Source organism: Chanodichthys erythropterus, chromosome 14 (genome assembly GCF_024489055.1).
Source record: "Chanodichthys erythropterus isolate Z2021 chromosome 14, ASM2448905v1, whole genome shotgun sequence".
NCBI lineage: Eukaryota > Metazoa > Chordata > Actinopteri > Cypriniformes > Xenocyprididae > Chanodichthys > Chanodichthys erythropterus.
In genome coordinates this window covers 44189047-44261135 of record NC_090234.1, presented here as the reverse complement: position 1 = coordinate 44261135, position 72089 = coordinate 44189047, and the positions used below count along the sequence as shown (strand labels likewise).

At 38.9% G+C, this 72089-nt stretch overlaps 4 protein-coding genes across 5 annotated transcripts; 3 read left to right on the top strand and 1 right to left on the bottom strand.

Moving 5' to 3' along the window:
- Positions 1 to 12991: 12991 nt before the first annotated feature.
- On the bottom strand, positions 12992 to 23807 carry LOC137035879 (uncharacterized). The gene is made up of 6 exons (XM_067409651.1): positions 23738 to 23807; positions 15592 to 15680; positions 15165 to 15362; positions 14898 to 15091; positions 14073 to 14167; positions 12992 to 13772 (listed from the first exon to the last, which is right to left on the bottom strand). Exons 1-6 carry the CDS (start codon positions 23785 to 23787, stop codon positions 13700 to 13702), a joined length of 699 nt encoding a protein of 232 aa, XP_067265752.1. The 5' UTR covers positions 23788 to 23807; the 3' UTR covers positions 12992 to 13699.
- A 13962-nt stretch (positions 23808 to 37769) lies between these two features.
- kbtbd7 (kelch repeat and BTB (POZ) domain containing 7) lies at positions 37770 to 40640 on the top strand. Its single transcript, XM_067409937.1, has one exon. It carries the CDS (start codon positions 38042 to 38044, stop codon positions 39908 to 39910), a length of 1869 nt encoding a protein of 622 aa, XP_067266038.1. The 5' UTR covers positions 37770 to 38041; the 3' UTR covers positions 39911 to 40640.
- Positions 40641 to 40886: 246 nt separating this feature from the next.
- zgc:101559 (Ras-related protein Rab-33B-like) lies at positions 40887 to 44281 on the top strand. The gene is made up of 2 exons (XM_067409547.1): positions 40887 to 41147; positions 42753 to 44281. Exons 1-2 carry the CDS (start codon positions 40890 to 40892, stop codon positions 43191 to 43193), a joined length of 699 nt encoding a protein of 232 aa, XP_067265648.1. The 5' UTR covers positions 40887 to 40889; the 3' UTR covers positions 43194 to 44281.
- Positions 44282 to 48044: 3763 nt separating this feature from the next.
- On the top strand, positions 48045 to 54811 carry rgcc (regulator of cell cycle). 2 transcript variants are annotated; one of them, XM_067410385.1, is made up of 5 exons: positions 48045 to 48187; positions 48337 to 48510; positions 52406 to 52513; positions 52616 to 52678; positions 54301 to 54811. In XM_067410385.1, the coding sequence occupies exons 1-5, from the start codon at positions 48154 to 48156 to the stop codon at positions 54306 to 54308; spliced, it is 387 nt and encodes a 128-aa protein (XP_067266486.1). In that variant the 5' UTR covers positions 48045 to 48153; the 3' UTR covers positions 54309 to 54811. The 2 variants fall into 2 exon arrangements, with proteins under 2 accessions (XP_067266486.1, XP_067266485.1); XM_067410384.1 differs by lacking the exon at positions 54301 to 54811 and having other exon boundaries at positions 52616 to 52689.
- Positions 54812 to 72089: the final 17278 nt, after the last annotated feature.

The window sequence follows — 72089 nt, the reverse complement described above, 5'->3', positions numbered from 1 at the left end:
TGTGCAACCAGCCAAGTATAGTGCGACTGCCTAGTGTGATATCATTTTCTGTTACATTTTCCACAGATATCTCAATTTTTCCCTCATCATCTGCAGGTAGGTAGACCAACTGTTCTCTGATCACTAGCCCTGTTGGCCAGGGTGCTTCATAGCTTGGTTCTAACACTGCAGGTGATGCACTTAACACTCTCTTATTCGGCCAACTGATCGTGTGCCGTCTCCAGATGAATCATTCATCAGCGCTAATTCTTCAACCACATTGAATCCGATTATAGGTCGATCAATTTTACTGCTAGCAACCAGGATCGGAACCAGTACAGGTTTGTCACTCATTCCAGCTACTGTATCCTTACACAATGTGAATTCAATCTCCATCCACCCTTCATATGGAATATCTGTTCCATTCGCAGCTGAAAGTTCCAAAACCCCTTCTTCAAGCAACTCCTTCACCGGTCGCACCTTAATGTCTGGCAGGTACTTTTTCTTCCAGTTCGTTCCCACTATTGATACCTGTGAACCTGTGTCCCACAGTATTGTAGTTTCGACTCCTCCCAGAGAGGCTCTAACTAGACACCTTTTCCCTACCAGCTTGGCCATCTGTCGCTGCTTGCCAGTGAGTGGAGTATTTGTACTAAACAGATCCGCTTTTTCCATGTCTTCTGTGTGTGATGAAGTCGAATATCAATTTTGTTTGTACTGACGGAGGCATTTTTCTTTCGACAATCCGAAGCCCAATGTTCGGTGCTACCGCACTTATAACAGTGATCACACCTTCCCTCCGCCTTAGACAGCTGACACATCTGACAACGTTTACTATTTGGGGTCTTTGACTGTCTGTACTTCCTGTCTGGCTGTTCACTCATCCTCACTGGTTGAAGACTAGGTGTTTGCTGAAGACTTGCTATTTGAGTAGTGAGATTTTGAATGGCCTCACATATGGCTTTATTGCCCTGATCAACCTTCTCCATCAGTGTGTCACGTTTGTTCTTATTGTCTGCTTTGTGCGCTTGGAGTTCTTTATCCACCTTCTCATTTTCCTCAGCAATCACAGCAACTCTGATCATTTTTGCCTTTGATGTAGATGATAACTTATTCTTTCTTTCTGTCTCCAGGCTGTACGCCATCGTCACTTTCTCCAGAAGAACCTCATCCTTGACTCCTGGATCTTGTAAGTATGGCTGCACATCAGCTCGGATGGTGTCGTCATGGAGACCAGTTAATACTGTTTGAAGAAACTGATTTTGAATTAGTTCTGCACTGTATTTCAATCCAGATTTAACTCGTTCTGAAGCGAGAACAATTTGTTGTCTCAGGTCCGTAGCACGCACCACAAACTGTATGGGGGTTTCTTTTGGCTCCTGAACAGCACGCGTGAGGGAGTGGTACAACTCAGTAGCATCCTTTACAATGTAATGACTTCGTAGTATCTGTCTGAGCCCTTGTAATGTTAAATCAACCCTGCTTTCAAGATAACTCTTCAGTTTTGTTCCTGGGGCTATGGCTTGAATCACAGCTTCAACTACTTCTCCTTCATCATATCCCTTTTTCAACGCCCTCTGAATTTGTCTTTCCAAACTAGTGTACGCTAATTTATCATTTTGATTTGGTTCTCCAATTTGTCCTATTATTTTGAGGTCTCTTCTGTACATTGGATGAACAAAGGCTACGCTCTGATTCGCAACAGATGCGGCTTCTATTGCGTTTGCAGCAGCAACATTCTCTCTTTTCCCATTTAAGTTACTGGGCGTCATACTAATTTCATCCACGGGGGGGGCACTGTTGCTCTACTTGTTGAAGTGGGGCTTCATCATCGTCATTTTTCTCTTTTAGTTTGTCAATTTTATCATTTAGTTGCAATAACACTGATAAACCCTCATCCTCTCGTGACGTGATGTCTTCTCCTTCCACATACTGAAGAACTCGCCTCCTCAGCTTACGTGCTAAGTCTTTTTCACTCCTCTCCACTTTTAAGCTTAGTGCTGCGCAAATATCATTCAGCTCCGTTGCGGACAGTGTTAGTAACTTTTCTTCTATCTCCGTCACGACATTTTCCCACTCAGATGACATCGGTGATGGTATAGACATGGCAGAAAGTTTTTGTACCTTCACAGCTTGTGTGTAGCATTGCAGTGTTGACCCAGTCGGCCTCCCTCGCTAGCCGCCAGCTCTCGCTGCGTCACCGCCCGTAACCGACGCCACACCCAGCTTCCTTGCGGTCCAAACTCCAAAACTGGGCGGAAACACCAAGTTTATGTTGCACCCCTGAAAAGACAAGACTCCGTCTTCTCTTTTTTGCAACTTTATTCTTCTTAGTTCAATGTTGGAGTTCGTATTTACACGCAAGGATTTCTTTATACATAGCCTACACACACAACAGTGCACGTTCGCTCTCTCTCTCTTTTTTTTTTCTCGAGGACTCAGGTGGATGACGTCACTCCTCTGCTCACCTCTGACGCATCGGCAGCAAAACCAGTCAGCATAATTTAACACAATAGAACTAGAATGTAATTTTGACATAGTCCCCCTTTCAAAATTAAAATTCACATCCAATTAAAAAAAAATATATATATATTATAACACATTCCTAGCGTGCAACATAATAGCATAGCAAGCAACATAACATAAGTGTTAGGCCATATTTTATTATTTGCCTACTACTATGACCATATGAGTAAGCTGCAGACATGCCTTTATCTTTTGCATGTTTTCCCCTCTTCCTTTTTATTTATTTACGTTACTTAAATCAGCCTCCGGTGGCTTAGACCTTTTGCCTTACCATAATTTAGCATAGATTTAGAACTCGTCCCGCTGTCCCTACAGACGTCACCTCATCCCTTCTTCTCGTATACTTTTGAATGAGTTGTCTTCTCTGGGCGCACACTCCGAGTCCCTCCCGACCAGGTTAATTTACCCACTGAGTGACATGATAACATTGACGTTGCGTGCAAATGAGCGGTAAAAACCTGGGGTTTGTACCATGAAGCTGGATTAGCTGGCTAGCCAGGTAAGTTTCAGATTAGTTTGCGCCAATCCTGGGTTTTAGGTACCATGAAAGTAACTTGGCTTTTAGTGGTGTTCATCGCCATAGTATCTTACACTCCACGGCTAACCTGCTCCGGGGCAGGTTATGTTGTGGGTTAGAGACCTCAACCTGAAATTGGACCAATCAGACGTAAGCTAAGTGACACTGACACACCCAACGCAATAAAGTCACTCCCCCAGTGTCTCTTCCTCCAAATTAAAGGTCATTATATAGTAAAAACAAATATTTAACTATGAAATTGTCTGGTTTTAATGGTAATATAATTTATATGATCTATATTTTTATTAATCCATTACACACACGCAAATTTAGTGTAACAGTAGTTATTAAGCACTTAGTTTCAATTAATATTAATATATATAGATCATATGTAATATAGGCCTAAATAAGGAGTAAATATACTCTTTAAAAATTACTACATGTTACCTTGTATGTTTAAGTCTCTATCACTATATATTATCAACTAACTTCACAACTTTCACTTGCACTGATAGAGAAAGATAATTTCTTTCATTTGTCCTCTGTCACAGACAAGTATTTTCCATTAGTGTAAATGCATTTAAATTCTTAATTTTCAGCGAAAGAGAAAGTTGATGATCAGCATCATGGAACCAACAAAGCCGGATTGGAATGGTTTGGTTTTGTCAACTCAAAACTAATCCTATAACCCTGAGTTTGTTCATCTACCATCATGGTACATGATGAATTCTTCTGGTGCTCCTGATTAGCCAATCCGGGCCTGTCTCTCTCCCTTTTTCTCTCTGGCAGAGCCGCTTGATTGAAACCAGCTGCGGCCAGTTAGGTGGAAGAGCGGGAGCGCTTAAATGCAGGAAACGAGGATGATGTTGTTGAGCTGTGTCGAGCGCGTCGTGAGCTCTACGTGTGTCCTGTCCTCTGTCTACTGCCCCAGACAATTATTAACTTTGTTATGGTGTGACCGATGCTGATAGACATTTAAAGATGTCTATCAATGCAAGCAAGTGTCATTTGGTGATTACTTGTCTTTCGAATACATTCTACTTATAGTTATCTACAGGCCTCCAAAATACTCTCCAGCCTTTGTGGAGGACTTTAAAGAACTGTTATCAGCAGTTTCCTCTGAGTTTGACTGTTTTGCTATTACTGGGGACTTTAACATCCACATAGAAAATTCAGAATCCAATATGGCAAAAGAAATCATAACTGTTTTGAATACTTTTGATCTGACTCAACATGTACATGGACCTACACACAATCGTGGACAGATTTAATTATTAGTAAGGGTCTAAACATTTCATCCATTATCATTAAGGATGTAGCGCTATCTGATCATTTCTGTATTTTCTTTGATTTATTGATCTCTTCAACTGTTGAAGCTAGATCTATCTCGGTCAAAAAGCGATGCTTAAATGAGAATACTAGTGCACTGTTCATGAAGGCTATATCTTTAACACAAAGCATATCTGCAGACTCTGTTGATTTTCTCCTTGATTCTTTTAACTCAAAAGTACAGAATGAAATTGATAACATTGCTCCTGTGAAAGTCAGGAAGAAAAGTGGCAGAAAAAAATCACCATGGAGAAACTCAATAGCAGTGCATTATATGAAAAGACAATGCAGAAAAGCTGAGTGCATGTGGCGAAAGACAAAACTTGAAATCCATTATAACATTTATAAAGATATTCTTCATGCTTTCAATGTGGAATTAGGCAAAGCTAGACAGACCTTCTTCTCAAATATTATAAACAAAAACTTAAACAACACCCGCACTCTTTTTGCTACTGTAGAGAGACTAACAAACCCCCCAAGTCAGATTCCCAGTGAAATGCTCTCAGACAGCAAATGCTGTGAGTTTGCTTCCTTCTTCTCTGAGAAAATTAATAATATCAGAAAGGCGATCAGCACATCCTTGAGCTGCACTGGGGTAAAACAGATCAGATCACAACATCAGAAAGCAGCTATTATGTCTGTTTTCGAAGCAATTGATGGTAAAATTTTGGAAGAAACAGTACAGCACCTTAAAACATCAACCTGCACCCTTGACACACTTCCCACATCTTTTTTCAAAAGTGTGTTTAACTGTTTAGAAGCAGATCTCCTAGAAGTGGTAAATGCCTCACTTCTCTCTGGGACTTTTCCAAAATCCCTGAAAACTGCAGTTGTCAAGCCCCTCCTGAAAAAGAGCAATCTGGATAACACCATATTGAGCAACTACAGGCCAATTTCAAATATTCCTTTCATAGGCAAGATCATTGAAAAAGTTGTTTTCAATCAGCTGAACAAGTTCTTAAGCTTGAATGGATACTTTGACAACTTTCAATCTGGTTTCTGACCGCATCACAGCACAGAGACAGCACTCATAAAGATAATAAATGATATTGCCTTAACACAGATTCAGGTAAATTATCAGTGCTGGTTCTACTCGACCTCAGTGCTGCGTTTGACACTGTCAATCACAACATTCTTCTTGACAGGCTGGAAAACTGGGTTGGGCTTTCTGGGATGGTCCTTAAATGGTTCAGGTCATATTTAGAAGGGAGAGGTTATTATGTGAGTATCGGTGACCATAAGTCTGAGTGGACATCCATGATATGCAGAGTCCCTTAAGGTTCAATTCTTGCACCCCTCCTGTTCAACCTATATATGCTGGCACTGAGCCAAATAATGAGAAAGAACCAAATTGCATATCACAGCTATGCAGATGACACCCAGATTTACCTAGCCCTATCACCTAACGACTACAGCCCCATTGACTCCCTGTGCCAGTGCATTGATGAAATTAAAAATTGGATGTGCCTAAACTTCCTTCAGTTAAACAAAGACAAAACTGAAATCATTGCGTTTGGAAACAAAGATGAAGTTCTCAAAGTGAACATGTACCTTCACTCTAGGGGTCAAACAACTAAAAATCAAGTCAGGAATCTTGGTGTGATTTTGGAGTCAGACCTGAGTTTCAGTAGCCATGTAAAGACAATAACTAAATCAGCATATTATCATCTAAAAAATATTGCGAGAATTAGATGCTTTGTCTCCAGTCAAGACTTAGAGAAACTTGTTCATGCTTTCATCACCAGCCGGGTGGATTATTGTAATGGGCTCCTCACTGGCCTTCCCAAAAAGACCATAAGACAGCTGCAGCTCGTACAGAATGCTGCTGCCAGGATTCTGAGCAGAACCCGAAAACATGAACACATCACACCAGTCTTCAGGTCCTTGCACTGGCTTCCAGTTGCATTTAGAATTGATTTTAAAGTACTGTTACTTGTTTATTAATCACTCAATGGCCTAGGACCTCAATACATTGCAGATATGCTCATAGAATATAAACCTAACAGATCACTCAGATCATCAGGATCAAGTCATTTAGAAATACCAAGGGTTCACTCAAAGCAAGGAGAGTCTGCTTTTAGCTGTTATGCCAGCCGCAGCTGGAACCAGCTTCCAGAAGAGATCAGTTGTGCTCCAACAGTAGCCACATTCAAATCTGTACTGATAGGATGTTATGGATGTGTAAGGTGCGCATGCGCCAGAAGTGGGAGTTTGAGTAAAGTTATATGTTACATGCACGCTGTCTCCTGTCCGTTCCTAAATGATTATATAACATGGTGTCAGAAGTGGACTTACCTCGCGTTCCAAGCGATGACAACTATCCGCACCAGATCGGCGAGATTAAGAGTTTGTAAGTGAAGTTTCGAGGAAACAATCCAGAACACGGGTCGACACCTGCAGCTGCGTCACGGACGGAGAGTGAGTGAGCGCTGGGACAGCAAAGAAAAAGCAACGGAAAAAGTGACGACACAAGAAGATTCAACAGAAAACGGCACCGAGGTGAACATTTAACATGGATACACTCTTTTCAATAAGCCCGCCTGAACACTTTGACTTCAGTGATTTTGGCAGCTGGCACGAGAGATTTCGTGTGGCGGCAGGGATCGGTGAAAGAAGCCAAGAATATCAAGTAAATTTGCTTATCTACACAATGGGAGATAAAGCTGATGATATCTTGTCCACACTAGCACTGTCTGAAGAAGACAGGAAGAAGTATGATAGAGTTAAAGAAGCGTTTGAGAGACACTTCGTTTGTCAACACAACGTTATTTATGAAAGAGTTAAATTCAACAAGAGGTGCCAAGAACCGGGAGAGTCAGCTGAAACATTCATTACTGCAGTTCATAAACTAGCAGAAAACTGCCAGTACGGAATCCTTCAAGAGGAAATGATAAGAGATAGGCTGGTAGTTGGAATAAGAGATCACGCACTGTCAGAGAGATTACAGTTAGATCCCGAACTCACACTCAATAAATTAGTCACAAAGATAAGACAAAATGAAGAAATAAAAAAGCAGCAGACGATTTTAAGACAAACAAGCGGTGACTTAAAGGAGGTAAACATGGATTTGCTAAAATGGAAAGTTAAACCAAAATATGCACAAAAAGGACCACAAAGGTGACTTGACGGGGCAAAATATAATGAAGCCAGCAAGGGATGCGGCAGATGTGGTAAGCCACAAGTACACTCACTGAACAGCTGTCCAGCAAGGGATGCTGAGTGCAGGAAGTGCAAGAAAAAAGGGCACTTTGCAGCAGTCTGCAAAACAAAGAAAAGGCTGTATGAAATATATCATCGTGAAGAGACAGATGGCATAGAGACTGTGTTCCTGGGAGTTGTTACGTCTGAGAATTCAACTGATGTTTGGCAAAAGTCCATTGCAGTGAACGGCGAACAGATTCTTTTTAAACTTGATACAGGAGCAGCAGTGACAGCCATACCAGATAGCATGTACTCGGAGAGAAAACATGGTGCTCTCAGCCTGGCGAGAAAAAAGCTGTGTGGTCCAAGCAACATGTCAATACAGGTGAGAGGGCAGTTTGACGCACTACTAAGTCACAAAGAAAAAGTGATAAAACACCCAGTGTTTGTGATACCAAAACTGGTGTCCCCTCTCCTTGGACTACCTGCCATTAAAGAGCTGAACTTAATTCACACCATAGATGCTATTCAAACATCTGACACTGACTATAAAAAGCTGTTCCCAAAAGTCTTCACAGGACTTGGAAAACTTCAAGGAGCCTACTCACACTTCCACTCCATTTGCGCTATCGGTCCCTCGTCGAGTGCCATTGCCGATGATGAACAAAGTCAAAGAGGAGTTGAAAAGGATGGAAGATCTTGGTGTAATAGCTCCCATCGAAGAAGCAACAGAGTGGTGTTCAGGTATGGTGATAGTGCCAAAACCAAATGGCAAGATCCGAATCTGTGTGGATTTAACACGCCTGAACAACGATGTCTGTAGAGAGAGACACATTCTTCCTGCTGTTGATGAGACACTGGCGAAATTGTCAGAGGCTACAGTGTTCTCTAAGTTGGATGCTACTGCTGGATTCTGGCAGATTCCTCTGCATAAAGACTCGGTCCCTCTCACTACCTTCATTACGCCTTATGGAAGATACTGCTTTCACCGCCTTCCATTTGGCATATCCTCGGCACCAGAACACTTTCAAAAACGGTTAACACAGATGCTCGAGGGCCTGGAGGGCACGTTGTGCCACGCAGATGACATTCTAGTGTTTGGTGCTACACACAAAGAACATGACACAAGACTTCTCAAGGTATTGAACCGGCTGGAAGAGAATGGTCTGACACTGAACGAAAAATGTGAATTTGTAGTGCCTCAAGTTAGGTTCTTGGGACACATCATCAGTGCAGATGGCATACGCGCTGACCCAGACAAAATAAAAGCCATAAAAAAGATGCCAGAGCCTAAATGCGTAGCCGATGTTAAAAGATTCCTCGGCATGGTGAATTACATCAGAAAATTCTCTCCCAACATTGCAGAGCTGACGGGACCCATCAGAGACCTGCTTAAAGCCGAAAATGACTGGACATGGGGGATCCTACAACAGCAAGCTTTTGAAAAAGTGAAACAAGAGCTTAGTTCTCCAGCAGTTTTAGCTCAGTATTGTCCAGATCGACAGACAAGAGTCTCAGCGGATGCTTCTTTCTTTGGATTAGGCGGAGTGCTGTCCCAGTTGCAGCCTGCAGGGGAATGGAGACCTGTTGCGTTAATTTCAAGAAGCATGACACCTACGGAGAAAAGATACGCACAAATTGAGAAGGAGGCACTGGCAATTACTTGGGCCTGTGAAAGATTCCAAACCTACCTTCTTGGGCTGGATTTTGTGGTCAGGACTGATCACAAGCCATTGGTCAGTCTACTAGGCTCGAGACTGCTGGATGACCTACCTCCGCGTATATTGAGATTTCGTCTACGTCTTCTGCGGTTCTCCTTCAAGATCATGCATGTCGCTGGAAAAAATCTGATTATGGCGGACACGCTCTCCAGAGCTCCACTCAAAGAAAGTCCAACTGAAGCAGATCTAAAAAGAGAAGAAGAGGTTAAAGTGTGTGTTGATCATGTCATTCAACAATTGCCAGCCACACTGACTAAGCTTGCTCAAATAAAGAAAGCTCAGGAAGAGGATGAAGTGTGCAGACAGCTAAGTTCTCTTGTACGCACAGGATGGGAGGACAAAAAGGCTACTCCACAGCATTTAGCACTATTCTGGCAATACAGACATGATCTGCTCATTGTGGATGGCTTGCTGATGAAAGGAAATAGGCTGGTGATACCTGTCAGTTTTCAGAAAGATGTCCTAGAGAAGGTGCATCAGGGACATCAAGGCATCACTAAGTGCTTGGCACGTGCACAAATGTCTGTATGGTGGCCAGGTATAACAAGGCAAATCAAAGACAAAGTGAGTCAATGTGAAACGTGTGTCAAAAACAGCTACAGTCACCCAGAGCCCCTGTTGACCACTCCCTTACCATCAAGACCATGGCAGAGAGTGGCAGCAGATCTTTTCCACTGGAACAAAGGTAATTACATCCTGTTGATTGACTACTATTCACGCTACATAGAAGTTGCTTCACTCACTTTGACAACAACAAAACAAGTGATGGAGAAACTCAAAGCTATGTTCGCCCGTCACGGAGTCCCAGAGATTCTGGTCACAGACAATGGCCCACAATTTGCAGCATCAGACTTTGCTGACTTCGCAAAAGACTATGATTTCCGTCATGTTATCCTCAAAGCAATGGGGAAGCGGAAAGAGCAGTGAGAACTGTTAAGACACTACTGAGGAAAGGCGAGGATCCTCACAAAGCACTTATGGCTTACAGAGCCACGCCGTTAGCGTCAGGAGCCTCACCTGCTCAACTTTTGATGGGAAGGAACATCAGAACCACTCTCCCAGTGAGTCCATCCACACTGAAACCAGCGTGGCCAAACCTCAGCACTTTCAAAAGAAAAGAAAAAGAGTTGAAGGTAAAACAGAAGATGTGGTACAACAAACGCCACAGAGCACAAATAAAACCTGTTCTACAGACGGGACAATCAGTCTGGATCAAGAATGTACCAAATCCAGGCAGAGTCAGAAGTCCTGCTGATACTCCACGTTCCTACATTGTAGAAGGGCAGACTGGTAGTCTGAGAAGACATCATTCCCACCTGAGAGCAGTTCCTTCACAGCCAAGAGAGATTCAGGACTGCGTTAGAAGCAGAGTGGGCAGGGTGATCAGACCACCGTTAAGACTGAACCTTTAGAGCAGTGACTTGTTGCTCTTCATTATCATTTTTTTTCTCCCCTGCTTCTGTTGAAAATAGTAATAATTGAATAATTTGCTTTTGTGTTTTTTCCAACAGTGACTGAATTTTTTTTTCTCTCTCTCTCTTCTGGAAAAAAAAAAAGGAGGGGAATGGACTGAATGAGAATTTAATAGGCAATGCTATGTTGTGTTCATGCATTGGTTTCAGGGAGTTCTTTAGCTAAAAGGGGGAGATGTACTGATAGGATGTTATGGATGTTTAAGGTGCGCATGCGCCGGAAGTGGGAGTTTGAGTAAAGTTATATGTTACATGCACGCTGTCTCCTGTCCGTTCCTAAATGATTATATAACAAAATCCAGACTCAAAACTCATCTTTTTATCTATGCATTTGCTGATTGAGCACTGTGCTATGTCCGAACTGTTTGCACTTTATTTCATACGTATTATCTTTTTATTCTTCTAATTCCTTTTCCTGTTTTTATTTCATTTTTAATCTATTTTATATCTTTTATGTATCATCTTATTATTCTGACTTTTAATGCATTAATGTTATTTCTATTCCTTATGTTCTATTTTTATTATTCTTTTTTATGTAAAGCACTTTGAATTACCATTGTGTATGTATTTGTGCTATACAAATAAAATTGCCTTGCCTTGCCTTGCCTTGCTGTGTCAATGCGTGAGAATTGCTTTCTCCTAATTGTGTGACGTAGATTCCAAACAGTACTCAGTGAGAATTGCTTCATCTCATTATTTAGCCTATTTAATTCCACTTCTGATTATGACGCTTGTTTCTTTGTTATCTTTGAAGCTGTAGGTCGGGGGGAGCGCCACCTTTTAATTTGTGCAATTTTGTTTTCTCCTGTTTTTGTTTAGTTGGGGAGCTAGGGTAGTTTGTTGTATTTTTATTTATTTTATTTGTCAGGTAAGTTAGTATTCTTCTAAACCCTTAAGTAGTTCTCCTTTTGTTTGTTGTTTTGGCCCAGTCCCCCTTCCGAATAAATGCTTCTGTTAATCTTTGATTTTTTATTTTTTGAAAGAGAATAAAGAAAAGAATTTCGATTTAAAAAACGTTGTGGTTATTGTGAGCTGGGACAGGAGAGGAGGAATTGCCGATGTGTAAAAGTCCCTTATTATTTTGATTTTATTGTCACGATCCATCCAACCCCTAGACTGGGACTGGTCGTGACAGTATATTTTTGCTTCAGTAACAAAAATGGTTCCAAAAGAAGTCAAAACCAATGGAAAGATTCAATGATTTACTCCTAAAGACAGTAAGTAATTTGTTGCCACCTACTGGCATATTGATGTAACTTAATATTAGGTGTAATCACATTTAACTTTCATAGCTATGGGCCACTTCAGGTAATAATGCCACTTCAGCTTAATATGGCTCACATTGGAGATTGTAAATGGGGCCCAAATATCATTAAAAAGATGTGGGCCACTTCTGGCTAAGATGCAGAACTTTATGACTAATTTAGATCTATGCCAAAAAATTGGTTTGGTTTATCTGCTTGTTCTTGGCTAACATGTGGTTATACTGTGAGCTGCTTGTGGCCCAGATCTGGCAAACAGGAACAGACTGCCCAAGTGCCACCATACCATGTATGGGGGCCAATGAAAGTATCAAGTTTGAGCCGGATCTGGGCCACAGTAATTTTGCTATCTGGGTTTCTACACTCTAATATAATTTAATGTTCATAGCCCCAAAAGTCCAGAAAAAGGAGGTGACAAATTGAATTTTAAAGTCTATTTATGGTAACAAGAAGGAACTTGAGAGTGTGTATGAGTACATTACATATTTAGAGAAAAACTGCTTAGTTCTTGTCAGTGTACAGATGACAGTTTATGGAGATGGTTGGTAAACTGAAAGCTGATCTGGAGAGCATAAGCATCATTGCTCTTCTACCCATCTTTTAATCCCTCCTCACTCTTAATTCTTGTAAAGATGAAAAAATTATTAACCGTTTTTTTTTTTTTTTTTTTTTTTATCCGCTCCCTTTCTGCTCCTGCTTTGTGTTTATGCTCCTTTTTTTTTGCATGATTGTCACTGATGTTGGGCCGTGTGGTGGTGTAAAATTCACACCCCGATTGCCTGATTCATAAATTCTGAGAGGTCCATCAATACATTTGTAGCTACATATCATCACACAACAAGATGACTGCACAGCAGGCCAGAATGACCATCAGGCCACCGGGAAATATCAAGGAGAAAGAAACTAAACACTTGAAACAAGGAACAGAGAGACTTAAGAACTTAATGGAAATCGGTCCACGATTTGATGAACAGAACTGATTCATGACTGTTCAGATTTTGTAGAATTCATTCTGAGCAAATAAATAAGACTAACACATTCACAGTCAAGACTCATTTTATTTCATCATGTCAGGTACTGTGTAGGCTATAGTAAGTGCACCATCACAAAGGATAACAATGGTAATGGTAAATTCCATTAGGAACACATAGGAGAATCACATGGAAAAAGCTCAGGACATAACCACACTTAACATAAACAATACTGGACAAGGAAACAAAGGAAACAGAGGGCTTAAATACATAGGAGAGTAATCAACTGAACAGAAACAGGTACGTAGAACTAATTAAAGGATTAATTGCTTAGTGTGAGCATAGGTATACAGGTCATATACACATCACTCAGTGAACACACTGTCAAAATTAAAGTCCTCAACCACACCCTATTACATTTAACATAATTAATAAGTTCAAACATACAAAAATAATACAAATAATGATAAAATATCTTAATGACCACAAATAATAAAACAACATAAACATAATACATCTGGGTTCGTCGCACTAAGAATTTAAGCCCCAACAAAAATATTATATACCGTTATGTTATAGTTTGATACCCCTTACAAGTACAATGTAAGTAATCCAGTTCAATCTTAACATTGAACTTCTCAAGCTTAATGTTCACGTTCATGCTAAACGATAACAAATATGTATTTGCATGCATCTAATCAAATAGGATGAACACATTTTAGAGCTTATTATAATTTAATGTTGTTAATTACATTATGATAATTAATAGCAATTGCTCCTGTCATTTAAAAAATCCACAGTTACTGATTAAATGGATCTTTCTCTTCATTTGTTGGTGTTCCATGCCATCTCTTCTGTGGAAAAATGCAGAACTTGAATTCAGTTAATTGTTAATTAAAATGTAAGGACAACCCGTTTATCCAAATATTCTCATCTGATACTCACCAGCCCTTAAATTTAATTCCGATTTATTAAGCATCTCTTTCTTCATCTTAATCTTTCAATCTGTCATTTAATTTTAAGAGAAATAATTTTAAAGAAGTACATAGACAAAAATATGAACTAAACAGGTCTATATTAAATATTTGTATTGGGATAGTGCATCCCAAATAAAAATAGTCATCATCTACTCATGCTTGTTGAAAGTTTCTCACCTGTACCACAGAGAAAGGCCAATGGCAATCAAGATAATGATGGCAATGGTGACGGTAACGGCAACGGTAACATTCATATTCCATTTACATTGTTCCTAAAGGGAAAACAGCATATTATTATTAGATATGTTATGAACATTCAGAACATACAATAATATTCAAGAAATTTCTTCACAAATTTTAAATCCAAAAATGTCAGTTCAATCTCTGCCATCAGACAACTTTGTTGAATTATCAATTAATAATGTTGCAGAAAAGTGCTGGCTATTTTGATTACATGAGAATGACAATATTAGTTTGAGTGGTCCCTTTTCAATGCAAGGCCATCAAAAATTAAGGGTTTATCCTGATATTGTCTGTAACGTTCAGTCTTTGAATGGATACTGTACACTGTAAAAAGAAAGAAAGAAAGAAAGAAAGAAAGAAAGAAAGAAAGAAAGAAAGAAAGAAAGAAAGAAAGAAAGAAGGATAATGTACTGGCAGAAAATTACCAGGACATTATACAGTAATTTTACGGACATTTCCATTAACAAAACATAACACAACAAAGTTCAAAATACAGGTAAAACACCTGTAAAAATTAAATACATTAAATTAAATTAAAAGTTTTTTACAGTAGCCTATTCAGAGTGTACAGTATTCATTGCTCAAGTAAGTTTGGGGAAAAAGTGTTCTCTGATGTATTTTACTGTAGAGTGACAGTTGTGCCCACTTTTCTTCTACATTACAATTCACTATTATTGTTGTTGATGTTGTTAGTAATCAATGTCTGCATAATTAGTTTTCACACACAAATTAATTAAAAATAAACTCAGAGAGATAAACCTGAAGCTTAAACGGTTGAGCAATTTTGGTCAGCGCCTCATCATTCTTGCTGCAGTTCAACAAACCCTGATCTTCATTGAACAGACAGTCCACAGTGAGTGTTTTCATCCTGTTCACATATCTGCTGCTGTCTGGTATGACTTTCTCTGGCTCAAATGTGTGATGAAGCGCCATAAAAATAGCTGGTTTGGATGCTGTTTCAAATAAAAATACAATAAGATAAATGTGTAAACAGTAATATCTATATGTCTTAAATCTTGAAGTTACCTGAACGGTTATTAAGATCTTTCAATGCAGCATCAATGTCAGTTCCGACCCGTGAAGAAATGGTGCAGAAGACCAAAATCACATCACACTCTCTCACAGTGTGCACCTCCTTTAAACCAGGCCTTTGTCGATGGAGACGATGTAAAATCTGGTTCCGTAAATCGCATGAATTTCCAGTCTCAATTATAAAGTATTTTCCTTTAAGATGAAAAACAAAGTGTTATTTTTTGTTGCGTAGTTTTGGACTATGAACTTTAGGTTTCAATACAAGGTTATAGCCTATTTTGTGACAAGTAAGAGAAGACCAAAAACATATGAAGAACGAGCAGGGGTATAACTTAAGTCACAACAACTATCTTATGAATCTTATCTTATGAATAATGTTTTCTCTATAATGTTTTAGTAATTTAATAATCCAAAATCTTACCTTCAATACTTTCATTTTCCAGCGTCATTTTTGGCTTTTCTTTCTTTCTCTGTCTTTTGTACTGGTTATCTGAGTGTTGTGTAGTTACGCTGAAACAAATTTTATTATTACTTTATGGGTGATAATAAAATTTAGAAATGCAGGAATTAATAGGCTAATTGTTAAATAACCATTTAACAAGTGATATAATAATGTATAATTACTGCTTATCTGAAACATGGAAAATTCAGTATTTAAAGCATGCCATAGGGCTGGGATCTAAAAAAAATCTGTATTTAATTAAAAAAAAAAATGTTATTTCACATCCTGCCCAATATTGTCCTAGAAACAATGTTCATATTGAAGGCTATAAAAACAAACGTACTCGGTTACTAACGTAACCTCGGTTCCCTGAGATACGGAACGAGTACTGCGTATGGGGAAAGGTCTCCCTTTTTCCCCGCTGCTGAAGCCTTTTTCAATAACGCAGTGTAACTGCACCGTCATTGGTTCACTCATAGACAAGTTGTTGAACCAATGACGGCGCGGCATAGCTGCGCGGCCTATGGCGACAAAGCGCGCGAATATTCCCGCCGAAATGGGCGGGGTTAAGGGCTATATAAGCAGGCGTTTCGCCATAGGATTTCAGTGTCATTCGACTGAAGCGACGACCCTGAGCCGCAGCCTCGTGGCACGGCAAGTATCGCAGTACTCGTTCCGTATCTCAGGGAACCGAGGTTACGTTAGTAACCGAGTACGTTCCCTTTCGATACTTCACTCGTACTGCGTATGGGGAACGAATTCAACCACGCCGTGCCACGGCTGGGAACGATATAGCTTGAAGCTTGGACACCTGAGAGGGGGCCAAAAAGACAAGCGAGAGGGCAAGCCCTTACCGAACCCTTGCGTTACACTTAGAGGAAATTTATTTCCATGATAGCGTGAGGCGGAGCTCATCTGAGGCCGCTAATCACACTGAAAGGACTCGAGCCTGTAAGGTCGGGACATCGAGATGGTAAAACCTGACAAAGGTGGACGGCGAAGACCAGCCGGCCGCCACACAGATGTCTTGGATGGAAACTCCGTTGGACCAAGCCCATGAGGAGGCCATCCCTCTAGTGGAGTGGGCTCTGACTCCTATGGGGCATTTGGCTCCCAGTGAGGAGTAGCACAGCGTAATAGCGTCCACTATCCAACGAGAAATGCGCTGTTTTGAGACCGGAGATCCTTTGGTGCGGCCTCCAAAACAGACAAAGAGCTGATCTGACTGTCTGAAAGACTGCGATCGCTCTATGTAGGTCCTCAATGCCCTGACAGGGCAGAGTAACTCCAGCCCTTGCTCTTCCGTCGAAGGGGGCAGAGCAGAGAGCGAGATGACCTGAGCTCTAAACGGCGTTGAGAGCACCTTAGGGACGTAGCCATGCCTGGGTTTCAGAACGACCTTAGAGTCTCCAGGCCCGAATTCGAGGCATGCAGGGCTCACAGAGAGGGCCTGCAAATCGCCAACACGCTTAACCGAGGCCAGTGCTAACAGCAAGGCGGTTTTTAGCGTCAATGGCCTGAGGTCGACTGAGCCCATTGGTTCAAATGGGGCTCCTTTTAAGGCCCTGAGGACCAAAGACAGGTCCCAGGAGGGAACGGTGAGGGGGCGAGGAGGATTCAATCGCCTAGCGCCCCTCAGGAAACGGATGACAAGTCCGTTTCGTCCCACTGATTGGCCAGCAATAGGAGCATGGAACGCTGCAATGGCTGCTACGTAAACCTTGAGCGTGGAAGGGGTGCGCCCCATTTCCAAGCGTTCTTGGAGGAAAGACAGTATAGAAGATACGTCACTCTCCATTGGGTCTATGTTGCGTGACGAACACCAGTCAGCAAAGACCGACCATTTCTGGTCGTAGAGGCGTCTCGTGGACGGCGCTCTAGCCTGAGAAATGGTATTTAGGACGTCCCTGGGGAGGTTAGTAGGCTCCCATCGAGGGACCAGAGGTGCAGAGCCCAGAGCTCCGGCTGTGGGTGCCAGATTGCCCTGTTCGCCTGAGAGAGGAGGTCCCGTCTCAGGGGATCGGCCACGGGGCTCTCAGAGAGAGCTTGAACAGCTCCGAGGACCAAATCTGGTTCCTCCAGAGCGGGGCCACTAGAAGGACTCTGTGTTGGTCTTCTCTGATGCGCCTGATGACCTGAGGGATCAGGGCGATCGGAGGAAAAGCGTAAAGGAGCGTGCTGGGCCATGAATGGGCCAGAGCGTCGACCTCCTTCGAGAAAAATGTTGGGCAATGAGAGTTGTCTTCTGAGGCGAAGAGGTCTATCTTTGCCTTCCCGAAGAGCTCCCAAATCCTGAGGACAACCTGGGGATGGAGCGTCCACTCGTCGGAGGGGACGTTGCTCCGTGACAGCATATCTGCACCCAGATTGTTCCTGCCAGGAACATGAGTCGCTCTGAGCGACTGAAGCCTCGGAAGAGCCCATTCCAGTAGACGTTTCGCCAGAGCGCATAAGCGGCTGGACGAGAGACCGCCCTGGTGGTTTAAATATGACACCACTGTCATACTGTCCGATTGGACTAGAACGTGACGCCCTGTCAAATGAGCCTGAAAGAACTGAAGGGCCTTCATCACTGCTAGCATCTCTAGACAGTTGATGTGCAGAAGGCTTTCCTCTTGGCTCCATGAGCCGAAGGCCGGTCTGCCGTCGCACACAGCGCCCCAACCCGAGTTGGAGGCGTCTGTTGCTAGCACCGTCCTTCGTGAGACCGCCTATAAGGGCACTCCGCGCTTGAACCATACAGGGTTCGTCCAAGGTTTCAGGGCTAGAAGACAGGCCTGATTGACCTTGAGGCGAAGGCGGCCGTGCCGCCAAGCGCTGGGAGGAACCCGGAACTTCAACCAGTACTGAAGAGGCCGCATCCGAAGAAGGCCGAGCTGTAGTACCGGAGAGGCGGAAGCCATTAGCCCTAGCAGCCTCTGAAAAACTTCAGAGGGAGGCAGGCTCTGTTCTTGACTGAGGCTGTGAGCTGCTGAATCGTCAGAGCGCGCTCTGGCGAGACTACTGCCGTCATATGGACTGAGTCGAAAACTGCTCCCAGAAACGATATTCGTTGAGTGGGGCACAGCAAGCTCTTGGTTGCGTTGACCCTGAGACCCAGGCATTGTAAATGGCTGAGGAGCACGGATCTGTGGTGTTCCAGCTCGACTCGCGAACGGGCTAGAATGAGCCAGTCGTCGAGATAATTCAGGACTCGGATTCCCGCCTGTCTGAGAGGGGAAAGTGCCGCGTCCATGCACTTGGTGAAAGTGCGAGGAGCCAGAGACAGCCCGAAGGGCAGGACCGTATATTGGTATGCCACTCCCTCGTATGCGAATCTCAAGAATCGTCTGTGACGAGGGGCTATCTGGATGTGAAAATACGCATCCTTCAGGTCCAGCGAGCAGAACCAGTCCTCGGGGCAGATGTGCGCGAGGATCTGTTTCAGTGTCAGCATTTTGAACTTCCATCTCATGAGGGAATGATTCAAAAGTCTGAGATCCAGGATGGGTCTGAGACCACCATCTTTCTTGGGGACCAGAAAATAGCGGCTGTAGAAGCCTGACTCGCTTTCCGCGGGGGGAACTATTTCCACAGCTCCTTTTCTTAGCAACGTCATGACTTCGGCTCGGAGGACATGGGCGTCGTCCGGATTGACCAAAGTTTGAAGCACCCCGCCGAAGCGAGGGGGCCGGCGTGCAAACTGGAGCGAGTAACCCTGAGTTACGATCCCCATGACCCAATCTGACACATCGGGGATGGCCTGCCAAGCCTCGGCCCGAGTGGCAAGGGGTTGAATGATATCGTGTGACAGACCGCCGCTGAGGGGGTTGTACACCGAGAGTAGCGGAAGAGGAAATTTGCTCTCTTTTAGATGATATAAAAATTTGTTCGCCGTGAAAACGGCGTTTGGAGTGGGCGCAACAGTTGTGGGCCCAGTTGTCACTTGAAACATGTTTCCCACACCCGGATTTAAACGAGGCGGAGGGGAAAATGTTCGTGGGAGCTTTTGGGGTGGTCCGGTCGCGACGGGACGATTCCCCATCCTCTTCCTTCCTGGCAGATCAGGATGACTTCGGAGGCACCGGGTCCAGCACAATCTTGGGCCGGGGTCCCTGGCGTCTCGGGAAGGGATGGCGCTTGGCAGAGCGCGAGCGCTGGCGTTGCTCCTTAGGTGGCGCTGACTGCGGTGCTGCAGGTGGAGCGGGCTTGTGCTGCTGAGCCGATGCAGTCCTGGGGCGGCTGGAAGCAGAGCTGGAGCGCTTGGGCAGGAAATGTCTCATGGCCTGAGACGATTTCTGTGCCGCTGTGAAGCGTTCAGTGAAGCCATCCACTGCAGGGCCGAAGAGACCAGAGGGAGAGACCGGGGCGTCTAAGAAGGCCGTCTTGTCATTGTCCTTGATCTCCGTCAAGTTAAGCCACAGGTGGCGCTCCAACACTACCAGGCTGGCCATGGAACGGCTGATGGCCTGAGCCGTAGCCTTCGTGGCTCGTAGGGCAAGGTCAGTAGCGCTGCGAAGGTCCTTGAAAGCCGGCGCGTCAATCCCAGACTCGTCCAGAGAGCGGAGGAGTTTGGCCTGGAAGACTTGGAATATGGCCATGGAGTGTAGCGCAGAAGCGGCCTGTCCTGCCGAAGTGTAAGCTCGACCAGCTAAGGTGGAAGTAGTCCGGCAGGGCTTGGAAGGGAGTGACCTCTTAGCTTTCCATCCCACAGCCGCGGGAGGGCAGAGGTGAGCAGCCACTGCTTCGTCAAGGGGTGGCAGGTGCTCGTATCCCTTTTCCTCGGCGCCGTCGACGGCAGTGAGGGCGGAGCGGTGCGTGGTATGAAGGCGGGCGGAGTACGGAGCGCGCCACGACTTCGTCAGCTCCTCGTGGACCTCGGGAAAAAAGGGCGCTGCTCGCTGGCGAGGGGCTTGGCGGCGGCCAGGCAGGAACCACTCGTCAAGGCGACTGCGCGACGGCTCCTCAGGTGGGGCCCAGTCGAGGTCCAGCTCTTCTACGGCTCTGGATAGGATGCGGAAGAGCTCGGCATCCATGCCCTTGCCATGTTCAATGGGCTCCAAGGGAGGCGGGGGGGCGGGATCGTCCGATTCGCCAGCCCACACTTCTGCTTCGGAAGCCGCAAGAGACATGGAGTCGTCCTGCTCGTCGTCTGTTCCACCGAATGAGACGAGGTCACTCGCTTCCGCAGAGGGACGCTGCTCAGGCCGAGAGAACAGGACGGGAGAGGGTTCCCTCGGAGGAGAGGGCGAGGCACACGGGAGCTGGGCCGGCGTGAGCTCGCCTATCTCCTGGCGCTGGGTCGCTCTGCCCCGCTGTCTCTTCCTAGCCGGCTCGCGGGAGGAAGGAGACGGGAGGGCGCGAGCGGCGAGATCACCCTCTGTGAAGAAGGCGACCCGCGAGCGCAGGGAACTGAGACTCATGCACTCGCAGTGCGGGCATGAGTCCCCAGCGAGCGCGCCGTCTGCATGGGGCTTGCCCAGGCAAGCGACGCACTCGCTGTGACCATCACCGTCGTGCAGGGGGGCCCTGCACATGCCACACGAGTGGCGGGGCATCTGAGAAGACGCCGTTGCCGTGAAAACGGCACTTGGGTGGCTCTTTTAGAGCGGCGAGGGCCGCGGAAGCTCTAGAAGCGGTGAAAACCGCTGAAATACGCTCTTTTAGAGCGGCGTTAAGCCGCGGTGAAGCTCTCAAGACGGCGCGCCGGATGGCGGCAGGGGACACACAGGAAGCGGCCGGGAGCGGGAAGCGGGAGGCGGCGACTCGGCGACGGCGCTGACGCTGCAGTCGGAGAGGGCGCCGGCGCTGTCCTCAGTCCAGCGAGTCCAGGCGAGTCCGCTGCGGGAGCCTCTTCAGACGGCGGAGAGAGCAGTCAGGAAGGCGGCGAGCTTCTCGGCTTCAGGCGGAGATCAGCGAGGAGATGATGAGGTCGTCGCTGAAGGAGAAAACACTGAAATCCTATGGCGAAACGCCTGCTTATATAGCCCTTAACCCCGCCCATTTCGGCGGGAATATTCGCGCGCTTTGTCGCCATAGGCCGCGCAGCTATGCCGCGCCGTCATTGGTTCAACAACTTGTCTATGAGTGAACCAATGACGGTGCAGTTACACTGCGTTATTGAAAAAGGCTTCAGCAGCGGGGAAAAAGGGAGACCTTTCCCCATACGCAGTACGAGTGAAGTATCGAAAGGGAACATGAATGTAACCGTGTAGTACATGCTATATTATGTGTAAAAAAAGGGGTCCAATAACATTACGCCTATATATTCTAAAATTGTGAATGTAAATGTTTTTTAAAGCAGAAGTTAAATACACTAAACTAAAAATGAAAATAAATAAAAACAAAATAACAGACTAATTATTAGGCTATTTTGATTTCCCTACAACAGTCACAACACAGTTACTGCTATCATATGAATACACTTAGTGGTAGGTTCAAAATTCTACATATGGCATAATTATGTTCGCCAACAAAAACAAATTTTCAACAACAAATATTTTTAGCAAAATGTATTTTACTCAGAATTATTGCGCTCTATTAAACTCCATCTGTTTGGCTTTTTCGGAACCCATAGAGATTGCATTGCAGTGCCTGCAGTTTAAAAAAAAAGTTATTTGAATGGAAGTCTATGGGAACACTCGGGGCAATTCTTGGCCAGAGCGAAATCAGAGAGATGAGAGGGCCTGTATCTCTTACCATTGGAGAAAGCGTAACGGTTAACTTGATCACATGCAGCACCTCTCAGCCTATCATGTAATGGCAGTGACATCAGTCACAACATTCCCTAGTCCGCCTTCTCTTGAAAAAATACATTTTTATCAAGCTAAAATCTACATATAGTTCCCAACGAAAGTATTGTTTAGTGTAAAACATGCTGAAGATTGGCAAACTGTTGATTAATTAAATGATTAGCTATTTCCCCACAAAAGCTGTTTAATCAGAAGCCTCTCATCCATTGACATCCATTCTTCTTCTTCTTCTTTTCAAGTTTAATGGCAGTTGGCAAACCAAACTAAAATGGTGCATTCCCGCCACCTACTGGATTGGAGTGTGGATAACATTATGGTAGTAGTGACCTAAATCCTGTTAAATTAAATTAAATGAGTATCTTTTAAGAAATTAAATACTTCTTCATATATTTTAAATTGCTTTGGGCCAATACCTAATAATGAAATAATTTAAATCTTTCTCTTGCATAAGCCTCACATTTTAATAATACATGTTCTACTGTTTTCATATTTTCCGAACTACATTTGTCACAATACCCAGTCTGGTGTTTCCCAATCCTGAACATACTTTGATTTAGTAAACAATGGCCGATGCGCATTCTTGAAATTAACACTTCCTTCCTCCTATTTCTTATATCAACTTCTGGAAATTTTATGGCCTGTTTGGATAAACTATCCGCCTCTTCATTTCCTGCCACCCCCATATGAGCTGGTATCCAAAGAATTGACATCCATTCATAAAACAGCCTCTGGTCTCATTCTGCGTACCGCAGGGGGCGGAGCGTTAGCTTTAGCCGTTACGCTTTTATAAACGTTGCAGACTTGCCCCCCGTTGAAATCGCCCAAAAACTCCACAGAGCGTGACTCGACACTGACTATATCCAGAGGCAAAACAAACAGCCTAACAGTTACTCTGTGGGTGAGAAATCCGTAAAGACGAAACAGCCCCTGTGTCAAATAAGTCATACGTGTGATCATATTGTTTCTATCATCAGTGTATCCATGACCATGATATCAACATCATCAGTGAGAGTGCTGCTCTTTACTAACCTATGTATGTCAGCTAAAATAACCAAATACCTTTATCGCTTTTTTCATTTTCATTCAAAAATAAACACTACCGAATATGTTTGCTGCACGTGTAACATGAAATCATGTATTTTACAAAGAAATAACATTTTCAAAATCTTGTAATAAGACGAATGTTACTCGTTAACAGTTGTCAAAGCTTCCAGCTCTCAATAGCTTTAATATGACGTCTGAGTTAACACGTATTCAATCATTTAACCTAGCACTATGTTTATGCTTCTCGAACGATAAACACACTCTCACACTCCTATACGCATATAAAAGACAAACACATACAAATATTGTTACAGTTATGTCTGGTTGCAGACTGCATCGGGTCTACTTACTGTTCCTGCTCGCTGTCTCTGGCAGAGTGAAAGTCTAGTTTCACTTTCATTGCTCTATTTGTGAAAATGATCAGAGGGTTGTCCCATGGTTAAAAAAAAAAAAAAGAAAGGAAGAAGAAGTTATAGGCCAAGTATAGGCCTACCGCAAGCTGACTGCATGTATTTTTACATTGATTTTAACTAAAAAATATATATATAAAAAACACAGACACTTTCATTTACACAGTAACACACTTTCATATGAAACATAATTGCATTGTCCACATTTTGATCACATTACAAATGTGCGTAAATATAACAGTCTATCCTTTCAAACTAACATGGAAAACAGATGATTTCTGGAATTGACAATGCAGTTGTTTACAATCAGCAGATTTGAATTTGTATACGAAGTTACAACAAAGATACTTTATATTAGTCTGATTTGCATTGTCGGGGTAATGCATTGTAATGTAATGTTAGTTATGTAATCAGATTACTTATTTAAAGTATCACGTTGCTTTTAAATTTACAACTAAATATAAGAATTACTTTTTAAAATAATTAACACAAGTTACTTTGTTTTCCCATTCATTTACTGACACGTCTCCTGTCCCCATGTTGAGAGAAATCAGGAGTGAGATGCAGAGGTGTTGTGTGCGCTGCATAAACATGATGCTTATTGTAGTCCTGACTAAATGTCATCATGCATTTACTCATCTCATTTACAAAAAGTAGTTTCAGTATTCCTCAAAATGAATGTGAAACGTAAACTCAGAATATTATGCAAACCACGTGAAAGTAATACAACCACGAATAACACACGTGCGCGCGCGCACACACACACACACACACACACACACAAAATACATTTAAAAAAATACTAGACAATGAACCAAGGAAATGAAGGGTTTAAAGTGTTATGAAACCCCAAAACACTTTTTTTTGAGATGGTAACAGATATGTATAGGCTGCACATCATTGAAAACACTAAAGGTACTCATTAATGTTATTCATAAGTGAAAAATAGTTATTTTTGCATTTTTCAGAGCGATTTCTGACTTCCTGTTTGAAAAGCTAAGTCGGAGCAACGTCACAAAATCTGACGTCATCGTGTGTTTTCGGCCAAATATGTATGGACATGGTCGAACATGGTGACGTAGACTGTTTCTCGACATATATTCATGACATAAAGCTCCTTTAATCCAATCACTGCGCTGTAGTATGCATAAGATTATAATTTTGGTATTATGCATAAGGAATCACTTCTCTCGCCTCGGTCTGTTGTCATTCAGAGACATATCGTTGGTGTTCGTTTCCTCAGTGCTACAACACAATGTGTTTTCCTGCGACGCGACCAGAGCAGAGGTTTATGTGCATGTGGATTGTTTTGCTGTAATCTACCAGCACAAATGGAAAATATGTTCGCGTGAGATCGCATTACAGCGGAGAATTCAAATGTCACAAAAGTGCTGTTCATTCAACCTCTGCCTGCTCTCTAGCTGCGTTCAAACCGGGTGTGTCTCATACGTTCTGAAAAGTGAAGCCACGGCCCACGGGCTCTTTCATCGCCCCCTGGAGGCTGGATGCAGTACAAGTCATAAACCCCGCCCCGCCCTCTCAATGCAAACGAATGGCGCTTGTCAAAAAAAAAAAAAAAATTAATTACTCTCCAATACAAAATTTCAGAAAGATGGTTTTGGTCATTTAAGGTAGTTGTTATCACGCTGATATATATTCAATTGTGTTTTTTTTTTTGTGATAAGTTTGATTTTAGCTAGCAATTTGATGATATAGAAACGGGGCGTGTCGGTTTGATTGACAGTTTTGATTGACAGCTTCTCTTAACTGTCGGAGCTTCGAGGGGAGATTGAAGATATATCACTAACTTTTAATTTTCGCTTTCTGTGTTATTTTTACAACGACAAAATGAGTTGTTCAGCAGTAAACTGTACTAACCGACCTACAGGATCTGACGGATCACTCAGTTTTTTCCGGTAACGTTAAATGTGGGCTTTATAAGCTAATTAATAAATGATATTAGCTAAGATAACATGCTTAACGTTAGCCATGACAGAAAAAAAGCAGGTGATCGTTATCTGGCAGTTACTAATTATTTTTATGGGTATAAAAATAATGATTAGCAGGACAAAACTAATGATAGCCTACTCTAATTAATTATAGAGCACTTACAGCAAACCGATCTCCTGTAACGTTACCGTTAGTTTAATTTTATTTAAAATGGCAGGATGACCATTGAGTTGTTTCTAGTGGCATATTATTGAGTTTATCTAACGTTACTGAATTAGCTGTTTCAAAATTATTATTGCTCTAGAAACAGAATATTATTTTGTGCATATTTTAATTGTGTATAATTTATATATTTAAAATACATAAATTACGATATGTTTTGACCTATCCCAATGTATTATAGTTATCACTAATCATTTATTTGAAAATGAACAATGTATATTAATACATTTTTGGCTTTATTAATAAACATTAAAATAAATGTAAATTCCTCTTTGCCAGATGTAATTTCAAGCCATCGTTTAAACCTAATGAAAAAAGGAAAGATGAAAATAAAAATATAATAAATAATAGATAATAAAACAAATAGCCTGTAGTACAGCTGCAGTGTTTAAAAAGCTTATTGTAGAAATTGCTAAGGATTTTGTTTTATATAGTGGCAGATATGTGATATGCAAGTATCCTGTTGATACTAAGACATCTTTTTTTGCTATGTGTACTTGCATATCTACTTTTGCTAACAAAACTGGCCTATATTAACTCTGTGGTGGTTGTGAAATGTGAGGTCATTTTGTTCAACGTTAATCCTAAAATGAAGATAACAAAAATGAAACAACAATCCATTCAAAATATATTTATTTTATATGAGAAAAAAAATGCATGTGGTCGCCATAAACTGTATGATGATAACTTTGACAGACTGCATTAACTAAAGATCGTTTTTGCTGTCCAACCATAGTGTCCAACACATCGTGAAAGACTTGTTCATTTTAAATCATTTAAAAAATAGCCAACGTCAGTTTTAATATAGTATATTATTATGTCTTTAAATTTAAGTCGTTAGTTGTTGTATTTGTATTTAACTTACCTTATTTCAGCAAGCAAAAGAGAAGTTCAATGTGAACCGGCAATAAAAAAAACGAGTAAGAAGTTCAGGGGGCGTGGTTGATTGCGAGTGCGTTTGGGCGGAAGCTTGATACCGCGGCTCCGCCTCCGGCTCCACTGACGGTTCCTTCTGCGCATGCCCAGGCTCCAAACTTTTTTTTTTTTTGACGTATTGCGTAACATGTCAGCGCCCATTCGGTCGGCCATTTTGACTTCAGTTCATTACAATGGAAGGAAGCAGCGTTGCGTCGTCCATCTTTTTTTACAGTCTATGGTTCAAACCGGGTCTGTGTCTCATACGTTCTGAAAAGTGAAGCCACGGGCTCTTTGATCGCCCCCTGGAGGCTGGATGCAGTACAGGTCATAAACCCCGCCCTCTCAATGCAGTCGAATGAGACTTCAGTGAAAACTTAAAAATAAATTCTGCTTCAAATAAAACTTTCTGAAAGATGGTTTTGGTCATTTAAGGTAGTTGTTATCACACTGATATATATTCAATTGTTCGTTTTTGTGATGATTTAGATTTTAGCTAGCAATTTTATGCTATAAAAATGGGGCGTGTCGTCATGATTCGAAGTTGATTGACAGCTTGTCTGAGGACTGTCGGAGCTTCGAGGGGAGATTGAAGATGTATTAAAGGGGGGGTTACATGTTTTTTTTCTAGGCTTGATTGTGTTTTGGGGGCACAGTTTAACATGTCTTAATGCTTCGTTTTTTTTTAAATGCTGTATTTTTCATATATTTTATCTTAATTCTACACCTCTGTTTCCACTGTCATATGAACGGCTCGTTTGACTTCCTGCTTCTATGAAGCCACTCCTTCCGACACACGCAATGTGCTCAGATTGGTCAGCAGGTTGGTTACTGGCCCAGTCTGTCGTGATTCGCTGAAGCGCCCGGAAACGCGACGCCCCTTACCATTCGTAGTTACGCGCTTAGGTGGAAAGTAAATAATAGCGCCTACATTGCTGTATCAAATTGAGCCGAATCAGACCCAGATGAAAGTAGAACCTCTGCAATCGCGGCTTTTAAAGGACGTTTATGAATGGTATTTCATTTAGTATTTGTGTCAAAGTGTTTAGATAAGCTGTCACTGCTGTTTGTTAGCTTTCAATATACAGTTTTATCCTGATTAAAGCTTTCCTGTAGTAAATACATGCCTGAGTAGTCGCATTTTTGTAAAGGTAGCGTTTAATTTATAGCATGAACAACTGTTTGTCTATGAACATAGAAGTTTGTTGGTGTTTGTTGCACTAAACGAGTTGCTCTTTGTATACGTCCTAGATGCATTAAAGATAGCAACAGAACTATAACATTACGTTTAAAAGACAAACAATAAAACGTACTTACAGTTTGGGGCTGATAAACAGCAGCTTCTGCTTTTAAAGTGGGAACTGCTTCATCTTTCAGTAAAAGTCTTTGTGTAAATCCAGCATTAAACTCGTGTAGATTCAGGAAGCTGTCTTTAGCCGTGCATCCAGTGTAGAAAATATCACAGATAATAATGGGTTCTATATCTTTTGTCGCATCGCACAGCTCGCGTTCGGTGTAAACAACTCTTCCGCTTTCATTATGCTGCGCCACATGGCCTCGCCCACTTTGTTGCGTGTTCCCGGGGGCAGTGTTTATGTTAATAGCAAGGGTTTATGATGTCACCAACCCGGGAAGAAGCTCTTGTAGTCCAAACCACCCGTTTTTGTAGGCAATAACATGCCATAACTTTAAAAGACAATATCTCCGTGTGCATTGAACTTTCAGCGCTGTAACTTTGCAGATACTGTTTATGCTGAAGCAGCAGCATTACACACTAACTAAAGTAAAAAAAGTGAAATCGCATGCAACCCCCCCTTTAACTAACCAGGTCCGTAGCCAGCCTGTTGAAAGGGGGGTTCTTTTTTTCAAAAAGTGGACCTTTTTGCAGTTTTTCTCCTCCTTTTGTATTTAATAATGAGGTTCAAATACTTCATTTTGGTGACCTTTTATGCACTAATTTGTGCTGGATTAATTTGTCTGCTGGTATCTTAACGAGCACACTTTTTGATGCACCTAAAATATTTACTGCATTGTTGTCAAATTGCTTCCTCATGTATCACCTTTGTCAGTCCATACACAGTTCATAAGTTTAAAGACCACACTAACAACAGAATAGATTTAATGAACTTTAGTGAATATTAATAATAATTCTTCTCATCATCATTTCTTGACTCACTGTCAACGCCTCTTTGCATTTCCATTGGCTCCAGTCTGCCGGTATTGGCCAATCACAAAAGTCGATATTGCACAACCAATATCACTGAATATCCCACTATAATGCTACGTTTATATGGCTATTATATTGTAGACTATTGAGTGGATAAAATATAGAAATCCTTTTAATATATATATATATATATATATATATATATATATATATATATATATATATATATATATTACAGTATTTCCTGTGGTGGGCGGACATTGGTTCCTCTAGGGGGTCCAGGGGCATGACCCCCTGGAGGAAAATTTTGTATATTTTAAATTTACACGCATAAGTCTGGTGCATTCTGAGAGCAAAATCAAGTGACTAGATCAATGAAGAAATTTGTTTTCTTGTAAACAATTTTGTTCTCTAAAAGTAATTTATTTATTGGTGATGGTAGGGCAATAATTTATTAGTGGGAGCCTGCATCTGTATTTGTGGAACTAATGGTCACTCTTTGATTTGTTAACCAATCCAGAATGCAATAACACCACAATCAGAATCACTGAAGAAAAGAGAAACACAAGAACAACAACTGACTTCAGTCACAGCCTTTTTAATTGCTTAATTATCTCATTAAGCAAAATTAACACTGTCAAAATTAAAGTCCTCAACTACACCCTATTACATTTAACATAATTCAAATTATATACAAGTTCAAACATACAAAAATAATACAAATAATGATAAATTAAAGACCACAAATAATAAAATGACATGAACATAATACAACTGGGTTTGTTGCACTAAGAATTTAAGCCCCAACAAAAACATTATATACTGTTATGTTGTAGTTTAAAACCCCTAAGTACAATGCAAGTAATCCAATTCAATCTTAACACTGAACTTCTCAAGCTTAATGTTCATGTTCATGCTAAACGATAACAAATATGTATTTGCATGCATCATATTTAATGTTGTTAATTACACTATGATAATGAGTAGCAATTGCTCCTGTCATTTAAAAAATCCACAGTTACTGATTAAATGGATCTTTCTCTTCATTTGTTTGTGTTCCATGCTATCTTATCTGTGGAAAAAATGCAGAACTTGAATTCAGTTAATTGTTAATTAAAATGAAAAGATGACCAGTTTATCCAAATATTCTCATCTGATAAAACTTAAATTACTTATTAAGCATCTCTTTCTTCATCTTAATCTTTCAATCTATCATTTCATTTTAAGAGAAATAGTTTTAAAGAAGTACATAGACAAAAATATTAACCAAACAGGTCTATATTAAATAGTTGTATTGGGATAGTGCATCCCAAATATAAATACAGTCATCATACTCATTGAGAGGAGAAAAAGTAAATCAAGATAATGATGGTGATGGTGATGGTGACGGTAACGGTAACGGCAACGGTAACATTCATATTCCATTTCCATTGTTCCTAAAGGGAAAAAAGCATATATTATTATTAGATAAAATGTTATGAACATTCAGAACATACAATAATATTCAATAAATTTCTTCACAAATTTTTAATCCATAAATGTCAGTTCAATCTCTGCCATCAGACAACTTTGTTGAATTATCAATTAATAATGTTGCAGAAAAGTGCTGGCTATTTTGATTACATGAGAATGACAATATTAGTTTGAGTGGTCCCTTTTCAATGCAAGGCCATCAAAAATTAAGGGTTTATCCTGATATTGTCTGTAACGTTCAATCTTTCAATGGATACTGTACACTGTAAAAAGAAAGAAAGAAAGAAAGAAAGAAATTAAACAATATATAAGGAAAATTACTTCAAATTAATACAGTACATTGTGCTCTATTTTTATGGATTTTTTTTGTACAGTAGCCTTTTCAGAGTGTACAGTATTCATTGCTCAAGTAAGTTTGGGAAAAAGTGTTCTCTGATGAATTTTACTGTAAAGTGACAGTTGTGCCCACTTTTCTCCTACATTATAATTGACTATTACTGTTGTTGTTGTTGTTGTTAGTAACCTGAAGCTTAAACGGTTGAGCAATTTTGGTCAGCGCCTCATCATTCCTGTTGCATATCAACAAACCCTGATCTTCATTGAACAGACAGTCCACAGTGAGTGTATCCATCCTGTTCACATATCTGCTGCTGTCTGGTATGACTTTCTCTGGCTCAAATGTGTGATGAAGCACCATAAAAATAGCCGGTTTGGATGCTGTTTCAAATAAAGATACAATAAAATAAATGTATAAACAGTATTTCTACTAATAAGGTCTATACATTAATATCTTAAGTCATTGTCTGGTGCTTAAATCTTGAAGTTACCTGAACAGTTATTAAGATCTTTCAATGCAGCATCAATGTCAGTTCCGGCCCGTGAAGAAATAGTGCAGAAGACCAAAATCACATCACACTCTCTCACAGTGTTCACCTCCGTTAAACCAGGCCTTTGTCGATGGAGACGATGTAAAATCTGGTTCCGTAAATTGCATGACTTTCCAGAGTCAATTATAAAGTATTTTCCTTTAAGATGAAGAACAGAGTGTTATTTTTTGTTGTGAAGTTTTGGACTATGAACTCTAGGTTTCAATACAATGTTATAGCCTAGTATTTTGCGACAAGTAAGATAAGACCAAAAACATATGAAGAACGAGCAGGGGTATAACTTAAGTCACAACAACTATCTAATGAAGTCTTGTTATGAATAATGTTTTCTCTATAATGCTTTAGTAATTTAATAATCCAAAATCTTACCTTCAATACTTTCATTTTCCAGAGTCATTTTTGGCTTTTATTTCTTTCTCTGTCCTTTGTACTGGTTATCTGAGTGTTGAAACAAATTTAAATACACTTGATTATAACTTTATCAGTAATTAATAACCATTTAACAAGTGATATAATAATGTATCATTACTGCTTATCTAAAACATGGAAAATTCAGTATTTAAAGCATGCCATAGGGCTGGGATCTAAAAAAAAATCTGTATTTAATTAAAAAAAAAAAATGTTATTTCACATCTTGCCCAATATTGTCCTAGAAACAATGTTCATATTGAAGGCTATAAAAACAAACATGAATGTAACCGTTTAGTACATGCTATATTATGTGTAAAAAAAGGGGTCAAATCACATTAGGCCTAGGCTATATTCTAACATTGTAAATGTAAAGCAGAAGTTAAATACACTAAACTAAAAATGAAAATAAATAAAAACAAAATAACAGACATTATTAGTTATTAGCCTACCTTACAACAGTCACTTTACACAGTTACTGCTATAGTAGGCTACAAATACACTTAGTTGTATTTTCGAAATTCTACATATGGCATAATTATGTTCGCCAACAAAAAAAAATTTTCAACAACAAATATTTTTAGCAAAATGTATTTTACTCGCTTCCACTCGATCTGTCACAGATATACGCGCCAGTCACTCCTGACTGCAAAATGGAAATATTTTCTCGACTTTGTAACATTTTCAGATGGAGAATCATGAAATGTAAATTATGCACAGCTTAAAAAAAAATTAATAGAGGTATGTTCATTTACACCAATCGGTGCACAAATTAACGTTACGTATGATGACGAAAGCACGTTAGTGCGAGCCCTCCCGGAACCCATAGAGATTGCATTGCAGTGCCTGCAGTTCGGAAAAAGGTTCTTTGAATGGAAGTCTATGGGAGCACTCGGGGCAATTCTCGGCCAGAGTCAAATCAGAGATTGTATATAATGGGGAGATAAGAGGGTCTGTTTAATCAGCATAGTGAAGCCTCTCATCCATTGACATCCATTTGCAGAATGATAAGAGGGCCTGTATCTCTTACCATTGGAGAAAGCGTAACGGCTAACTTGATCACGTGCGGCACCTCTCAGCCTATCGTGTAATGGCAGTGACGTCAGTTGCAACATTCTCTAGTCTGCCTTCTCTTGAAAAAATAAATTTTTATCAAGCTAAAATCTACATAGTTCCCAACTAAAGTATTGTTTAGTGTAAAAAATGCTGAAGATTGGCAAACAGGCTGTCGATTAATTAAATGATTAGCTATTTACCCACAAAAGCTGTTTAATCAGCATAGTGAAGCCTCTCATCCATTGACATCCATTCAAAAAACAGCCTCTGGTCTCATTCTGCGTACCGCAGGGGGCGGAGCGTTAGCTTTAGCCGTTACGCTTTTATAAACGTTCCGGTGACTTTGGTGAAATCGCCCAAAAAGAGGCGGTACTCCACAGAGCGTGACTCGACACTGAGGGTGCGTTCACACTTGTCATTTTGGTTCGATTAAAACGAACCCTGGTGCGATTGCTCGGTTAGTGCGGTTCATTTGAACATATGTGAACGCTGCCATCCGAACCCTGGTGCGCACCAAACAAGCGGACCGAGACCGCAGAAAAGATGGGTCTCGGTCCGCTTCCAAACGAACTCTAGTGCGGTTCGAATGATATATGAACGCAACACGTACCAAAGACATGTAACCGAACCAAAAACAGGAAGACAAGACTGGACTAAAATGGACAGAATCCTCACGCATGTCGGTTTTTTTCGTCATAGACGCGAGTTTGCCCATGACAGACATCAGACGCGCGTCTCCATGCAGCAGATCGTTTATGTGTAACGGAGGGATTTTCCCCGCTGTTTTGACTACTTTACACATTTTATAAACTCGTCACGAGTTTCCAGCTGGCCAAAATACCATCACATGCAGGCTACGGACAACTACACACAACGAGCGCATTTACCTCAGAAAACAGCATTGTTTTGGATGTCTCAAAATAGGCAATACGTCATAAAATCCGACCAATCACGTTGTGAATGTATCCCTATGCCTGAAGGTTCGGTATCTTTTGGTTCGGTGATAAAATTGCCAATCTGAACGCTAATCGGACCAGGACTAAATGTTTTTTTTTTTTTTTTTTTTTGGTCCGGACCAAATGAACCAACCGAACTACAAGTGTGAACGCACCCTGACTATATCCAGAGGCAAAACAAACAGCCTACTCGGGGGGTGAGAAATCCGTAAAGAAGAAACCGTCCCTGTGACAAATAAGTCATAGGCCTACGTGTGATCATAAACACACTCTCACTCCTATACACATATAAAAGACAAACACATACAAATATTGTCACAGTTATGTCTGGTTGCAGACTGCATCGGGTCTACTTACTGTTCCTGCTCGCTGTCTCTGGCAGAAAGTCCAGTTTCACTTTCAGAGGGTAGTCCGATGGTTAAAAAAAAAAAAAAGTTGTTAGGCCTACCGCAAGCTGGCTGCATGTATATTTTACATAGATTTTAACTAATATATATATATATATATATATATATATATATATATATATATATATATATATATATATATATAAAACACAGACACTTTCATTTACACAGTCACACACTTTCATATGAAACATAATTGCATTGTCCACATTTTGATCACATTACAAATGCGTAAATATAACAGTCTATCCTTCCAAACTAACATGGAAAACAGGTGATTTCTGGAATGGACAATGCAATTGTTTACTATCAGCAGATTTTAGTTTGTATATGAAGTTGCAACAAGAGTACTTTATATTAGTCTGATTTGCATTGTTGGGATAATGCATTGTAATGTAATGTTAGTTACATAATCATATTACTTATTTAAAGTATCACGTTGCTTTTAAATTTACAACTAAATACGAGAGTTACTTTTCAAATAATTAACGCAAGTTACTTTGTTTTCCATTTACTGACACGTCTCCTGTCCCCATGTTGAAATCAGGAGTGAGATGCAGAGGTGTTGTGTGCGCTGCATAAACTTATTGTAGTCCTGACTAAATGTCATCATGCATTTACTCATCTCATTTACAAAAAGCAGTTTCAGTATTCCTCAAAATGAATGTGAAACTCAAACTCAGAATATTATGCAAACCTGCAATAATTTAGTTAAATTACACAAATATACTTTATGTATTTAATCTCACTTTACTGTCTTTGCTGCTGACCTTTAATGAATTCAACCTTTAATGCAATTCAACTGTAAGCAAAAATTACTTTAGATAAACTTCACTGTCATGCAGCTGTGGTGAAGAAGAGCATGATGATCAAGACTCATTAGTCTTTATTAATTAAATTCAAAGGGCACAGGAAAACTCAGGAGAAAGTTATACAACCACGAATAACACACACACAGACACACAAAATAAAAAAAATAAAAAAATACTGGACAATGAACCAAGGAAATTAAGAGTTTAAATACACAGACAGGGTAATCAAAGTAAAACAGAACAGTGTAGAGCTAATTAAAGAAACTAACTAGGGAAGAGAACTCTAAAGAACGAACGCGCCGCCAGTTTCGTTTTTTTTCTGTAAGTAGAACAGGGAAGGTGTAGGACATACAGCGTAAGCTTTTTGAAGAACACGGAAAGTGGAAGCACATGCAAGGTGATAATTTGTGTTTATAAAGCATATACAGTTGTATTTTTTTTTAGAAAATGACCGATTGTTTTGCTAGATAAGACCCTTATTCGTAGGGCTGTAGTCAAGTCCACCTTTGTAGAGTCCAAGTCAAGTCCAAGTCCAAGTCAAGACCGAGTCCAAAGAGGTTCAAGTCCAAGTCAAGTCCAAATCCAAAAAGTTCGAGTCCAAGTCAAGGTCGAGTCCAAAGAGGTTCAAGTCCAAGTCCAAAAGGTTTGAGTCCAAGTCAAGTCCGAGTCCAAATGAGACAGTCAAGACAGAGACAGAAAAAAAGAATCCTCTTCAAAACCACGTACATAACTATTGATAATTTGTAATGCGAGAGACAGCATATCTTCTATTCTAAGATAATAATTTTGCATTATTACTTGTTTTTAAATTCACTTCAGCTGTGGTTCCCAAACTTTTTACAGTCGCGTACCTCCTGAGGCATTTAACATTCTTCTCTCTTCCACTCAGACTGCTGCAGTCACACCTTTCCCATTAAGGGACAATATCTTCCCCCTTAAACTGATTGTGCATTAAAGTGCTTTATTATTATTATTATTATTATTATTATTATTTTTCCTTTATAAATACCTTTAAAAATAATGTTTTAAATTAAAAATGTCCAAAAAAGAAATAAGCAATGTTAAAACGAGTGAACTAAACCCGCCAGTAGGTGGTGGTAAATCTTAATGAGTGAGTCATCGAGTCATTCATTCATTCATTCATTCAGTAGCGAAGTGGATTTGTTTTTGAAAGGGTAAACGAATCATTGACTCTCATGGTTTTTACACAGCCACAGATTCGTTTACAAAACACTGATATGAGTCTCAGTTCTGCTGTGGCTTTCGTTTGAACTAGAGATGCACCGATTGCAATTTTCTTGGCCGATTCCGATTTCTGATTTTTGGATAGTGTGATCTGCCGATAACTATTTTTGCCGATTCAGATTTTCTTTCTAAGAACTATAATAAGAACATGCAGCTGATGTTATTGCCTGTGCGTTGCTGCTGATAACAATGGATCGGCTCGGAATTGGAAAGAAGTGAGACCAACTAGAACTTTTGGCGAGACCAATGACCAAGTCCGAGTGCAAATACCAACGAGTCTGAGACAACAGAAAACCATCTCGAGTCCGAACTCGAGTACTACAGCACTACTTTCATCTGGTATCATTTAAAGCCCTTTGAAGCTGCACTGAAACTGTAATTTTGACCTTCAACCGTTTGGAGGCCACTGAAGTCCACTATAAGGAGAATAATCCTGGAATGTTTTCATCAAAAACCTTAATTTCTTTTCGACTGAAGAAAGAAAGACATGAACATCTTGGATGACATGGGGGTGAGTAAATTATCAGGACATTTTTATTTGAAAGTGGACTAATCCTTTAAGGTTCACTCATTAAAACAGCGGGTCGCTGCCGCCTACTGGTGGTTTCAATTTTTAACATAATTTCTTTCTTTTTAGAATCGCTCATTTATGGTAGAATTTAATGAATGATTATACATACATTTCATAAAGTTATGAGGTGTAGATAGATAGATAGATAGATAGATAGATAGATAGATAGATAGATAGATAGATAGATAGATAGATAGATAGATAGATAGATAGATAGATAGATAGATAGATAAGAAGACACATAGGCCTACACATAAAACAGATTTTTATTATTATTATTATTTTTAATAAAAAAAAAACAGGCAGCATACCCATGTTCAAACCAATCTACGTCCTTGCAGTGTGCACATAATTACTGTGCAAGTTGATTTTCTAATCATATTTTTTTCCAAGCACATTTTACCAATTTCAAACCACATCAATCTTAATAACAATTTATTTTGTATTTAAATCATTTATAAGTTATATACAGTATAATTGTTCATGAAGGCTGGAAGCCTATATAGCCTATATACCCTAAACATTTGAAAATGTATTCTAATTTTTTAATCAACAATTGTTATAAATTATACTTTAATCTTTTAAAACACATATCTAATATTTGAAACTAAATCCTTATTTTATATGATGTTGAGGCTATGTATAATTCTGAACAAAGCTTTAGCAGGCCAACCTAACTTAATTCAGACCGCTGATAATGGCTTCGTCTCAAATCCCAGTGAGCTGCCTAGAAGGCATTGTTGGGTTTCATAGCCTTGGGCAACATTTTCGGCATCACACTGAGAACACTGGCGTACGCTGTCTATGTAGGCAGCTCAATATACTTTGAAACACAGCCGATGTGACCAATCAGCGCTTTGTGTTGCAGCTCAGCGCCAGCATGCTTGAGTGAGACATGCAACGTCGATGTTTCAAGATCAAAAGCCGAACGAAATGAAATTAAACGGGACAGACATCACCGTTTGTCCTGAAAATCATTTCGTATTGTAAAAAAGGACCGCGTTTCATTCATGAAACATGGCTACATTGTCAGGCAACAAAGAAGCGGTGATTGCAGCTCACAGCTCGTTGTTTTCATGACACTTTGAGTCCTTAGCAGAGCTCAGGGAGATTTGATGCCGCTGCCGCTCACTGACGGGATTTAGTTGCGTTCGGACGGAGAAAACGGGCTCAACATGGCTTCGGTGAACTGTTTCAGTGGTCCAGAGGAGCTCGAGGACACCAATCACGCTTTAAGTTTGATAAAAGAGCTGAAATTATTCTACGACTCGCAGCTGTTAGTCGACGTGACTATCGAAGTGGAGCCTGACCCGGAGTCAGAGGAACGAAGCGTTTCCTCCTCTGGCGCTGGAAAAGTTTTCCAGTGCAACCGAAATATACTGGCAGCAGCAAGCCCTTATTTTAAGAGCATGTTTACAGGAGGGCTGTATGAAAGCACTCAAAGAAATGTCACTATACACGAAGTGGACGCCGATTCAATGGCTGTCATTATTGACTATTGTTACACTGGCAAAGTGACAATCACTGAGGGTAACGTGCAGAGGCTTTATGCAGCTGCAAACATGCTGCAGCTGGAGTATATTCGGCAAGCTTGTGCTAACTTCATGACAAGAAGGCTGGACCTTTCTAACTGTGCAGGGATTTTGAAGTTTGCTGACACCTTTGACAATCTGGAGTTGAAGAGCAAAGCTCAAGCGTTTATTGCGAAGAACTTTGTCCAGCTCAGTGCCAATGTGAAAGACCTTTGTGAGCTGGACCTGAAGCAGATTAAAGAGATCCTCACACTGGATTCTCTGGACGTGGACTGCGAACTGAAAGTGTGCTCGTTTGCAATACAGTGGATTGAGAGTAATCTGCATGTGGATGCAGAAGATGCACTGCAGGTCCTCAGATGTGTGCGGTGGTCTTTGTTTTCCGAGAAAGATCGGGTTTATCTAGATGGCCTTAAATCAAAGCCTTTTATACAGAAATATCTTTTGAATGTTCTAGAGGGGGCTGCTGATGAGCAGAGCGCCACGGTGTCAAAGGGCGCGCATGCTGCCAAACAAAGAATTGGCAAGAGTGCAAAAGAAATGGTGCTTTTCTTTGGACGACCAAATGAGCCTTTCATGTGCTATGATCCTTACACAGAGGACATCTTTTCTATGGCGTCCCCGGTCATTAACCTCGCCAATCAGAACTTCAAACACTCTCCTATGGAGACGTTTTTGGTCTGCACCACACCAGAGAACAGCCTGTATCTTGCGTCACAGCTGTCCAAGCACTTCTGGGTCTACAATCCCTTGTTGAATTGTTGGCAGGAGCTTGCGGAAAGACTTCTCAGAAGAATGCACTCGTACATCGGCTACCTCAACGGGCACCTGTACATTTTGGGTGGCAGAGATCCAGTGTCGGATGCCAGACTCAAGGAAGTAGAATGCTATAGCATTCAAAGGAACCAGTGGGTTTTTGTGGCCCCTTTGCCTCATTCTTTGGGAAAGATGCAGGTTGTGACGGTAAACGAGCGGCTTTATGTGGTAAACAAGAGGAGGATGCTCAGCTACGAGCCGAAGACAAACCACTGGCTCCAGCGGGGCTCTCTGAAACGCAGTAAACTCCACAAAGCCTGTGTTTTTCAGGAGCAGATTGTCTGTTTGTGCGATATCCCTGTGGTCAAAGCGTATAACCCAGCTCGTGGAGAATGGAGGCGGATCGGAGACATTCCTATTGACAGCAGTGCTCTCAATTACCAAGTTGTGCAACACAACAGCAAACTGCTGCTTCTAACTATTGCAATAGTCCATCACAACAAAAACAGGCTTATTATACATGAATATGATCCCACTAGGGACTCGTGGAAAAACGTGGCCACCATGTTTGGATCCTCCTTCGGATCCATAAGCCTCTCCACCCGGGTGTATACTGCATGCTTGGGGTCCGGTCAGAATTTCATCTTGGAGGAGGATGACGACAGCGGCTCCAGTGCTGACTGGGACTTCGATGGATTGACTGATGCAGACTCGGACTCCGGCAGCTCAAGCTCCTTTTCAGATGAGAACTGGTAGTCTATGCAGTTCTCACAGTAACTAGTGTCAAATGCATAATAGAGCCAAATGTAAACATGCTGCAAAGTATTAACTGGCTGGTTTGAAGTGGCTCACCCCACAGCAGCCAGGGTAAAACCTACTTGAAATTTATGCTGTTTATACTATGAGTATTATTCAACAAAGGCTTACCTTTATGATATATGGCCAGTGAATGATACCTTGTCTCAGGATTATGATACGTTGGTACAAAGAATTGTTAATATTTTGACTCTGCCAGCCTTTGGGGGCTAATAAACAAAGAGCAGTATTACGCTGGAGTCGTGAACAGGGTACAGTTGGGCTAGCAGCCCCTCTTAAGGGAAATGTGCTTACTTCTGGTCCCAAAGTGATGATCAGAAAACATGTTTTATTTTTATTGAATATTGATGGGACCATTTAATCAATGTGAAAAGACATGGTAATGTTTGTTTTGATTAAAACTCCTTCAAATATAAAGTGTTTGTAATGATATAGAGGACAAAATTGCTCAAGGTTTGAATACTCATGTGAGATAAGATAGCTACATAGCAAGATAACTTCTATACATACAGTATTCAAATGAACCACTTTTAGGAAGGACGGACCATTTTCTATTTAATCCACAAGTTGGGGCATTTCATAACCTCCAAATTATGCTATAACAACGCCGTATTATCAGTAAATCTACAACATATACAACTAGGCTTTTAGTCCTTTGTACCCTACCTCGTTTTACCCATTTGTCTTTTTCCTTATTTTATTATTGTCTAAATGTTATAGTTGTCTATTAAATTATTTCGTTTGTGTAATCTAATTTAAATTTGTCATCCTTTTAATACATTCTGTTTATACTTTGTATAAATAAATAATTTTATTTATTGCTTTTTCAATGGCAAGTCTTTTTTTAATGAGGTCACGGGAGTTCACGTTAAGCTCTCGTTCTTATCCTCTCGCGATATTTCTCGAGTATCAGAGAGCTATGGCAATAGAAAACACAACGGGCAGCAATGAATTCGCGACGATTTACACAAGAGACAGTCTCGCGAATGACTCGTGTCAGGAATATGACTGTCCTCAGTCGAGGGTGTTTAAAATAATCGTTATTGGGGATTCAAATGTTGGCAAAACATGCCTAACTTACCGGTTTTGCGGTGGCAAATTTCTCAAAAACCCCGAGGCAACAATCGGAGTTGATTTTAGAGAGAGGACCCTGCAACTTGATGGAGAAAACATAAAGGTAAGAATCCGTACAGTAGGCTAGAGTTTATTTTACCGATCTGAAAAAGCATTTTGACCTTGAATAACAAGTATTTACATTCTTCTCCACAATGGGTGCACTGTGTATTGTTGTTGACTGTAATGAAAAGTCTGGTCAGTGTTGCACAAACACCATTTAAAATATTTTAGAATGTAAAAAAAGATTAGTTCATTGTTGGTTAAATATATAATTAAAAATAATTGCATTAATTGTATGTTAAGTCACTGATGTGGTGATTTGCCACACGTGTAAAATAGAACTTTGAACACAAAACTGTTGAGATAAAGCCTTTCTGACAGTCCTCTTCTTCGTATACTAGTACTTTATGTCTGCTATGAAATTTTTCTATATATGTTATGTTAATAACATGTATTCTTTACTTCATTGAGCTCATTGTTTCTACTTTAAATTAATACATTGTTTAAACTAATACATTGTTAGCTAACTGCATGATTTTTGTATGGGTCAGTGACGTGACTGTCGTTTTTTTTTTTTTTTTTGGTCCAAAAACCTAAATAATAATAAAAAAACAAAGATATGACATCCAAAGTATGTAAGGTAGTACAAATAGATATCTTTTATTGAATCCCAAAGGTTTTAATTATATTTTGTTATATATAAAGGTATTTTAAAGATTTTGAAGTATCAAAAGTCATTTGGTTTAACCGTCCAAAGGCCAATACAGCCAATTTATTTGTGATTAAAATATCTTAAAATGTAATAAATATATATGTTTTTATTCTGGCATGATTTTATAACATCATATATCAACATAGTGCAAAATGGTAGTAAAATCATGTGTAGAAGTCGTCGCTTTATGAGAAAGAATGTTTGGAAAAATTAATTTCATTGACGTCATTCAGAGTAACCAATATAAAAGGACTATTTTGGATCAAGTCATGCGTTCAATATCATTTGACAGGATGTGACATCATTCAGACACCTGCAAAGGGCCACATGGTCGTGAAGCAAAGTAACTAACTCGCTTAACTATTTAAAAAAAAAAAAAAAAAAACATTCCCGAAACATAATGTCATTTGGTACAACTGCTATAAAACATGGAAAATGTTGTAATATTTTAAAAACTTGTACCAAATACAAAACATTTGATTGTCCTTTTGTTAGATAGCTAGCAAAGTAACTAACTAGCTAGCTAGATATCAGTTTGTTAGCATTGTTTGAAAATAGCGTCATTCAGTGTAACCAAAAGTGTCATTTGGTAAAACCATTGTGCATTAGAAATTTGTTGGCAAATTTTGTCCATCTTGTAATTGAAAATGAAAAAAGCAGTGTTAATTGATTATAAAAACAACATAATCTCTTTCTTTACATGTAATAAAACTTCAAAATTAATTATATCTCCCTTTTTTTATTTTTTTATACTTTTAAAAACTTTATTCGTCAATGACCCATATGTACAATTCTGAAATACATAACTTGGACACAGTCACCTCTGCTAACAGATCACTCTAGATTGTAATGTAGACACATGCATTTTCTGTAAAGCTGCTTTGAAACGATCTGTATTGTGAAAAGCGCTATACAAATAAATGTGAATTGAATTGATGTAAACTGCATTCTCAGTTGCAGATCTGGGACACGGCTGGACAGGAGCGCTTCAGGAAGAGTATGGTGGAGCATTACTACCGCAATGTCCATGCCATCATCTTTGTATATGATGTGACCAGTCTGGCTTCATTCGAGAGTCTGCCGGAGTGGATTGAGGAGTGCTGCCGTCACGCAGTCCCTCCCATGGTACCCCGCATCCTAGTTGGGAACAAATGTGACTTAAGAGGAGCAAAAGAGGTGTCCACGTTTTTAGCTCAGCGACTGGCTGATAGCTACAACTTTCCCCTTTTTGAGACATCTGCAAGAGACCCTGCAGAAAAAGAGCACGTAGATGCCATTTTCCTCACGTTGGCCTACAAGCTGAAGAATCACAAGCCTCTTAGACTGAAACAACTAAGTGAGAGCAGCTTCATACAGCTCGCTGGTGAACAGGAGAAGACTCACTGTTTATGCTAATGCACTACAGTCAGTATCATGCAATAATTTAGGTTGACTAGAAAATGTGAGGGTGTCCTCAACTTTCTGTATGAAGGCAAGGAAGAAAGAGTGATTAGGAAATTTCAGTTGGTGCACATGCAGTTTACAAATGTGTTTGGAAGCATAAACAATGGATCAAGTGGGGGTTTTGTTTTGTTAAACCACATATCATGAAGCAAGTGATGTTTGTTCTACCTGCCTTATTACCGCATATCATTATTTAAAAGCATTTGTGACTTTCCAAAACCATGCTCAATGACATGAAGACCTGACTCGGAGCCTGTAGTAACATTTTCTGTCTGTAATAACGTTGCATGTTTTTTCAGTGTTATACTTAATGGTTATGACTCTATTGTGACAATTCCAAGTAGGTTGCTGTCGTTAAAATTCTGAAGGCAATCTAGAGAATGTCTGACGATCAGAAACAACGCAGTGGCCCTCATTATGGCGCACCATGAGCTTTCTGATATGTTTACAGATACAGAACAGTTAGGCTACTATTATCTTTATCTTTTATTAATTTCTGTTTGCACTAGAAATTCTACTTCTTTAGACAAATATATATTGTATGCAAGGCAAGAGCAAACTGAACCAGAGAGAAATGGACAGTTGTGTAATGCATTACTAAAACTATAGCTGACTGCAGTATGAACACTAGTGGGCGCCACTGTCAAAGCATTCAGAGCATTATAAGCATTCCTATGAAACCAATTGAGATTAGAGCAAGGGGAAAAACTTCACATTGTTAATCTTAACTAAATGGGAGCAGTTATATTCCAGCCTCAATGTGAAATATTTGCAAAACTTGATCTAAAAACTTTAACATATTAGTGATGTTTAATGTCTTAAAGCATCAGTAAGACTTCAGCACATCTCAAAGGCTTGATTTCAGTCTTTTGTTTTGATTATGACAACCATAGCATATGGAAAACAGGGACTGTATTGCACTTTAAATTGAGATTATATCATGTCTAAAGTTTGTCTTGATGATTTGGCATCATGTATCTTTTTTTTTTTTTTCTAGGCCTACTTGAGAGAAATATGTTGTCATTGTGTATATAGTTTACAATGCCTCTCGTATGTGTTTGGAAGTGAATATGAAAATAAAATGTGCAATAAAGTAATTCTTTTTTATGTATTTTATACTATTACAGTTGTGATCAGGATCATAGATACATTTTAAGGCCTGGTTTCAGAGACAGGGCTTAGATTAGGCCTTAGTTCAATTAGGACATTTAAGTAGCTTTTATAAATGTGCCTTTGACAAAAAATAAATAAATAAAATACTGATGTGCATTTAGAGACAAAACAATGGCACTGACATATTTTAAGATATGTTACTGCAAGTTGCTTTCAGATAAAACATGTATATTAGTCTGGGACAAGCTTGTCTGTGAAACCTGGGGTAAGATTTTTAAAAGTCTAGAGTTCCCACAGTAATGGAAATTCTGGACATATCAGGAAAAGCATTAAATTTGTAAAGTCATGGAGAATAACAATGTTAAATAGACATTGAAATATCTGTAGTGACTATATTTGAAGACTTCAGATGCAAAAACCTCTAAGTCCGTCTGACATTTTTCTTTTAAATGAACTTTTTTTTCAGGATCCCATGTTTAGGTTCAGTAATTTCACTTTAATGGCAATAAAAAGGTTATTAGTCAGTTATTGAAATGCCTTATTTTCAAAAATGTCACTAATATTAAAATAATCTGATTAGTAAAATTAAAAACATACAAATGCCCATCTGAAGTCTTCATTTTTTTCAGTTAGAAATCACTCAGTACAATTGCTACAAAAAAACAAACTTAACATACTTGAAAAGTAACTGAAATTGAGCTAGTGGTCAAAATGGTGTCCCTCAACGATTTTTAATTGCTGTCTTAAGAAACTTTTGATATGACCAAATCCTCAAAAAACTGGTAACAAAAAGTTACCACATCAGTACCATATTGTTTTTTTTTTTGTTGTTGTTGTTTTTTTTGACAGCAATATTCAGCAAATCCTTGTAAACATTTTATTCTGTGAACTGAACAGTTTTCAGCCTCTCAGACAGTAAGTGTCGTATTTGACACCTTCCATGCACATTTAAACCCTAAAGTCAGCAGGAAAGTGCAGCTGCAAACACATGTCTTGTTTTACCATGTGTCTACCTGCTAACTCCAACACTAAAGGTGCGAAGAATTCTTTTTAAGGTGATAAATCCCACACCCCCACTAAAAATAACAACAAGCAGGATTCAAACTGTCAATGTTCAGCAGTTACACTCTTAAAAAGAAAGGTTCTTCATTAGCATATGGTTCCATGAAGAACCTTTAATATTCATGCAATCTTTCCATCTCACAAAAGGTTCTTTCTAATGCAAACTGGAACTTTAGACTTTCAGCAAAAAAAACCCTTTGGAACCTTGAATTTAAGCTGTGTAGGCCTCAAAAACATTGTTTGGCTTACTGTTAAACTGCCTGTGCTGAAAGTAGGAAATATTTCCATGCCTTGTTCAGCCTGGTAGTCAAAGATTTCTTAGCTTTCTTAAAGGGATAGTTCACCTAGTTGAAAATTCTGTCATAATTTATTCACCCTCAAGTTGTTCCAAACCTGTATAAATGTCTTTGTTCTGTTGAACACAAAGGAAGATATTTTGAAGAAAGTTTACAACCAGGCTGCTTTGGGGCACCATTGACTTCCATAGTAGAAAAAAAAAATACAATGGAAGTCAATGGTGCCCCAGAACTGTTCAGTTTCCCACATTCTTCAAGATATCTTCCTTTGTGATCAACAGAACAAAGAAATGTATACAGGTTTGGAACAATTGAGGGCGAGTAAATGATGACAGAATTTTCATTTTTGGGTAAACTATCCCTTTAAGCATAGCCTGCCAGTTAATGTGCTTATCTGTCAAGATGTTATACACATCCAATACTGAAGCTTCTGGAACTGATGTCAAATACCTTGTGCATGTGAACACACCTAGCCAATAAAAAAGTTTCTGTATCTGAATCTAATCTAATTGCCTATCTAATAGTGAATAACATGAGTGCACATTCATTTAGTCGCCACCAGATGTCTGCAGAAACTTAACTTGGACCAGATCAGGTTTATGAATCTGTGAATGACAGTCACATGACAATGATTAGACTTGACACAGAATGGGGGCACTTTGAGTTTAACCCAAATCTAAGAGAAAAATGTGTTTTATATATAAAAAAAGCATTTATATAAAGTGTTATTCAAAGAATTTCTACTTTACTTTTAATTTGACAGTTTACCTTACATTCAAAAAATTGCAATATTTGGTGAAGCACCAAGTACTTATGGAATATTTGTATTTATTTATCATAATCATTTTTTTTCCCAATACATTATTTTGGATAATAAATGAAAAAAAGGGAATGGTTATTGAAAATTTGTGCTTTTATTTCCATTATATAATTGATCAAATATACATTTTAAAGGGTTAGTTCACCCAAAAATGAAAATTCTATCATTGATTACTCACCCTCATGTTGTTCCACACCCGTAAGACCTTTGTTAATCTTCGGAACGCAAATTAAGATATTTTTGTTGAAATCCAATGACACTTCCTCTCTCAAGATCCATTAATGTACTAAAACATATTTAAATCAGTTAATATAAGTACAGTGGTTCAATATTAATATCATAAAGTGACGAGAATATTTTTGGTGCATCAAAAAAAAAAAAAAAAATAACTTATATAGTGATGGCCGATTTCAAAACACTGCTTCAGGAAGCTTCGGAGAGTTATGAATCAGTGTGTCGAATTTGCAGTTTGGTGGTTTGACACGTGATCCGAATCATGATTCGATACACTGACTCATAACGCTCCGAAGCTTCCTGAAGCAGTGTTTTGAAATTGACCATCACTAAATTTTTTTTTTTTTTTTTTTTTTTTTTTTTGACCCACCAAAAATATTCTTGACGCTTTATAATATTAATATTGAACAACTGAACTCACATGAAACGATTTAAATATGTTTTTAGTACCTTTATGGATCTTGAGAGAGGAAATGTCATTGCTCCCTATGGAGGCCTCACTGAGCCATAGGATTTCAACAAAAATATCTTAATTTGTGTTCCAAAGAGTCTTACGGGTGTGGAACGGCACGAGGTAGTGACAGAATTTTCATTTTTGGGTGGACTAACCCTTTAAAATTTATTTTAACCCTTTGACATGCTTTGAGGTAAAAACGTTAATATTATATTTTAACATTTGTATTTTAAGAATTTTATTCCTTCATTCGGTGTGTGGGGATTTAAAAAAAAACTATATTTATGCAACTTTTGCAAATTGACTGATTCTACCTGTCACGTATATTCTCCAAAACATTACAAATGTCACCATCATTATTATAAATAAACTTAAATGAAATGAGTGTATGAAGGATTTTATTTTCTCACCAAACATGGACACACTCACATGCGGACATTCCTGAGGGCTTTTTCGACTGTAATGCATCTTTATATATTTACATAGCCTACCGTATTACATTACACACTTCCTAAGCATTTCCCTGTAACATTCTTACTATGTTGCTGGTAAAACATTGCAACAAGTGAAGTCATGGCAAAATGAAGGGTGACCTGGACGGAGTTATGGTTAAAAATAAAGCAGCATTGATGTCGTGCATGTGTTATAGTAGCTGTTTACAAACACATACTTCAGGGGTGAATGACGCCAGTTCATGTAACTCAAACGGAGGGCTAAAACGGGCGCGAGCGTCTCATTGGCGATGCGTTTCTCACGTCCGACACGCCTCCGTCAGTCACCGCCCCCTCCCAGAGCCGGGCAATATTTAAAACAACCCCACCGACCGCAGTGTGCGCGCTAAGGAGCTCAGACACAGGCACAGTGTGTGTTAACAAGGAATTTTGTCTTATTATATCGGATATTTCGGAATTGGACACTAAAGGAGTATAGAAGATGAAGTCTCCAAAGATAAAGTCACAGAGCAAAGGTAAGTCTGAGGTTTAATAATAATACATTTTAATAGTAAAATTAAGTATGACTGTTTCAGATATAAACCCATGCAAGCTTATTACATTGAGTACGTCGCTATAAAGATTCTGTTTCCAGACTAAAACAAACTTTGCGTGCATTTTCTAGCATTCCTTGAGGATGATGACGATCTTAACGCCGTATTGTGTGAATTCGACGCTGTCATTGAGGATTTCACGTCTCCCGTGGAAAAGAGACACTTCAGATATGAGGAACACTTGAAAACCATGAAGAGACGGAGCAGCGCGAGCGTCAGCGACAGCGGCATCAGCGACTCAGAGAGTGAGTATGCAGCCAAAAAGTCGGATTTGACGTGTCATTATTCCAGAAGTTTGATAGCAGCGCACGTGCTCGTGTCATTATCTCTCTGCGTCACGACTTAAGCTCCGCAGCCTCTGTTACAAGTTACAAGTGCACACAGAATACTGCATAATCTTATCTAATCTAATCTGAGCCCACAAAGAGCAGCTGGGTTTCATTTAACGTCTTTTAACCTGCGAACTGTCACCCTTTTTCATCAGTGTTCATGAATGCTTTGGAATACATATCTAAGATTGGTCTATTTTAAAAGAAGACTGTCAGTAGAAGGGAAATCACTTAAAAAATGAGTTATAGAAGCAAATGTACAGACATTTTTTTTTGTTGTTGATTATACAAATTATATATTTTACAAAATAAAATTCAAATCAAAGCCCTGTCTAATCAAGTTGTGTTCCAAATTTGAAATTCGTATCACAAAAAGTGGGCCAACTAAAGTACCATTTTCATGATGATTTCTAAAGTATGGGATAGGGAAAAAAGACAATAAAAAAATTGTGCCAAGTGTCCTGCTTTCAGGACACTGACAGTTAACAGGCTTGAAAAACCTCCTGTTTTATAGTCCGTTGTAATAGCTGTTATGGGACACACACAGGTTCACTGTATGTTAATTCCATCAGTCCTACAACTGGAGATTATCCAAAAAGGAGGATTGCATCATGAATGGATATGGAAGACTTTTGTTTGATAGCTTATGATTGCATAGAAAGGTTCAAAAGAAGTGGAACCGTAGCAAAATAAATGGGGACTTTTTGTTCTAGAAGTGTTCTTGTGTTTAATGATTAAGCAACAAGTGATCTCTTTGCCCCACCCTTTTCCTTCTGGAACAAACATGGAATGTGGCAGAATCTGTGCTTGGATAAGTAAACATCCTCTGGTGCATTCAGAGGTTTAGAAAGGCGTTATGTGCCTTGCAGTCACCCTCATGGATCTGTACAACTGCATGTTGGATCCAATCAATCCTTATGTCATTTTGTCACACGTGCCATTGATGTAGTTTAGTGGTTTTGAGCGGTTTTGCTTCAGGATTTGATATTGGATAAAATATCAACAAAGGAAGTGCTTTCTCCATCCTTTCAAAAGCATACTCTTAAGAAACAGAAGTACACTTTAGCATACTTTTAAAATATTAAAAAAATTAGCATAGAAATAAAAAATTGAATGTAATGTATTCAGGCAATTAATTGTATGTTAGCTGCAATTAAATGACAATGTATTGTAGTTTAAATTTATATTCAATGCAGTTAGCTGAGTGTTTTGTGTTTGACCCACTTAAGTAGGACTTAAGTACATCTTACATGTAATTTCATAATTGCTTCCATTGTCTTAGTAATATGGTTAAAGTGTACTGCTTAATTTACTGACAAGCATTCATGCTAAACTAAAATATACTTTAATGTAATTTCTATGGAAACTTGTCATGTATTTAAATGAATTAATAATTACAAATTTGTAATGAAGTTGCAATTTAGTACGTTTTAAAAATATTAACTTTAATGTAATATCAAATAACACACTACAGTTAAAAATATAATCCAGTACTTTATATGTGCTTTAGCATGTTAGTCAACATCAAAATAACATCAAATGATTATTAAAACAATGATTTAAAATGTACTTTAAAATAAAACTTTTAATTTGTCATTATATAATGCACTTTTAAAAGTGTACTTAAGTGCATATAAAGTGAGTATACTTTAATCCGTTTCTTAAAACACTTAAGTACACTTACTGTTAATTTATTAAATTCATATTTTATTGTCTGCAAGTGCAGTTCTTTAAAAAAAAAAAAAAAAAACGTTTTAAAAAGATTTTAAGTGCACATCCAATACAATTAAGCACACTTCTTTTTTCACAAATGTATTTAATTTACTATTCTAGTTATGAATAATTATATAGCTTTTGGCCAATTTTAGGGTTGCAAACCACTAATGTAGATGGTCAGCTGAGAGGATTCTCTGTACGTTTCACCAGCTGATGTGCCGAAGCCCACAGGCAGGAGGGTCTAATGACTGAGGCGGTGGGCAAAGTTGAGCTTCCGTGTAATGGCACGCCTGCTCTGCCTTTAACTGTGTGCAGGGCTAAGAATGTGTAAACAAAGTTTTTTAAGATGGAGTGTGGCGTACCGGGTCAGATCTTTGGCTTTAAATGAACCTGCTCAAGGGTGGGTCACGGTTGAAACCGCTTTGAAAGTGTGCGCGTGAGAGAGAGGCTGTTATTAGAGGAGTATGCATTGATTACAAACTCAACCTACAAACTCAACCTCTGCTAGCACAGATTAACCCCCCTACCCCCTCCGGTTATGGGTCAGTGCACATGTTTGGCAAGTCTGTGTGGTAGAGAGCAGTGTCGCTCCACTGGTTTCACGCTGGACGTTAAGTGTTGACTCAACACAAAGTAACTAAATTTTGAGGACTTTTAGACTAGAGTTTTTCTAGTTGTCCATTGAATTTCAATGGTTTCATGCACTCTGCAAAGAAATGTTGCAGATATAGCAAGTGAAACGTTATTTAAAGTGTCCCTATTATGCCTTTTTGAATATTCCTTTTCATGCAGTGTGCAGTATAGCGGTTTGTGAATGTAAAATGTCTGCAAAGTTTTAAAGATCAAAGTGAATAACAAATATAGGTATTGTCTCCTAATAGAAAGAATTGATTCTGAACTGCTGAAACGAGTCGTCAGCAATTCCAATTTAACTTACCTATATAACAAATTTGCATAATGCCTGCCTTCATTGGTATTCATTGGCTGCCCGTGAAAAACAATGTCTACTTTGGCTCGCCCTCAAACACTGTAGTTGTAGACGAGGCCTGGAAGAGTTTGTCTTCTTGACATGTTGACAACACAAACCACTGTTTTCAGTGCTGCAAACCCACTTTGCATGCGATTCAAAAAGAGGACTCTGGCTCGGATTGATGTGGTAAAACAGACGCCATCGTTACTGTTCATATCACTGTGTATACAAGTTTAGTTTCTGACTTGTGCTGTAAGCAGCAGACCAATCACAATAAATGGGGCCATCTGACCAATCAGAGCAGAGTAGCTCATGGATAGGAGGGTTTTAGAGAGACTGAATCTTCGAACAAACTGTTTTAAGACTCTTTGAGAAATGAGGTGATGTGCAAGTGCTTTTTGACCTAGGAGGAACCTTTAAAATAGCATAATAGGGGCACTTAAATGTACACTACCAGTCAAACATTTGGAATAATTACAATTTTTCAATGCTGTTGAAAAAAGTATGCTCACCAAGGCTGCATTTATTTGAAAAAAATAAAATAAAAATACAGTGAAAACTGCTTCAGCACTGACAAAAATAAGAAACCTTAATAATTTAAGCAGCAAATCAGCATATTAGAATGATTTCTGAAGGGACATGTGACACTGAAGATGGAGTAATGATGTTGAAAGTTCAGTTTTACCATCACACAAATAATTTAAATTACATTTTAAAATATATTCAAATAAAAATGTTATTTATTGAAACAACAAAGTGTAATAATTCATTCCAAACTTTTGACCAATAGTGTAGTTTGAGTTAAATTTACTTTTCACATCATTTCTTTCATGGTTTTGGAGGATAAGGCATGTCATACAAACTATCCATGTTAGCATCAATCTCCATGGAGTGACAGATGAACTAGTGTTTGCTATCCTAACTCTACACAGTTGTGTGTTAGTTGCATTGCATTATTGGCATTATAACTTTGCCTTTTTCATGCTGTTTGTACTCTATCACTATTGTGAGTGATTCTGGGTCGTCATCCACCTGTTGAGATGAAGGAGCACTGGGCTGTACACATACAGGAAGCATTGTTTTTTCATTTCTGACTTCCTCTGTCTCTCTTTCCTTCTATAACAGGTGCAGAGTCCTTGAACAGAAACAGTTTCAGCTTCAGTGATGAGAAGCTCAACTCTCCCAGCGTCTTCTCCCCCTCATCAAATAGCCCCTTGATTACATCTCCTAAACGTGAGTTGAGATATGTTTCTGTTTTGTATATTTAACTCTAAAGACTCAAATTTAGGTTTATTTGCTGTACTGTGTTGATCAACTGTATATTGTTCTTTTCAGCTAAACTTGGAGACACTAAAGAGCTAGAGGACTTCATCGCTGACCTTGACAGAACATTAGCGAGTAAGTGCTGAATGACATGAATTTGAAGACACTTTTTTGTTACTTTTGTTTTGGGGTCAAATTTTGGGTTGCTTAGAGCAAATGATTTTATGCAGGATATCTTTGTTGATGACCGGGGGATTATGGTATACACTGTGAAATGGTACAAATGTGTCAGTCAGCAGAGTTTCTGCAAAAACGTATTTTGCTTTTTTGCAGAATGTGAGACGGAGATTATTTGTTTACTGTTGCTGAGCAACGTCACACAGCACACAGCACAGCACACATACATCTTTAAAACCAGAAGTGTCCAAACCTGCTCCTAGAGGGTCAATGTCCTGCAGAGTTTAGCTTTAACTTGCCTCAACACTAAGACCTTGTTTAGCTGGTTCAGGTGTGTTTAATTTGAGGTTGGACTGTGGCCATCAGGACCAGGACTGGACACCGCTGGTGCAAACATATGACAGACAACTTTTAAATATTGTATGAACATAAATATAATAAAATATAAAATTAGCATTACATAATATCACAAAATAATCAGTGCAAAAACAGCTTTATAAATTATGAATATGATTATAATGAACAATTTTAAGAGAAAATTATCAAATTATATGAAGTACCTTTTGGTTTTTTCACTGGATTATAATATATAAAATATATAATGGAAATAAAACATAAGGTTAATTTTCTCTACAGTTTGGGTTCAGATGCATTTTTGTTTTTAACAAGAACCTTTTTTTAATATTGATAATAATATTAAATGTTTCTTGAGGAGCAAATCAGCATATTAGAATGTTTTCTGAAGGATCATGTGACACTGAAGACTGGAGTAATGATGCAGAAAATTCAGCTTTGATCAGAAGAATAAATTATATTTTAACATATAAAGTTATTTTAAATAGTAATAATATTTTACAATATTGCTGTTTTTACTGTATTTTTCATTTAAAAATGCATAAAAGATTTCTTTCAAAAACATAAAATCTTACAAATTCCAAACTTTTGAAAGGTAGTGTATTCAGTGTATGCCATTATTGTGATTAAAAATTCATAGATATGTGATTTTGTTCATACCACCCACTCCTTTTGACAACCATTAGATGTGGGGCAGTACATGTAGATTGTGGGAAGAAATGAGACATTCTTGTATCAACGGGAATTTTTTAAAGATGCTAATCACTGGGTCAATCATACACTCACTCCTCCACTTCCTCATTGATGCATTAACACAGTTAAGTTGATTTGTTTTGGTGTGAGCGCTCCTATACCATAGAGTGCTGTAACTTGAGAGCGAGAGGAGTGTGTGTGTGTGTGTAGACCTTCAATGACTCAAACTCAAAAGTTCTGAGGGGGATCGCCACAGAGAAAGCCATAATATCCTTCATATTGTACAGTTATGTTTTTTTTTTTGTTTTTTTGCTTCAAAACAGTCCTAAAACATTTTTGTTATGACAACTTTCCTCCCTCTCTCTGACCTTTATAATTCCATGGGCAGTTTTTGCTGCTGTGCTTTGAAGATTTACATTTATGCAGTGTTCATAAAAAGAGGACTCTCATACACACCGAGAATAACCTTGACAACCAAAGGACCCGGAAATGTACTAAGTATATTCTCTGCTTGCCTGTTGTTTTTCCTTCAGGCATGTGAGTAAGAGACGGGATGACTGGAGCCCAACACATTGTAGCTCCGCCGGGGGATGACAGCCAGACTGCACCTTTCAAACCTGAACTACTGTGAAGACGGAGGAGACATGGTCCTGGTTTCACATGCTGAAGTTCACCAAGACTTTTTGTATTCTTAGACCCATACAAACAAACCCAAACAAATGCATAAGAAATACACATTTGACGGTAATGGCTGTGCTCTCTGAAAAACTTGAGCTGTAAGATTATTTAAATAGCTTTTTATAGAAATATATTTGTAATTTTATAGAGTTGGTTATTGTAAATTTATCTGTAATACTATTTTGTGAATTTATATTTTTGTATTTCATGTAAATATTGTTTCAGACTCGCCTTGCTATATGAAGCCTTTCCTGTTTCACATGAGGATAAACTCCATTCTTAATTAATTAGAAAAACTGGAAAAGCAATATAACATGTATTTAATGCAACTAATGTCTTCAAGAGATTAAAGTTGACAGATTTTAACACGTTTCATGGTGTTTCTTCTTGCATCAAAAACCTTTGAGTGTGTAGTATTTTCATTCTCTGTGTGGATACAAGACTTACTTTAAATGCCGGTTTCACAGACAAGGCTTAAATTAGTCCCAGAATAAAATGCTTGTTAACTGCAAGCAGCTTGCACTGACATATCTTAAAATATGTCAGTTTTGTCTCAAGATGCACACCAGTTATATATATATATATAATTTTTTTTTTTTTTTTCCCTCTAAGACACGTTTATAAAAGCAAGTGTCCAAATTGGTTTAATCTACGTCTGTGAAACCAGGCCTAAGAGTTATTAATCTGTAATTCTATTAATGTTAATTAATTCAGGGTTGTGAGTCAGTCTGCTTGTGCTCATGAATAGTCTGTGAATGACTGACCTCACACAGCAGGGGTCAATCGTTCGCAGGACCATGAGCAGTTGCTCTGGGAATATGTGACACCTGCTCACCTCCTCAGCACTTTGTGTCCAAATCTGTGTCTGTCTGCTGTGCTGTGCTCTGAGTCTGTCACCATTTATAATGTGATCATTAAACAAGTAATATGTTCTATGTTGATTAATTATCTGATTGGACTGCCAGATTTTTAACTATTGTAACTAACTAATTAAGAAAAATGCAAAATAACTACACTAGTGATTGGGGTTGGAAAGATTTTTTAGTATTTTTGAAAGAAGTCTCTTATGCTCACCAAGACTGCATTTATTTGATCAAAAATACAGTAAAAACAGCCATATTGTTATATATTGTTTAGAATAACTGTATTTTAATGTTTTACAAAGTAATTTATTCCTGTGATGACAAAGCTGAATTTTACTCCAGTCTTCAGTGTCACATGATCCTTCGGAAATCATTCTAATATGCTGATTTGATACTTAAGAAACATTTAGTATTATCAATGTTGAAAACAGTTGTGATGCTCAATATTTTTGTGAATATCAAGATTCTTTGATGAATGGAAAAGTTCAAAAGAATGTATTTATATTAATTTAATATAATTAATTTTATATTGTCAATTCATACAATTACACAAGTATATTACAACTAATTATAATCTAAATATATTAAATAGCAAAAGACATGCAATTTTGTGTCTAAAACATTTCACTATAAACAGCTTTAACTGGGACTGCGTGATATTGGATGCATGGCTTCATTGCATCAGATATGTCACTTTGCTGACAGCTGATTGGTCCAGTTTGGGTTTGCGATCTCTAACACAGGTCAGTTGTGTAGCAAAAGTTACAAAAAACTATTCCACCTTTTTGCGCCCCAAAAAACTGAGTTTGCTCAAACTAATCTCAAACATACCTGCAGTAACTGAAACCTGCTTCATGCAATAGGCCTCAGTAGCTGTCCTAAAATAAAATGTATCACGGTTTTTCTCGATTGCTTAAACACATTTGTGCACTCTGACATCACATTTTCAAAACCGTTAACAGGCTAAAACTGAAAGCTCACTGGCTAGAATGACTCATTTTGTTTGCAAAATGCTCTAATATTCACAAAACATTGAAAACATGCAACAAAAGCAAATATACATCAAACACCACAACTTGTGATCAAATGAATATATTCAATTCAATCATTTTACAATAAATAATAAAATACAGCTATCAATATGAAATGTATGGTACATTTTAAACTCTGAAATGCTGAATACTGTAAAAAAAAAAAAAAAAAAAAAAACGAAAAAAAAAAAGGAAGGAACCAAATGAAACTTATGGGTGGAAATATCTTAAAAAAAAAAAAAAAAAAAACTGCACAGTTGAACTGCACAGAACTTCACATTTAGTCCATTCGTTCCTGACGATTATGCCACGGGTTCTCATCTACATCACATTGGATGTTTTCCCTGGCAACGCACCAAGGGAAATACCTCCTTGCATGCCGTATCCATCCCTGGCAGTCCTCTGCACCTATTGCCAGGAAACCAGCATTCATTGCCTCCAGGAGGGACATCTGCTCATATGGCTGGTGATCATACACCGTCCGTCTCCAAGCAGAGAGGAACTCCTCAATTGGGTTCTGAAAAGGAGAGTATGCAGGAAGGAATTGCATCATCATACAGGGCTGTGCTGCAAACCATTCATTCACAAGGAAAGAGTGGCGGAAGACAATATTGTCTCAAATGATGACATACAGAGTCATGCAAGGCCTCAACAATCCTCTCTCTTTGGGTGGAACCAATGTTTCATTCAGAGCATCAAGAAATGTGATGAGGTGTTCTGTATTATATGAGCCGATAGTTGGTATGTAGCAAAGGACACCATCATTGGAGCTGGCAACAGAGATGGTGATATTGGCACTGTAACAGTGGCCCTCTGCCCAATAGGTGTTCCTTCCGCATCTCCTCACTTTACAGAAGTTGAAGCCGGCTTCTTCCACATGAATGAATTTGTGATGTGCCCCTTTAGCTTCAAACTCCATTATTCTCTAAGAAAATTACAAACCCGATTCCAAAAAAGTTGGGACACTGTACAAATTGTGAATAAAAACAGAATGCAATGACGTGGAAGTTTCAAATTTCAATGACATATCAAATGTTTACACTGAGAAAATGCATAATTTTAAGGGAAAAATAAGTTGATTTTAAATTTTTGTCTAATACAGGCTTCTAGTTGCTCAACTGTCTTAGGTCTTCTTTACTCTAAAGTCTTCCTCTTTATGATTCGCCAAATGTTTTCTATGGGTGAAAGATCTGGACTGCAGGCTGCCATTTCAGTACCTGGATCCTTCTTCTACGCAGCCATGATGTTGTAATTTGTGCAGTATGTGGTCTGCCATTGTTATGTTGGAAAATGACGTCTGGATGGGAGCATATGTTGTTCTAGAACTTGGATATACCTTTCAGCATTGATGGTGCTTTTCCAGATGTGTAAGCTGCCCATGCCACACGCACTCATGCAACCCCATACCATCAGAGATGCAGGCTTCTGAACTGAGCGCTGATAACTACTTGGGTTGTCCTTGTCCTCTTTAGTCCAGATGACATGGCGTCCCAGTTTTCCAAAAAGAACTTCAAATTTTGATTTGTCTGATCACAGAACAGTTTTCCACTTTGCCACAGTCCATTTTAAATGAGCTTTGGCCCAGAGAAAACACCTGCACTTCTGGATCACTATTTTTTGCCACAGCATTGGGGGAATTGGTGATCCTCTGCCCATCTTGACTTCTGAGAGACACTGCCACTCTGAGAGGCTCTTTTTATACCCAATCATGTTGCCAATTGACCTAATAAGCTGCAAATTGGTCCTACAGCTGTTCCTTATATGTACATTTAACTTTTCCGGCCTCTTATTGCTTCCTGTCCCAACTTTTTTGGAATGTGTAGCTCTCATGAAATCCAAAATGAGCCAATATTTGGCATGGCATTTCAAAATGTCTCAATTTTAACATTTGATATGTTATCTATATTCTATTGTGAATAAAATATAAGTTTATGAGATTTGTAAATTATTGCATTCCTTTTTTATTCACAATTTGTACAATGTCCCAACTTTTTTGGAATCGGGTTTGTACATAACAAGGAAATACAATAACAAATCCGTATTTGAACATACTGGAATCTTGCTTCCTTCACAATACCAGATTTGATTTGGAATGGAACTCTGTACAACTGCTTCATTCTGACATGGTTTCGTTTAAGAATCTATCAATAGTTGCCAAACTCACACTGTTGATATTTCTAAATGCTCCATGATGTGCAATTACTGCCGCCTGGATTTCATGCAGTCTGATTGCATTATTTGCAACGACCATATCTACAATGGCAGCCTCCTGCTCAACACTAAAGATCTTTCCTCACCAGTGTGTGGATTCTATAAGTAAAAGCACAAAGCATGTCAAAATTGACATTATGACAGTCACATAAATGGGAGTGATGAAGCATCTGCATTACTGTAGACAGTTTGTTTTGTCAACAGGGCAATACAGTAAAGCTGAAATACACAGTGGTATTCAATAACATTGTGACTTACCTGTTCTCATTGCGAAAAAGCCTTATAATAGACACCACAGTGCTCCAAGTCAGTATGGGCTGGACCCTTTGTTCAGCCTCTCTAAAGGACAAGCCATGATTGATGACATGGTCAATAATTAGGGATATTCACACTTGAAATAGTTAACCCTGGGTCATTCTAAACATTCTAATATAACGGAATCCTGTCTTATCTTGCTTCACGTTTCACACTGCTCATAATTTACCCAGTGTTAACAATTAATCCTGGGTATTCATAAGCTGACATTTCACATTGTAAATTCCTAAAACTAGACTGCAGAGATAAGCAGGGGCAGACCCATGAATCGCTTTATATCTTAAGATAAGTATTTTGAAATCAACTCATGCTTGTATAGGAAGCCAATGCAAGTTATAAAGTACCGGTGAGATATGTTGACGAGCAGTTGTATATGTCAATAGCAGGGCGTCTGAGTTCTGAATGTATTGCAATTTCTTGATAGACTTGTTTGGGAGACCAACATAAAGTGCATTGCAATAATCAAGCCGCGACGTAATAAAAGCATGAATAAGTCTTTCTGCATCTGGCAGTGACAAAGAATGTCGAAGTCTGGCGATATTTCTTAGATGGAAGAATGCAGTTTTCAAAACCATTTTGATATGGGCATCAAACAATAGTTGTGGGTCAAAAATAATGCCAAGATTGCGCACCTGAGCAGACGAAGTAACAAAATCATTGAATCAAATTGGAACTATTAAATTTACGTAAGGCCGTTGGAGTACCGACAACCAGAACTTCTGTTTTTGTCTCATTGAGCTTAAGAAAATTATAATGCATCAAAGCTTTTATCTCGTCCAAGCAGGTCGTAAGAGTTGTAACTGCAAGGTTTGGATTAGGCTGCATGCTGACATAGATCTGTGTATCATCAGCATAACAGTGAAACCCTAAACCAAACTTGCGAATGATCGAACCCAGAGGCAACATATAAACACTAAACAGGAAGGGCCCAAGTACAGACCCCTGTGGGACACCCTGTTGAACTAATGTTAATTCAGATTGATTTTTCCCCGAACTGAAATCGTTTTTTAAGATAAGATGTAAACCATTCAAGTGCAGTACCTGAGATTCCGACCCAAACATGCAACCTTTCATGAGATACTGTGTCAAAAGCAGCAGTAATGTCCAATAAAACTAAAATACTACAACCCCCCATATCAGCAGCAATGAGAAGATCGTTTGTAACGCGGACAAGAGCAGTCTCAGTGCTATGACTTGATCAAAATCCGGACTGAAAAGGTTCTAGGAGATTGTTAATAGACAGGTGTTGCTGCAACTGGCCAACAACAACTCGCTCAAGAACCTTAGCCAAAAAAGGTAGATGTGCATGGCAGCTACTTTAAGGGCTGAAGGAACCAGACCAGTAGATAGAGAGTTATTAATGATTGCAGTAATAGAGGGACACAAGAATGTTAAGCACTTTTTTAAGGTCTCAGTAGGCATGGGGCAAGGGAGCATGTACATGAATTCATAGACATGATTAATTTTAAATATCAGCTTTGCTAACAGTAGCAAAATTAAAAAAAGATAGAAAATGAATTTGTTAGGATGGGGCTCGTTAGACAGCAGAGAGGAGTCAATAACCATGGAACTATAATTATTTTGTACTTTCTCTGTAAAATATTTATGGAATTTGTTACACATCCCAACAGAAGAGCAAATATTTTGATTATGAGGTTTAAGAAGTTAGTTAATTGTTTAAAACATCAATCTTGGATTTTCTGCACCATCATTAATCAAATGTGAATAATAAGCCTATTTGGTGGATTAAAGAGCAAGATGATACTTCATTTGCTGCTCTTCGGACATCAATTTATGGACAGTAAGACCAGATTTTTTGTATAAGTGTTCAATCTTCCCTCGGCTTTGAGAGCCCGCAATTCATTAGTATACCATGGGGATGACCTGGTGAAAGAAACAACTCGTTCTTTCACTCGTTCTTTCTCGTTCTTTGATGCCACAACATCTAGAATAGAGAATAGTGCCGAGTTATAACAGTCCACAGAATCAGTCACAGGAAGCTCAGCAATAGAGCTAGAGAGCAACTGAGGATCGATGTTTTTGATATTCCTAAAAACTATGATACGATCCTTGGAAGATTTAAAAGAGGCAGAGATGGTAAATTCACAGGTCAATAATTTATGATCACTGAAATATACTTCATCATTTCTAAGTTGATCTATATCTATGTTCACTGTGCAGACTAAGTCCAGTATATATATCATCGCTCAAATCATCGCTTTTTCTGTCAGCATTTGACATTTTTCCTCTCAAACGCTGAATTAACTGTTTATATACAATGCGCAGTGTTTCTGTGACTGTCTAAAGCAGGCAAATATGAGTACGCGATTGGCTGTCTGTTGCTAAGTGTCTAGCTGTAACATTTTAACGCTACATCGTTTCACGCTGTACAAGTTCGGCACTGCAATGCAGGGTTAACTGCAATGTGGTCTTGGTAAATAAGAAAAACTGTAATTGTGCTTCCCTAATGTCAGCTGGGAGAAAATTCCACAATATAGACATAGGATTAAAAACCCCTGTCACCCATGGAGTGGAGCTGTGTATGGGAACAACCAAAAGATAATTCTGAGAAGACACAGGTTACAATATGATGCTCTGTGAATAGAAGATAAAACACAATGCATACTGCTCCCCTGGCAACGCTCCATAATTTCATTTGAAATTCAAATGTTAAGAAAATTTAGTGAGCATGGAGTCTGGTAAAGTCATTGCTGAAACATCAATTAGATTCAGGGTGCGGTCACATTAGTAAAATATTGCAGGCAAAAAAGATCCATTGTCTATTGTCAACAGTGTAGCAATGTATGAAGCACAGCTCACTGAGAAGTCACTTTCAAACCAAGCAGCTTTCTGTTGATCAATGTGTGTGATGAACATAAACCTGTTGCGAAATCTGCAAGCGATTGGCTGTCTATTGCTACGCATCTAGCCGTAACATTCTAACACTGCATCATTTCACATTGTACAAATTTGACACCGCAAATGTGGAACTAACCCTGTTAAGGGTTTCATAACCCTGGGTAAAATGCAGTGCTAACCCCACTTCTAAATTGCAAGTGTTAAATGTTCCTTTACCTAGGGTTAAAAATTTGGTTTGTAACAACAATAACCTGGGGTTAAGCACAGTGTGAAAAGCCCTAATATGTAGCAATGTACGACAAAATGGATAATTCAGACTATTCTAATATCCTTGAAAGCCATTATAAATGCAGATAAAGACACCTTGAGACCACTTGTTAAATACTTTTTTCTTTTTACAATTGCCATAGTCATTGGGCTTTGATTGACTATATGTTCATGTTGGATAGAAACTATGTGCTAGTGTTTTGACAGAACGACTCGATTTTGAATCAGGTTTGCTGTGTTTTTGATAGAGTTAGTATATGTAGAAAAAAGGTTTTTAGCATTTTGAAATGTAGATTGTTTTATTTATTTAACAAAATATGGTTTGGGGCAGAAAATTAACTATTTGGCTAATTGTGTGATGTAGGTGTGTGTTAAGAGCTTAGAAAAGAGTTTGAGTAAGAGTTTGTAATGCTTGACATTACAAAGCCTGCATTACTTGTCATGTTTCAGTTCTACCTGCAGACGATATGAAATCCATCATTTTTAAAATTCAGTTTCCTTTAAATGCAGAAACAGTAGAATGCTTACATGTAAGCCATTCTTCATTTTTGGTTGAGTGTTGAATGTGTGCATCCTTGGCATCATAGCAATATACTATCTAAAACTGAATGAGGCATTACTTTATAGAATGTACAGTAGAAAAGAAGAAGAAGAAAGTTACAGAATTGCTCAAGGCAGCAATTGGTCAAATGAGTCCCCTGTGCAGAACTTCAATTGCCACCTCCATTGAAATTGGTTTCTGCGGGTGGAGTGTTGATGGTGCCCCTATAGAGGGTGGGATAGTGTCCCCTTGGTAGTTAGTGGCCTATGCAGACCACATTCTGCATATATGGAACAGTGGTAGTGCAATTGTTGTAGTAAAAGCTTTACATTAAGTTTTTACTGAAATGAAAACATGAAACTGCTGCCATTGATCAACAACAAATCCAACAAACATGGCCTATGGAAGCTTTTTTCCCAAAAAGTATAAAAAGTCATTTATTTCTTGGAATTGTGAGATATAAACTAGGAATTAAGAGGGAAAAAAAAAGTCAGAATTGTGAGATAAAGAGTCACAATTACCTTTTTCATTTTCTATTCATGGCAGAAATTCTATTCTCTCCCATATACCTCTTCCAACTACTCCTCTCCTCCTTCATGTACTCCTCTCCCTCACTCAGACATTATTATTTTTGAGATGTTCTGCATCCACATTGAACAAAACCAAGAGTCCTATTTTAAGTCCATGTCCATGTAATGGAAAGAACTTCAACACCTGACTATGCCTCCAACTGAGATTGGAATCTACATTTCTCAATATTTCAGTGATCTGCTACTTAAAGATGCTTATCAATTGGTTCATTATTTGTTTGATACATTTTTTCAATACTTTTGAGCTGCTGTTGTTGCAGAAGTAGAGGTTTTATACTATATTTAAAATTCACTTCTGACATGCTGTGTTTAAGCATTTGTAAAGTAGATCAGAAAGATCCATGATTTTGGTATGGGGTAAGCTTGTGTGAAAAGAAAATTTAAGCATTTTAGAAATTTGTTAATTGACTGCATTTTGTGTTAAAACAACATGAACTGCGTTAATTGTATAGTCACAACAGATGAAATTGTGTTTAGAGTTCTGAAAATGTGACTACAGATAAAAGGATGTTAGCGATTGAAAAAAACTGTAATTTGCCATTAAGGAACTATGTTACTACCAGAAGAATTGTTCACTGCAGTCATTAATAGCAACGAAATGTAACTATTCATTGAAGATTGGTACATTTTATCAAATTGCTGTTAACTGTTAGAGTAATTTTATCATGGTTGAGGTTGGTTTCTGCTTCTTGGCTAAAAACATCCTTCTGTGGCTTATTGCTAATTTTAATGCAGTAAACTACAGTCAAAAAAGTAATGACTGGACCATTTTTGTAATGTGTGGAACCTCATGAGTTCTCAAGTTCATCAGATCAGATCAAACTTTGGCGCAGTTCAGCTGAACGTCGGTCCACATGAAACGGAAGTTTCCTTGTGTGTTTCTTTAGTGCAGCTGGCACATGCAGCAGACTCACACTGTACAGCAGTTGTTCTGCACCTGCGCTCGTTGTGGACAGGACAGTGGCAGCAGCAGCGCTCTCACATCCTCATCGGCACAGGCCAGCGAGTGCTAGACATGCTGACATAACAGCTTAACTCCAAGATAAGTTGCTTGGCAGCAGGCAGTGGGCGGCTCTTGGCAGCTCTGGCCCTGTGGGCAGCTGGATGAAGACAGGCAGTGGTCTGGAAGTGTGGGAACGTGGGAGAGGTGAATAACAGGTCCAGCTGAACATTCATACAAGACAAACAACTTTCCTAAGTTGGAGATTAGTGTTCATATAATATGGGAGCAGTTCACAAAGAGTGAATTGCAATTCAAAAATTCTTTTAAAGAACAGAGCTCAGGCCATTTCATTAAGGCTGAAATCCATGCAGATCACATAGACCATCAAAGATCAAAAACAAAACAAATATGGATATTTTTGATCTTTGACAACTTTTAAAGAAATTATGTTCAACCAACAAACTACACTGAGTAGAGGGAACTTAATAATTTATAGCATAAACACACATTTTTAAGTTAATTACTCAAATTTCAACAAAATTAAGTAGTGGACCTGAAAAAGCAAATAACTGTATCTATTTTAGCTACACCAGCTAGCATACATGCTAAATGTAACTTATTTAACATGTCAATTTAATGTATGGTTAATAGTACATTTCCAACCACAAAAACATCAAAATAAAAGAAACTCTTTTAAATGTCAAACATAACAGCATTAAACACTAACAGGTCTTTCACTTAATCTCAATTTTCCTTATCTATACAAAACATACAGGGAACTAGAAATTCACTCCCAAATTTTCAAAGTTATCAAGACAACTAACTCTGGTAACACTTTATAATAAGTATACAGTTACAAAGCATTTATAAATAATTTGTAAACTAGTTAATTAATAAGTTATAAACTGCAGTTACTATATTAATAGACTATAAATAGTCAATTAAATAGTCAATAGTCAATTTAAAAAAAAAAACAGTTTAGTATGTTTTTTAAGCCATTTGGTTTAAGTAAGTGAAAATGTCTAAATTGTGCCCAATTAGCCATTTTCTCTCCTCAGTGTCATGTGACTAGTTAGTGTTACAAGGTCTCAGGTGTGAACTGGGAGCAGGTGTGTTGAATTTGGTGTTATCGCTCTCACTCTCTCATACTGGTCACTGGAAGTTCAACATGGCACCTCATGGCAAAGAACTCTCTGAGGATCTGAAAAAAATAATTATTGCTCTACATAAAGATGATGTAGGCTATAAGAAGATATAGCCCTGAAAGACCTTGAAACTGAGCTGCAGCACGGTGGCCAAGACTATAAAGCGGTTTAACAGGACAGATTCCACTCAGAACAGGCCTCGCCATGGTTGACCAAAGAAGTTGAGTGCACGTGCTCAGCGTCATATCCAAAGGTTGTGTTTGGGAAATAGTGCTGCCAGCATTGCTGCAGAGGTTGAAGAGGTGAGGGGTCAGCCTGTCAGTGCTCAGACCATATGCCGCACACTGCATCAAATTGGTCTGCATGGCTGTCATTCCATAAGGAAGCCTCTTCTAAAGATGATGCACAAGAAAGTCCTCAAACAGTTTGCTGAAGACAAGCAGACTAAGGACAGGGATTACTGGAACCATGTGGTCCTGTGGTCTGATGAGACCAAGATAAACTTATTTGGTTCAGATGGTGTCAAGCGTGTGTGGTGGCAACCAGGTGAAGAGTACAAAGACAGGTGTGTCCTGCCTACAATCAAGCATGGTGGTGGGAGTGTCATGGTCTGAGGCTGCACAAGTGCTACCGGCACTGGGGAGCTACAGTTCATTGAGGGAACCAGGAATGAGCAGAGCATGATCCCCTCCCTTCAGAGACTGGACCGCAGGGCAGTATTCCAACATGATAACGAGCACTGCCTTGCTAAAGAAGCTGAGGGTAAAGGTGATGGACTGACCAAGCATGTCTCCAGACCTAAACCCTATTGAGCATCTGTGGGGCATCCTCAAACGGAAGGTGGAGGAGCACGAGGTCTCTAACATCCACCAGCTCTCTGATGTCATCATGGAGGAGTGGAAGAGGACTCCAGTGGCAACTTGTGAAGCTCTGGTGAAATCCATGCCCAAGAGGGTTAAGGCAGTGCTGGAAAATAATGGTGGCCACACAAAATATTGACACTTTGGGCCCAATTTGGACATTTTCACTTAGGGGTGTACTCACTTTTGTGGCCAGGGGTTTAGACATTAATGGCTGTGTGTTGAGTTATTTTGAGAGGACAGCAAATTTACACTGTTATACAAGCTGTACACTCACTACCTTACATTGTAGCAAATTGTCATTTCTTCAGTGTTTTCACATGAAAAGATATAATAAAATATTTACAAAAATGTGAGGGGTGTAATCATTTCTTTGAGAGACTGTAAGTATATAAGTGTTACCTAAAAATATAAAGTTGGGTAACACATTTTTTCGATAGTCCACTTTAGAAATTTTACTAACTACTGTATAAGTAACTTTGAAACTGTCTAATATCTGCTAAGAATTTATTTTGATTGTCCCTCAACAGACATTCTATAAGTAATTTTGCAAGTACAAGTCAACTTATTCTACTAACCTAACCATAATCTAACAGTTTACTAATACTCTAATGAGAGTTAGATGACATGTAGGTGCAAATTAATGAGAGGTAGTTGACATGTAGTTGCAAAGTTACTTATAGTTATAGAATGTCTAAACTAAACATTATTATGTCAACAGAACTCATCAAAATAATGTTTGCTTAACTTAAAATGTTTAATTAAATCAATGAATTACAATTTTTAACATTCAAATATGCATTTATTTGTTGTGGAAACAAGTGAATTTCTTTATACACTCTCAGTATGTTCACATACATTAGACATTAAACAGTTAAACCAGAAAACTGCTCCATGAACTCATGCTGTGAGACAAGATGGAAATAACATAGAGATTGTCCTCCTGTGACAGCAGCGGGGGGAAACATGAGGTCTAGTTCACTCTGAAAGACTCCATGACGCTACATATGGCAGTAAGTCAGAACTGACAGACTGAGCAGAGAATGAGAGATTTCATCAGCGCAGACATGTTCCTGCAGGCACACGATTTCTGTAAACACTTCAGGAAATTTATTTAAACATTCATATTCATAACTACTGTATCATGCCTGTGAATTGTTCTCTGTCAAGTTCACATTTAGGGCATTAAGCTGCTTTAGTTCCACAATGATCAGCATTTCAAAGGTGAAAGCTAAGCTCTTTTTGCAGAATTGTTTGCTGAAGCAAGAGTGGAAATGATCATCTGTCATCGCTGTATTATCTGTGACTGCTCTTCATGAATAGGTCCAGATCAATATCGTCCAACAAGAGTCATGTGTCACGGCACAGAAACTGCTGTCATGTATATGTCACGTATATGGATCTACAGATGGACAAATCTCACCCAGACAGCATCTGCTAACTTCATTTGTTTTGATTTTGGAGAACAATCTGACAATGTTGCTGTCATATATGTTGTTTTTCAACAACTCATTACCGTTTTTTTGTAGTATTGTTTTGAATTTATCTCACCAGTGTGTTCTAGTGTGTGGGTTTTTGAGGGTTTGTGTGTCCTGTCTCAGGGAAAAGTTTTTCAGAAAGATCGAATGGTTTTGAGTGGAGAGCTTCATTTTGACCTGAAAATAAGAAGTTTAGGGAATTGGGTGAGAAGTTATGGATTTGTATTTAGAGTTTCGAGAAAAGGAGGTACAATTTCAAGAAATGTGTTTAAGCATTCAAGAAAGACTAATGAGAAATTTTTCTTGAGCAGTAAACCAGCATATTAGAATGATTTCTGAAGAATCATGTGACACTGGAGTAATGATGCTGAAAATTCAGCTTTGCATCACAGGAATTTAAAAATATTACAGTTTTTCTCGATTGCTTAAACACATTTCTTGAAACTATGCCTCATATTCTCAAAACAGTAAACACAAATCCATAATGTCTCACCCAATTCCCCAAACATCAAAGGTCAAAAGTTCAAAATGAAGCTCAAAATGAAGCTCTAACTACACTCAAAACCATTCACTCTTGCTGGAAAACCAAACTTTGCCCTCAAAAACACACACAATACAACATTGTCTTACACACTGGTGCAATAAATTCAAAACAACATTTCCAAAACTGGTAAGTTATGTTGCTTGTGGTTCCCTCCCTCAAAAAAACGTTTCACATGATGAACACAAAAGATGTTCATTGCACATGTGCAATGTATACAATGTATACAATTTTTATTCATTCATAACACAGTAAAAAAATAAAAATGATAACAAAAAAATAATAATAATAATAAATAAATAAAATTATTCCACCTCAGCAGCTCTTTGTTTTGGGTCAGGCCAGAGAATCTCATCCACATCACAATTGGCCCTAGCCGGGCAGCGGGGGGTAAAATCCTCTAAGCGATGGCCTGATCCACCCCTGGTACGCATATGTCTAGGCAGGCTTCTTCCATGGCCTGGAGGAGGTGAACACAGATATAAAGTTCTCGGTCATACACTTTCCACTGCCATGCCAAAAAAAACCTCCTCTATCAGGTTTAGAACTGAAACTATGTATGCGAGGCAATTTGATGCATTTCTTTATTACAGTAGCATTGTGCAACAGTGTCTGTGCCACAGCACAGAGTACAGCACTCCAAAGATACTGTACACCTCCCTGAAGGTTCTGATGATGGAGGCGATGGTGAAGCGACTCACTTTGGCTGTACTTGTTGCCCAGCCTCCCTCATAGTCATACCATGGACAGGGACAAGGTCAACTAAAGTGGCTTGTCTTCTTGCCCTTGCCCTTCCCCTTACTTGTTCTCATCCTCATCCTCATCCTCCACCTTCTCCTTCTGCTCCTCCTCTTCCTCCTCCTCATCCTATTCCTTCATTTCTCTCTGGATCCATTGTTCAAAACACAAGAACTGATTCGGGCCCTTTGATCTATTTATTGAAGGATCTGATTGATGTGTGTTCAATTTTGAATTGCTGACTTGAGTTAACAGTATTGAATGCTAGTGCTTTCAAAATGACCACATGGTGTACGCAATAAGAAATTAAGGGATTTGTGTGCAGAGTTCTGCAGTGTTAGCTCAACAAATCTGACTCATGTGTCAAAACAGGGGAGTAGTGTTTAGAGTTTATAGGGAATTGGGTGTGCTTTTTGATAAATGGCGATATGGTTTTGAAATTTTAGTTCAAAAGCCTGGTTATAGTGTTTTAGCAATCGAGTAATAATATTTCACAATATCACTGTTTTTACATTTACATTACATTTAATCATTTAGCAGACGCTTTTATCCAAAGCAACCTACACGAGGAGAACAACAGAAGCAATCAAACCAACAATAGTGCAACAATATGCTGTGACTAGTTCCAATTAGTCTAGCATAGTATAGTTAGCAAGGTGTTTTTTTTTAAAAAAAAAAAAGATATATAGAATAGTAAGTGGGTCAAGTGTTGACTAAAAAAACATGCGCCTTCAGCCATTTCTTGAAAATGAGCACCTTGGGTTGATTCAGGCAGGTCGTTCCACCAGCAGGAAACAGTCTAGGTAAAGGTCTGTGAAAGTGATTTTGTGCCTCTTTGGGATGGCTCATTTGCAGAGTGCAAGCTTCTGGAGGGCACATAAGTCAGGTGTAGTGAGTTTAGGTAGCTATAAGGGTGCAGAGTCAGTGGTTGTTCTGTAGGCAAACATCAGTGCCTTGAAGTTGATGTGAGCGGCGATTGGCAACTAGTGCAAGTTTACTGTTTTCACTGTATTTTTGATTAAATAAATGCCTTAGTGAGCACATGTGTGCATGTGTTGTTCAGGTGTACCCTACGTTAGGGGGGCAAAAAGATGGCATTATCCAAAGTCTTTGTCCTTGTGGGGACATTTTTTGGTCTCCATAAGGAAAACAGCTAAGAATCATGCTAAGTGATCTGTTTTGAGAATCTAAAAATGCAGAAAGTTTTCTGTGATGAGCAGGGTTAGAGTTAGGGGGTAGAATATACAGATTGTACAGTATAAATGTGTATAAAAAATCCCTATAAAACATGGAAACCCAACGTGTGTGTGAGTGTGGTCCTGATAATTCCTATGATGTGATTTTTTAAAATGTAAAAATGCAGAAAGTTTTCTGTGATGGGTAGGTTTAGGGTTATATCTATGGAAAGTCCCCAAAAAAACATGAAAACACAAAGTGTACATGTGTATACGTGTGTATGTATGTGCGTGTGTGTTTCCACAGAGAGAATATAAGTGAGTCTGCAATCACTTGCAATATAGAAAGCAATGCCTCAATAAAGCAGAGAATACGTTTAAGTGCAGATCATACCTTTCCTAACCTAGAACGGCCTACTCATTGGATTTCAATGTCATTAAATCATTTTGGTTATTAAGCCGGGAAGCAGTTTTTACCGTCTCTTTTCTGAATGTGGTGCAGGAACTGATGACTGAGGATGTGGCATAAAGAGAGATGAAGATGATCAAGTCACATTAATATGAGTCCTCTGCTAAGAAAAACAGAATTCACAGATGAATCTAGCAGCTTGCAGAGATTCCTGTGGTTCCAGTAACCCATGCACAAAAGAATTCAGAACAACTCAAACACTATAAATCTATATCCCTTACTCACATACCCAGAAATCTCCTTGCCTTGCTAACACACTGGGATACTGGGATGTTTAATGGTGGCATGTAGCCCCCCGGCCCAGTGAGGCACATTGATTTAAAGTGATGGAACTCCCAGGCTGAGCAATCTCTTCTCAAATTCAGCCCTTCTATTGTGTCTGTCCTTCCCCTGACCTCCAGTCACCAGCCACCTTTCACCCAAATGCACTGCAAAAGAGCCCTGGTCAAAGGTCATACAAAAAGACACCGGGGTTCCAGAGGGAGAAAGGACAGCAGAAAGCTTGAGGAAGAATTTCTGTCTTTGAACAGCATGAAAGCGGAAAATGGTGTTTAATCCGGTATGACGTAATCTCTGAAAAGACCACAGGAGCTCAATAGAATATACTTGTCTAAATGATTCAGGGATAAATCTCCCTCCTTTAAAGAACATTAAAATTGCCAGGATAATTATCTGCCTTTCTGGGCTTCTACAGATCTAATGGATGAATGAAGAATTGGATAACATAAGATCACTTTCCAAATAGGATACTAGTACTAGCTTTACAGTGATAATCAGGAAAATAATGATTTAATGATGCAAACAGAATTCAATTCTGCTGTAAAGCAGCTCTAAAATTACAATAGAGAACAGTCATTATCAGTGTTGGGTCTAATGCATTATTAAGTAATTTACTACTGTATTTTAATTACTTTTCCCTTATAAAAGTAAAGGATTACTTTTAATTTACTTACAGTTACTTCTGATGTAATTGCATTAAATACTGTATTGACTATAGAACTATTAAAACCAAAATTTATCATCTGATTATAAAATGTAATGTATTCTTCTCCCTTTAAATACTTTGGTCAGTTCAAGAATAATTTATGCAATTTTATATTATTTATTTGAAAGAATTGAAAGAGCAATTTCATGTTTATCCTTGTTTTGTTCATCTGGTCAAGGTTTATATGGGTTTCAGAAAGTAATTAGTAATGCATTACTTTATAGAGAGAGTAATTAGTACAGTAATCTAATTTCACTGCTGAGTTTGGTTCATTAACTGTAAAGTTAATCAATTATGGAAGTTCAATTCATCTATACAACCTGAATTTCGGAAATGTTGGGACGTTTTTTAAATTTGAATAAAATGAAAAATAAAAAAACTTTCAAATCACATGAGTCAATATTTTTGATGCCTACTACAGGTCTCAAAATTGGGACGGGGGCATGTTTAGCATGGTGTAGCAACAGTGTGAAGACGTCTGGGCATCCAAGTTTCTGAAGTTTTGGTATTGAAATTTGGTTCCATTCTTTCCTGATATAGGTTTCCTGCTGCTGAATAGTTTGTGGTTGTCTTTGACGTATTTTTCATTATAGGTGAATGGCCACACACATGTCTATATAAGACCTTACAGCT

Excerpts from the sequence above, each read along its gene's own strand:
- LOC137035879 (XM_067409651.1), bottom strand. The coding sequence starts at position 23,787 with ATGAAAGTGAAACTAGACTTTCACTCTGCCAGAGACAGCGAGCAGGAA. Across the intron at positions 15,681-23,737 it reads AGAGACAGCGAGCAGGAACA|CGTAACTACACAACACTCAG; the intron begins GTAAGTAGACCC and ends AATTTGTTTCAG. Across the intron at positions 13,773-14,072 it reads GGCCTTTCTCTGTGGTACAG|AAGAGATGGCATGGAACACC; the intron begins GTGAGAAACTTT and ends ATTTTTCCACAG.
- kbtbd7 (XM_067409937.1), top strand. The coding sequence starts at position 38,042 with ATGGCTTCGGTGAACTGTTTCAGTGGTCCAGAGGAGCTCGAGGACACC.
- zgc:101559 (XM_067409547.1), top strand. The coding sequence starts at position 40,890 with ATGGCAATAGAAAACACAACGGGCAGCAATGAATTCGCGACGATTTAC. Across the intron at positions 41,148-42,752 it reads TTGATGGAGAAAACATAAAG|TTGCAGATCTGGGACACGGC; the intron begins GTAAGAATCCGT and ends CTGCATTCTCAG.
- rgcc (XM_067410384.1), top strand. The coding sequence starts at position 48,154 with ATGAAGTCTCCAAAGATAAAGTCACAGAGCAAAG. Across the intron at positions 48,511-52,405 it reads CGGCATCAGCGACTCAGAGA|GTGCAGAGTCCTTGAACAGA; the intron begins GTGAGTATGCAG and ends CTTCTATAACAG. Across the intron at positions 52,514-52,615 it reads CTTGATTACATCTCCTAAAC|CTAAACTTGGAGACACTAAA; the intron begins GTGAGTTGAGAT and ends TGTTCTTTTCAG.